The sequence below is a fragment of the Malania oleifera genome, chromosome 1, assembly GCF_029873635.1.
Source record: "Malania oleifera isolate guangnan ecotype guangnan chromosome 1, ASM2987363v1, whole genome shotgun sequence".
Taxonomy (NCBI): domain Eukaryota; kingdom Viridiplantae; phylum Streptophyta; class Magnoliopsida; order Santalales; family Ximeniaceae; genus Malania; species Malania oleifera.
This window is the reverse complement of record NC_080417.1, coordinates 142,062,985-142,135,073: the sequence shown is the minus strand read 5'-3', so window position 1 is coordinate 142,135,073 and position 72,089 is coordinate 142,062,985. Positions and strand designations below refer to the sequence as shown.

General features: G+C 37.5%; 2 protein-coding genes across 4 annotated transcripts; both read right to left on the bottom strand.

The window, feature by feature from the left end:
* Window positions 1-44,304: 44,304 nt before the first annotated feature.
* On the bottom strand, window positions 44,305-51,293 carry LOC131151877 (G-type lectin S-receptor-like serine/threonine-protein kinase At4g27290). 2 transcript variants are annotated; one of them, XM_058103339.1, is made up of 7 exons: window positions 49,844-51,293; window positions 49,636-49,749; window positions 45,947-46,104; window positions 45,647-45,857; window positions 45,291-45,528; window positions 45,063-45,213; window positions 44,305-44,842 (listed from the first exon to the last, which is right to left on the bottom strand). In XM_058103339.1, the coding sequence occupies exons 1-7, from the start codon at window positions 51,129-51,131 to the stop codon at window positions 44,528-44,530; spliced, it is 2,475 nt and encodes an 824-aa protein (XP_057959322.1). In that variant the 5' UTR covers window positions 51,132-51,293; the 3' UTR covers window positions 44,305-44,527. The 2 variants fall into 2 exon arrangements, with proteins under 2 accessions (XP_057959322.1, XP_057959329.1); XM_058103346.1 differs by having other exon boundaries at window positions 45,947-46,095; window positions 49,844-51,278.
* Window positions 51,294-53,189: 1,896 nt separating this feature from the next.
* Window positions 53,190-56,720, bottom strand: LOC131151890 (G-type lectin S-receptor-like serine/threonine-protein kinase At4g27290). Of its 2 annotated transcripts, XM_058103357.1 has the most exons (7): window positions 55,190-56,720; window positions 54,928-55,050; window positions 54,602-54,741; window positions 54,290-54,500; window positions 53,910-54,147; window positions 53,685-53,835; window positions 53,190-53,590 (listed from the first exon to the last, which is right to left on the bottom strand). In XM_058103357.1, the coding sequence occupies exons 1-7, from the start codon at window positions 56,469-56,471 to the stop codon at window positions 53,282-53,284; spliced, it is 2,454 nt and encodes an 817-aa protein (XP_057959340.1). In that variant the 5' UTR covers window positions 56,472-56,720; the 3' UTR covers window positions 53,190-53,281. The 2 variants fall into 2 exon arrangements, with proteins under 2 accessions (XP_057959340.1, XP_057959347.1); XM_058103364.1 differs by lacking the exon at window positions 54,928-55,050 and having other exon boundaries at window positions 55,190-56,612.
* Window positions 56,721-72,089: the final 15,369 nt, after the last annotated feature.

The following is a 72,089-nucleotide window of genomic DNA, read 5'->3' as shown; positions in this document are numbered from 1 at the left end:
TACAGGCTCCTAAGCCATTTCGGGGAGGATACCAGGCGTCCCGCAGAGGTTAGCAGAGAAATACCGCGCCGGCGAAGGTTTATGCGTTGACGCCGGGAGATGCTGAGACATCTGGAGACGTGATTACCGGTATCCTTACTGCTTTACCATATACAATTATTGTTTTGTTTGATACAGGTGCCACTCATTCCTTTATATCAGCGGGATATGTGAAAATAGTTGGAATAGAGACACAGTCATTAGATATAGAACTGTTTGTGGGTACGCCAATAGGGTCTGTGGTGAGATGCATGAGGATACTTCGGAATTTTCTTATAAGTATTCAGGAGAGGGTATTATTAGCTGATCTAGTGGTTCTAGATATGCAGGGGTTTGATGTAATATTGGGTATAGACTAGCTAGCTCCTCATCATGCCAGTATAAATTGCCATAAGAAAGAAGTTATTTTCAAACCCCCGGGCGAGTAGGAATACAAATTTGTGGGTTCACGCGTACGTGCCTCACCATAGCTAGTGTCAGCTATTCAGGTGAGGAGAGTGCTATAGGGTGGTTTCTAGGGGTATGTCGCATACATAAAAGAATTCCCAAAAGAAGAATTGAAACAAATTGACATACCAGTAGTAAGGGAATTCTCAGACATCTTTCCAAAAGAATTGCCTAGTTTACCGCCTGACTGTGAGATTGAATTTACTATAGATCTGCTGCCAGGGTCTGCACCAATATCTAAAGCACCATACCGTATGACCCCAGTAGAGTTAAAATAATTGAAAGAATAGTTATAGGAATTGCTGGATAAAGGTTTCATCAGGCCTAGTGTGTCACCTTGGGGTTCACCAGTTCTGTTCGTGAAAAAGAAGGACAGGACCACGAGGTTGTGTATTGATTATAAAGAGATAAATAAACTGACATTTAAGAATAAATATCCTCTCCCTAGGATCGATGATTTATTTGATCAGCTGCAGGGGACCCAGGTTTACTCTAAAATTGACCTACGGTTGGGTTACCATCAAGTGAAAGTTAGAGTAGAGGATATTTTGAAGACTGCATTTCGAAACTGATATGGGCATTACGAGTTCTTGGTGATGTCATTTGGGTTGACTAATGCACCAGTAGTATTCATGGATTTAATGAATCGAGTGTTTCATCAATATTTGGACTAGTTTGTGGTTGTCTTCATTGATGATATATTGGTCTACTCAAGGAGTTTTGAGAAACATGAACATCATTTAAGGCTGGTGTTGTAGATATTGAGAGAAAGGAAATTATATGCAAAATTCAAAAAATGTAAGTTTTGGCTAAGGCAAGTTACCTTTCTCGGCTATGTGATCTCTAAAGCAGGGTGTATTAGTCGATCCGAGTAAAATAGAGGTGGTGGTAAGTTGGGAAAGGCCAGGCAGCGTTCAAGAGGTTAGGAGTTTTCTAGGATTAGCAGGCTATTACCGACACTTCGTAGATGGCTTCTCCAGACTATCAGGTCCATTAACATAGCTTACGAGGAAAAATGTGAAGTTTAATTGGACCAATGACTGTGAATAGAGTTTTTCAGGAGTTAAAGCAGCGGTTAGTTTCAACTCCAATATTAGCTATTCCATCAAGGGAGGTTGGGTTTGTAATATACAGTGATGCCTCTTTGAAGGGTCTTGGATGTGTGTTGATGTAGCACGACAAGGTTATTGCGTATGTGTCTAGACAGTTTAAAGAGTATGAGAGGAATTATCCTGTTCTTGATTTAGAGCTTGTTGCGATGGTGTATGCTCTCAAGATCTGGAGGCATTACCTATATGATGGAAAATGCGAGATTTTCACAGATCACAAGAGCCTGGAGTATTTCTTTACTCATAAGGAATTAAATATAAGACAAAGAAGGTGGCAAGATCTTATTAAAGATTATGACTGCAACATTAGTTACCACCCAGGAAAAGCAAATGTGGTAGCTGATGCTTTGAGTAGGAAATCAATGGGACCAGTACTAGCAGCCATGGAGATTTCGCATTCAATTTTGATAGATTTGGAGAGGCTCAACATAGAATTAATAGAGGGAAAAAGCCTCATGGGAACTCGAGGATGAAATTAAAAAGAAATACCCACATTTGTTCCAAGAGTAATCAGGTACTGTAAATAGTTAGGTAATGTTTCTTTTGTAGGTACATGTACTATTTAGTTAGTATGTAGTTTTTTTAATTTTATTTGTGCAATCTCCCAGAACATAGAATGTAACAATGGTATTCCTCTACCATAAGTGAGGGCAGGTAATAAAATAAGTAAACCGTTTTGCCTTTAAAGAATTATGAGTTATATGAATAGTAAATTTTGAGGACGAAATTTTATGAGGGGAGAATGTAATGACTTGAAGAATAATGGTATTTAAATAATAAAGAGGGAGGGAAATGGAAATAGAAACAGAAGGAGGCGAAGCGTTTGTTGATGACTTTGCACTTTGGATGTAATAACTCATAAGATTTACATAGGGCCTCGTTGACGAACACAGGGAGTTCGTCGACGAGCGCACAAGGAGACCTCATCGACGAAACCATGTCTCGTCAACGAGAAGATACCAAGAGGGATTTTGGGGCAGTCTGAAATTTGTCGACAAGGGAGAAAGTTTGTTGACGAAATTCCTTAAGGACTTGTCAACAAGATGACATGTCTCGTCGACGAATTCGAGGCTATAAATAATGAAAACCCAGATTTTTCAATAGAAAATTTGCGTGAAAACTTCCTCTCTCTCTCTCTCTCTCTCTCCCTCTCTCTCTCTCTCTCTCTCTCTCTAAAATGTCTCCCACTCCTTCTCTTTTCGATTTTGGGTCCGTTGCTTGCCAGATTGAAGATCCGAGGCCACCATGATGCTACTAACGAAGTTCTCTACAAGTCTGCTGGAGCTGATCGTTGGTGGAATTGGTTTGGAGTTCATCCCAAATTCAGGGTAAGGTGTTTTATTAAGAATCTACTTTCCCTACAGTTATAAGAAATGTTGTATGTAGGAAAATACTGATGTTTTGTTCTGGGGGATGTTGTTTTCAAGGTGTTGAGTGGAGAACCCTGCGCGTGTAGGGCCAGAGTTCAGTGAGGGCTTTTCAGAAACTAGGTAAGGGAAATATGCTATGCTAGGAGATTTGATTATGTTAATAGAAATTTTACAGTTGCATGTATATCAAATATTATGTAGTTTTTCTAGGATATGAGATTATAAAATATGTGTGGCCTAGATATTATTTAATGTATACTTTTATACATTTCTTCCAGTATATGATGTTATAAAGAACATATAGACATAGCCAAATAATTATATATATTATACAGAAAAATGCATGTACATATACAATTTTATTCAAATAGTTTCACAGACGGATATATATATATATATATATATATATATATATACTCAGATGTTTATTCAGATCAGTATACATAGTATTTACAGAATGTTTTGTTTTCCTAAATCTCATAACACTTAGAGTATACAAACAGATTATGCAGATAGAAAGTACAGACAAATTATACAGTTATAGCATCAAGATGCTACAGATATTACAGTATTTACAATACAAATTAATAATGTTATGGTTATTTTGGAAACATAATAAAAAATAGTAAAAGAGTATAGTATATATATGTATATAGTATCATATCCCTCTGAAAAGATTACAGACAGATACAGTTTATAGAGCACAGTACCGTTGCTATATAGAAAATAGAGTGCAACCACATATCTCAGATAGTGTGTGGGTACCGTCAATTTGTGCTCGAAGAGGATGCAGCTCCCCAGTTCACTGGATTGAGGGGGCCAGTTTGACGAGGAAGCAGTCAGTCCCGAGCTTAGGAGTGGATGCAATTTGGCCAGACTGAGGTAGTGTAGAGTATGATGACTTACCTGGAGGGCCGACCAGGTTAAGTCCTGCCTACGGGCCACACAACCCTGTCATGAGGGGTCAAATCATGACATACAGAGTCCTAGGGAAAGAGCACATTTATATATATGTATACAGTTTTATAACTTTATTGTATATAGTATGATATTAGCAGTATGAATGATAGAAAGTATAGATGATACAAATATTTTAAACTACTATACATGTGATATATGTGCTTTATAGATTTGTCAGATCATGCAGTTTTAAATACTATTATTATAGTTGTACTACTATGTCGCCATACACTAGTAATAGCATAGTTCCACTTACTGAGCTTCATCTCACCCCATTACTTTACCCCTTTTCAGGTGAGCCAGCTAGGCGAGCAGATCATGCTCGCGGATAGAGAGTTGACTTAGTTAACCTAGTTGCAGGGTAAGTTTGTGACAAGATTTTGTATTTTTGGGGTAGATGATACTAGAGGGAGTTATTGTATATGGCTATGGTCTGAATGTACTAAATTCTGATATTATTTAGTATATATGGTTGTATGACTTATGTTTCCGCTGCTTAGGTATGGTTATGTATATATTTATAAATAAATAAAAATCGTGTAAATTTTAAGGATGTTACACCCATGACCTGCCCGTAGTATATCAGTAGAACAACCTCCTCAAGCCTACCAATGTTTTACCCCAATATAAAATAACAATATAACGAATTCCTCAGGCTTGCCAACATTATATCGTGATTATACCTAGACAATATAATGAACTCCTCATGCCTGCCAACATTATATTGTGATACACACGAATAACCACACATAAGAACCCATTCACACACATCGTAGTATTCATTACTTAGTAATCACAAGTAGCCAGGATTCGCAACCAATCTATGCTCACAAATAAACCATAACCACAATCATCCAATATTCACAAGCAGTCAATGTTTATCACCAATCAGTAATCTCATAAGCTAGTATTCTCAACCAGTTAATTTATAAAAGTTATATTCATGCCACACAATTTTTCCTATATATGATATATAATCAAAAATCATTATTTTTCCAAAAGCCTAAACTACTCAGAAAATCATACCTAATTATCTAAATTTGTATAATCGAATTTAACTAGTTCAAACTTAGTAAAACTTGCTATAATAAATTTCCCTTAGCTTATTCCTAAAGAAACCGCGTGAATTATATGGAAAACTCAAAACCCTAGGCTCCAAATGCACCGAAAAACGGAAATCGATGAGCCACAACACGAACCTTACGTCCGGGAGTGATCATGAACCCCTGAATAAGCTTATAAATGCTTGTAATGCCCTAAAATCCCTAAAGACTCAAAACCTAGCGGAGAGAGCAAAGGAGGAAATAATTTCCTAAAAAAAAAAGGAACTAGGATCTGTTTATAAGTATACTATCCCTGGAGAAAATCGTCGATGGTTTTCCTGCATTTGGCAAAACCGTTGATGGTTTGGTTCTTAAAATGCCAGCTGAAGAGAAAACCGTCGACGGTTTTTCTTAGAGATCCTCAAACCGTCGAAGGTTTGGTGCTGAACCAAACCATCTTCTTCTTTTTCTTATTTTTCCTTTCCTTTATTTATTTTCCTTTTTATTTTATTGATTTTTTTTTTATTTTTCGGGTTCGGGTTACTAGATTCTTCCCCCCTTAATAAATTTCGTCCTCAAAATTCGTTAGTCTATCATTTTTCACAACTTAAAAGCTAACTAACCACATTAAAAATTAAACAAGACTATCTCTTATGTATACATAAACATATTACTTGCGCCTTTAGCATTGTTCCCCTTAGTCGAGGTAAGCATATAGACACGCGTCGGGCCGTCGCCACCGCGAGGCACCAGGTTGTTCCTCCTATTCTGATTAGGAGCGGGTACATTGGCATTCCCTCCAATGGATCCGATTGCATCTGGTACAAAAGGGACGGGATGAATTCTCCCGATAGTCTCGATCAACCCTATCAAACCTCTAACCCCTAATATCTCAACCTCTATTCCAGGAATCTTGTCAGACATCTGTATGTGAGCTGGAAGGTATGGATCTCTTTTTATGATTCATTTCTTCCTCACTCTCCTGTATGCTAGCCTCAACTAACATGGCCCTATCCACCAGCTCAGAGAAACTCTGAGTCAACAATGCTACCATCTGAGCGCGTATCCCCTTAGTCCTCTCTCAAATATCTAGGCTTTTAGCAGCTTTTTCGAGACCATATGTGGAGAAAAACGAGATAACTCCACAAACTTGGCCATATATTGTTGTACAGTTATGGATCCCTTGGTCAAATGTTGGAACTCCTCTGCTTTCGCCTCTCGGGTGGCAACAGGGAAGTACCTGCCGAAGAAGACCTCTCTGAAATGGCTCCAGGTAATAGATGCATACCCTGGATGCTATTCCTCAACTAGCTTTGCCGACCTCCACCACCTCTTTGCTTCGCCCACCAGCTTAAAGGTGGCGTATCGTGCCCTCTACTCCTCTATATAGTGCAGAATAGTCAGAAGTTCTTCCATCTCCAGAATCCAATCCTCTGCTACGATCGACATGCACCTCCTTCAAAAGTCAGCGGACTTGTCTAGATGAACTACTGAAAAGTGCAGCCCCTATCAGCCAATGGTTGATCCTGCTCTCTCCGAGCTTCCTTCTTAGCCTGATGTGCTATGCTTCGTAGCACTGCTGAGACATCAACGTCATCCTCACTGGAGGTATCCATGTGTTTATCTCCTCCGATGTCAACATCCTTCCCCCTAGGATCCATCCTGAAGATAGGATAGAAACAAACTTAGAATCTCCTCATTTATCATAACTGAAACAAGTTTGAAACGAAAAGCTACTATAGCATAAAAGTTCTAATTTACGATTTGTTTATATCGTCTTACCACAAAACCATAATGTCGACACGAAAAACATACTCAACCAACCTATCACTTCGAATTACATGGCCAAGTTCTAGTATCTCAACCCAGAAACGAAACCATTAATGGATTTACCGTAGTTTTCCAAATTTTTCATTCCTGTAAAAATATAGAAGACCATCAAAGGATCTCTGCCTCCCAGTTTCCAGACCACTATTCCACCTAACCTACCCACTCTTATCCTTATCCTAACTCGAACCTATACTCTGGTATTAATCATCCTTAAAGTCTTCATAACCGTTAGGCTTTAATACCATCTATAATGCCCCGAACCCACCAAGTGGAGCTCGAAGGTTACATGTTTCATTCGCCTGTTTCTGATACAATAAACTACAATCATCCAGCGGAAATAAATAAACAACCTTAATTTAAATACTAGAGTCTATCTATAAATCTCACATAAAACAACATCATCTATTTGTTTATAATACATCCTAATATTTAAAACATAACTATACATAATTGTTCTTAAATTCACCCTAAAATTTACCAAGCAAAAACAAATACTACCCTGCCCGGAGCTCTAAGCTTGATCGCCTGATGGACCTGAAAATATAATCATTTGCTAGGGCGAGACATATCTCAGTGAGGAAGAATAAATCATAACAGTGTGTGACAGAGAGTTTAAATAAATACAAAATATAATAATTTGTTATTCAACATGAGCAAAAGAACCACATACATATACCACTTTCACATTTATAATTATTTAAAGTGATAGTTCTTGAGAATAAGGAAGATTACCCACCTATACAAGTAACTTCCCTCTGCTCTAGTACCAATACCAAGGCACTCACCTTACTCAGTAAGCCCTCGGGTTATGTATCTATGCAAAGTCTCCGAGAATAGGGAAGATTACCCGCCCATACAAGTAGCTTCCCTTTGCTTTGATACCAAACTGAAAATTACCAAGGCACTCGCCTTTCTCAACAAGCCCTCGGGTGGAGAGTCTTACTTTTCCAGAATTACTTATGTAATTAACTTCTCATATATACATTATAAACCATTTCACTGAGATTCATGAATACACATAACCACCCACATCCACACAAGATCCATATCCACACAAGAATACCGTCCATATAGGACTCACATCCACACAGGAATTACCGTCCACACAAGACTCACATCCACACAGGATACATAACATGACCCACAAAGGCGCCATTATTCACCAATATTCAATCCCCATGACCTACCTATAGTATATCAGTAGAACAACCTCCTCGGACCTGCCAATGTTCTACCCCAATATACAATGACAATAAAATGAACTCCTCAGGCCTGCCAACGTTATATCGTGATTATATCTAGGCAATATAACGAACTCCTCAGGTATGCCAACGTTATATTGTGATACACACGAATAACTACACGTAAAGACCCATTCACACACATCGTAGTATTCCTCACACAGTAATCACAAGTAGCCAGGATTCACAACCATTCTATGCTCACAAATAAATTGTAACCACAATCAGCAAATATTCACAAGCAGTTAGTATTTATCACCAATCAATAATCATATCTGACATTATTCTCAACCAGTTAATTTATAAAAGTTATATTCATGCCACACAATTTTTCCTATATGTGATATAAAATCAAAATTTATTATTTTTCCAAAAGCCTAAACTGCTCAGAAAATCATACCTAATTATATAAATTCGTATAATCGAATTTAACCGGTTCAAACTTAGTAAAACCTGCTATAATAATATCCTCTTACCTTATTCCTAAAGAAACCGCCTGAATTATACGGAAACCTCAAAACCCTAGGCTCCAAACCCGCTAACGAATAGAAATGGATGAGCTACGACATGAACCTTATGTCTTGGAGTGATCAAAAACCCCCCAACTAGGCTTAGAAATGCTTGCAATGCCCTAAAATCCCAAAGACCCGAAACCCTAGCGAAGAGAGTGAAGGAGGAAAGAATATTTCTGAAAAAAATGAACTAGGATCTATTTATAAGTATACTATCCCCACAGAAAACCGTTGACAGTTTTCCTGCATTTGGAAAAATCATCGATGATTTGGTTCTTAAAATGGCCGCTAAAGAGAAAACCATCGACAAGTTTTTTGAGAGATCCTCAAACTGTTGACGGTTTGGTGCTGAACCAAATTATCTTCTTATTTTTCCTTTCCTTTATTTATTTTCCTTTTCTTTTATTCATTTTAATTTTATTTTTCGAGTTCGGGTTACTACAGAAAGTATATATAGTAACTAAAAGTATGATTAAGTAGAAAGTTAATAAACACTTGTACTTTAAGTGACATGTGTGTGAGTTATGATGTATCTTACCTTTATATGTTATCTCAGTTACAACCTGATTAATAAATATAATGCTCATGTAGACTCATTTGCCATACACTGGTAATAACATATTTCGTCTTACTGAGAGTTGTCTCATCCCAGTATTTATAAACATTTCAGGTGATCCAGTTAGGCGAGCAGATCAGGCTTGGAGATAGAAGAGACCTTTGTACTACCCTATATGTAGGGTATGTGATTTTGGGAGATGTATTTTTGAGTAGCTCCTAGGGGTTCTGGTGGATGATTTTGGAGAGATGTGTATATATGTTTGGAAATTACTGAAACTCTGGTATTGTAATTATGGTGATGTAATTTATGTTTTCCGCTACATAGGTATTTTTTTTCTATGAACAGGAATTCTCGGTGTCCCCTTTGGGACCGAGACATTATAGTAGATTTTATAAGGGGTATCGGAGTAATATAATTTTACAGTCTATATATATATATATATATATATATATATATAATGGTTTGAATTTTTGGGTCGTTACAATTTGGTATCAAAGCTTAGGTTGTTAGGTTCTGTAGACTATAGTGTACAGCAGAGAACAATACCAAAGTATAGGAATAGATCTGAGAGAGGATGGAAATTGGGATAGATTAGAATTTTAGTGAGTTAATGTTGGGAAGTGACGATGAGAATTTAGGGTTTTGTCTTGTGGTTTGGAGACAAGAACTTCGGGATGGTTTCTATGATTTTCTTGGGATGACGATTCTAGGAAAACCATAGTAAACTATCATTGGTTTCTATTTCTGGATGGTAGGACTGAACCTTAAATTAGAAATAAGTGGTATGAGGATATCTTAGTTAGATTAATGTAAGAATAGTCTTATGATGTATAGATTCTCATATTATTTTAGTGTTATTATAGGATGGATCCAGGAAATAGCAGTGCTCACGGTAGCAGTGAAGATGGTGCTAGACCTTCTAGCATGGGCGGCGGGGATTCTGATGTTGTTTTCCACAGCTTAGCTTAATAGGTTATGGCTGAGATTGCATGGTGCTCCAGGGAGCGGGGAGGCCCATCTACAGATCAGGGTTGTACGATATAGAAGTTCACCAAAATAAATCCTCCGGTATTCCCAGGGGGAGCCGATCCTGAAAACTGGGTGCAAGAGATGGAGAAAATACTGATGGTGCTGCATTGTACGGATGATTAAAGGGTCCTGTATGCCACCTATAAATTGACGGGTGAGGCTGAAAGATGGTGGGCAGCCATGAAATTGCTAGAGGAACAAAGACCTGTACCGGCGATCATAACTTGGAGCCGATTTAAAGAAAATTTCTTTGATTGTTATTTTCCTGCCACCGTCAATGAGGCTATGGTAGCACAATTTCTGAATTTGACTCGGGAAAATCTCACGGTTCAACAATATGCAGAGAAGTTCAACATGCTATTACGTTTTACTCCTTACATTCTACCGGATGAGGTTAAGAAGGTAAGAATGTTTGAGAGGGGCTTGAGTTAGGAAATCTTTAAATAGGTGGCAGTTCAAAAGGTGCAAGACTTCTCTTAACTAGTAGTTAGGGCCACAGTAGTAGAGGAGAGCAATCACAGGGATGTGGGAACATCGAGCCAGAGAAAGAGGCCCATGCCTCCGGGATTTCAGGCGGGTACTAGTCGGGGCCCATGGAGGGGAGATCGGTATAGCGGAGGCTAGAGGAAGATGACGGGACACCGTGGTTTTCAGGGTGAGCAGACTTATTCCATCTACCCTAGTTATGGCCTGAGACAATGAGTAAATGTTGGATGGGAGAGAATGTTTGTTACCGGTGTGGGAAATCCGGTTATATGGCACAAGCATATCAGGGATCGTCAATTCATGTACCAGCTCCTAGACCTTTCTAGGGAGTTCACTATGCACACCGTGGAGGCCAACAGAGGAACATAGCCTCGGCGAGGGTTTACGCATTGATGCCAGGAGACGTCGAGGCTGCAGATGACGTTGTAACAGGTATTCTTATTGCTTTATCTTATAAAGCTATTGTTCTATTTGACTCAGGTGCCACTTATTCTTTCGTATCATTGGGGTATGCCAAATTATCTAGGGTTGAGACACAATTTTTGGATGTTGAGTTGTCAGTAGCCACGCCGACTGGATCAGTAGTAAGGTGTAGAAAGGTGCTTAAAAACTATCTAGTGGGCATTCAAGAGAAAATATTACCAGCTGGTCTCGTGATATTAGACATGCAGAGGTTCGATATAATATTAGGGATAGACTGGTTGACAACTAATTATGTCAGCATTGATTGCCATAAAAAAGAGGTGATCTTCATACCACTGGAAGAGTAGGAATTCAAATTTGTGGGATCACATGTACGCGCCTTGCCACAATTAGTGTCGACTATTCAGGTGAGGAGGCTGCTTCAGGACGGTTGCTAGGGGTATGTAGCTTATGTAAAGAAGATGCTAGAGAGAGAATTAAAGCTTGCTGATATTCCAGTAGTCAGAGAATTTCTAGATGTATTCCTAGAAGAGTTACCTGGTTTACCGCCAGATCAGGAGATTGAGTTTACTGTGGATCTACTTCCAGGGTTGGCACCGATATCTAAAGCACCCTATAGGATGGCTCCAGCCGAATTGAAAGAATTAAAAGACCAGTTGTAGAAGTTGTTGAATAAAGGGTTTATCAGGCCTAGCGTGTCACCTTAGGAAGCGTCAGTTTTGTTTGTGAAGAAGAAAGATAAGACTATGAGGATGTGCATCGATTATGGGGAGATAAATAAAGTGACGATTAGGAATAAGTACCCTCTTCCTAGAATTGATGACTTATTTGATCAGCTCCGGGGGACCCAGGTTTACTCCAAGATTAATCTTCGGTCGAGATACCATCAGGTGAAAATTAAAGCTGATGATGTTCCGAAGACAACATTTAGGACCAGATTTGGTCACTACGAGTTTCTAGTTATGTCATTTGGTCTGATTAATGCACCTATAGCGTTTATGGATCTAATGAATTGGGTATTCCATCAGTACTTAGACCAGTTTGTTGTGATCTTTATAAATGATATACTAGTTTATTCAAAGAGTTTTGAGGAGCATGAGGATCATCTGAGGCTGGTATTGCAGGTGTTGAGAGAAAAGAAGTTGTTCGCCAAGTTTAGGAAATGTGAACTCTAGCTGAGGCAAGTCACTTTCCTTAGGCATGTGATCTCCGGCGACGGCATATCAATAGATCCAAGTAAGATAGAAGTGGTGGTGAATTAGGTAAGACCGAGAAACGTTTAGGAAATCAGAAGCTTCCTAAGTTTGGCGGGGTACTATCGACATTTTATTAATGGGTTTTTTAGATTATCGGGTCTACTGACATGACTCAAGAGGAAAAATGTAAACTTTGAATGGACCGACGATTATGAGCAGAGCTTCTAGGAGTTGAAGCGGCGACTAATCACTGCACCAGTATTATCTATTCCATCAAGAGAGGATGGATTTGTTATATACAGTGACGCGTCCCAGAAGGAACTCGAGTAAGTGTTGATGCAGCATGGGAAGGTTATTGTATATGCTTCTCAGCAACTTAAGGAATATGAAAAGAACTACCTGGTACATGATTTGGAGTTAGCTTCAATGGTGTATGCCCTAAAGATTTGGAGGCATTATCTGTACTGTGGAAAGTGTGAGATCTTCACTAACAATAAAAGTTTGAAGTATTTCTTCACTCAGAAAGAATTGAATATAATACAAAAGAGATGGTTAGTGCTCATTAAAGACTATGATTACACTATCAGCTACCACCCAGGGAAAGCAAATGTGGTAGCTGATGCTCTGAGCTGGAAATCAGTGGGAGCAGCATTGTCAATAGTGATAATCCAGCATCCGATACAGATGGATTTGGAAAGGCTCAGTGTGAAGCTGGTAGAGGGTGATCACCAGGCATTCATAGCCAACTTGGTACTATAGCCTACCCCATAGGAAAAGATTAAAGTTGCTCAGAGGAATGATGCAGAATTAGTAGAGCTGAGGGATAAAGTGCAGGATGGACAGGAAGAGGAGTTTAGTATTTCGGATGATGGAACTCTGAGGTTCCGTACCAGATTGTGCGTACCTATAAATGCTGAGATTAAGAACGCTATCCTTGAAAAGGCGCACAGATCCCTTTACACAGTGCATCTTGGCAGCACTAAGATATATCAGGACCTCCGAGAGTCATTCTAGTTGAGTGGCATGAAGAAGGAGATAGCTGAGTTTGTGGAGCAGTGTTTGATGTGCCAGAAGGTAAAAGCTGAGCACCAGAGACCAGTGGAACAGTTGCAGCCATTTCACATCCCTGAATGGAAGTGAGATTATATATATATATATATATATATATATATATGGATTTTGTTACGGGGTTACCGCCAGCGTTGCATGAATAGAATGTCATTTGGGTAGTTGTAGACCAACTGACAAAGACTATCCACTTTCTCCTTATTAAAGTCAACTACTATATGAATAAACTGTCAAAGTTATACATTCAGAAGGTAGTTCGACTCCATGGAGTTCCAGTATCTATAGTTTCAAACTGAGACCCACATTTCACGTCACAATTTTGGAGGAAGTTTTGGGGTCTCAATTATCATTCAGCACAACCTTTCATCCTCAGACTGATGGGCAGACAGAGAGGACGATCTAGATACTAGAGGATATGCTACGAGAATGTGTATTGGACTTTGGGGGTAATTGGACCCAGTTTATGACGCTGGTTGAATTGCGTATAATAACAACTACCAGGCTAGCATTGGGATAGCACATTACGAGGCATTATATGGTAGAAGGTGCCGCTCTCCGCTATACTAGGATGAAATGGGTGAAAGGCGAGTTCTAGGGCCATAGTTGGTGCAGCGGGCATATGATAACGTTTTATTTATTAAAGACAAAGTTAGTGCAGCCCAAAGTCAGCAGAAGAGCTATGTAGATGCTTGCCATCGAAAGTTAGAGTTTGAAGTAGGAGACCTTGTGTTTTTAAGAGTAGCACGGATGAAAGGAGTTATGAGGTTCGAGAGGAAGGGTAAGCTGAGCCCTAGGTACATTGGCCTATTCAAAATACTTGAGAGAATGGGTCTAGTTGCCTACAAATTGTCTTTACCACCAGCATTATCCAGGATTCATGACATATTCCATGTTTCTATGCTGAGGAAATATGTCCCAAATCCCTCCCATGTGATCAGATATGAGGAGTTAGAGCTTAGAGATATTTTAATATATGAAGAAATACCAATGCAGATTCTAGATAGTAAAGAACAGGAGTTGTGCACCAAGAAAATACCACTACTAAAAGTCCTGTTGAGGAATCACATAGTTGAGGAAGTTTCGTGGGAGCTCGAGGAGGAAATACTACATAAATACCCACATCTGTTCAGTGGGGATTAGTATTAGTCAGAAAAGAAAAGTAATAGTTCAGATAAAGTAAGTTTTATTTTGATTTCATTGTATATAGTGCAAGGTAATTGATGTATTAAGTTATGTTTTGGGTTTATAGGATATAGTTGGTTTGAGGGAAATTTTGGTTAGTTATTGTAATCTCCAAGAACCATAAATGTAACCTTGGTATTCCTCCGCTATAAGTGAGGGTAATTAATAAAATAAGTAGCAAGTTTTCCTCAGAGGATGGTGTATAACATAGATAGCAAATTTCGAGAACGAAATTTTTATAAGAAGGGGAGAATGTAGAGACCTGAAAAAATAATAGCAATTAAATAATAACAAGGAAAAGAGAGTTAAATGGGAAAAAAGAAATTTAAAATAAGGGCAAAATTAGGGTTCATCGACGAACCCCTAGGTTTTGTCGACGTGGACGAGTACTTATGTTTCGTCGACGAAGAGATACCAAGAGGGGAATTTCAAACCTTAATGGTTCATCGATGATCTCGCTACCTTCGTCGATGAAATCCCTTCTTGGGTTCATCGATGAGGCCACATGTCTCATCGACGAAGCCACGCGGCCAGCCATCTATATATACATAGAAATCAGTTTTGGTGAGAGAAAAACAGTCCCTCTCTCATTCTCTCTCCAAATGTCGGCCTAGACGCCTTCTCTCTACTAACCTCGCTTCATTAGAGCTCGGTTTGACGATTGGGAACTGCCACGAGGTTCGTAGGGAGATTCTCTGCAAGGTTGCTAAAGCAGATTGTTGGTTTAGAGTTCTTGAGCACTATTCCAAAATCAAGGTAAGTGGGTTATTTTAGAGCTTACATGGTTATTAGGTATTTCTGGGCTCAGGAAATGTATTAGATGTTAATATACTCGAGTTTGAGTTGATTAAACTGGGGTTGATGTAGTTTCAGGGTTTGGAGTTCTGAACACTATAGGCATGGGTTGAGGATCCCTGCGGGTGTTGTCATGCCCTAAACTCGGTAATGGGGCCCAAGGTGTGATGTAGTAACCTAACATGTCCCTGTATTATACAAAACACAAATGATACAATAATGAATGAGGGTCTGACACCATGGGGTTCCTATACACCCTATACACATTCACATGCACGACATATACGCAGCGAAAAAGTTCAATCTATACATACATAGTACCATGCCAAAATCTATACAGATAGAGTCTAAGCTCCATAATACAAAACATAACCCAGGGTGCCAGCAATACCCAAAACGAAAACCCTGTTAGTCCTAGTACTTACACAAGCACTTCACAAAGTATACCGACCACTACGCTCCCGACACAAGGACGCTAGTTCCGGTTACTCGAAGGACCTGAAAACATGTACGTACGATAGGGGTGAGACACATCTTAGTAAGGCAGAATCAGGTTATATTCGTGTGTGACATATGAGTGTTATCATGACATATAAAATACACACAGTTCAGTTCCACTATTTTCTCAAAATAGTTCCCAACACACAAATGATCAAGTAACCTGGTGTCATCACACTTTTCAGCACGAAGCCGGCCCGCATTACATGGCATCCCCGGCATATGGTGTAGCCTCAAGCTCCCATGGAATCGTATTGGTACAACTGGTGGATCCACAACCTTTGGTGATCAGCTGGTAAAAGGCAATAATTCATGCCATCGAATATAGAGCCGGACACTCTTTCACAACCTAGAACAATTTAGAACAAACGTTCCTATATCTCATTTCAGCAAATCACAACTCATGCATATTCATATAACAATTCATTCCACACTTATTTGGTAATTACAAAATCCTGATTTTCAAAATACAGTTTAAAACAAGTCAAGGCCCGGCCATCTCCATAACATAATATATCCATGGTTTTCCAACGAAACAAGAGATGCAACCCGACGCCCCCTTTTTCCCAAAACTGTAACATGAAAACCCCATAATTTTACCCATTAGATTTCTCCAAATAAGTAGCCAAAACAAACACATGATCGTGAGCCATAGTTCCACCAAATCCAATTTAAAAAATAACCAATATAAATAGAATCCCCTTACCTTTCCCCAAAAATCCAAACCCAAACTCTATGGCTCCTAAATAGCAAACCGAGTTCCCGAAACCTATAAATCACAGTACAATACATACTTAAAATTTCATTCTCTACAAATCTACCAAAATGGAAATGAAAACCGAGCCTCACCTCGATTTTGGGTCAAAACCCAAAAATCCTCGAAATGAAGATTCGTTCCATAAATCACGAAGAGAATCCTTCCCTGATCCTTATGGTAACGTCAGATCGTCGATTCTAACAACAAACGATGAAGAAATCTAGAGAGAGAGTGTGTGGTTTTGAGTTCTTAAAGAGAGAGAGAGAGAGAGAGAGAGAGAGAGAGAGAGAGAGAGAGAGAGAGAGAGAGAGAGAGAATTTAGATATCTTAGCTTCTAAGCGACAAGAAAGACATTTATAGCACCTTTGACTCGACGAACCTTGTCGACGAGGCGGTGTCTTCGTCGACGAGCCTAAGATTTTCAGATTTCCCAAAACCTCTCGGTTTCTCCTCGTCGACAAGCCTCTATATTTCGTCGTCGAACAACAGAAGGGCCTTCTTTGACGAAACTCTGCCTTTGTCGACGAAGCCTACTCAATTTACTGTTTTATCCTTTTCTTATTTATTTATTCCATATCTAACGAGTTAGGTTCTTACAACCACCCCTCCTTACAAAAATTTCATCCTCGAAATTTGAAATCTCTCATTTACAAACTCATCCACACAACCGAATACACACACTCAACTCTAGGAAGAGTCGGCGGCTACTACAATGCAGCCCCATCACAATACATATATACCCTCACTTATAGCAGAGGAATATCGTGGTTACATACATAAACTATCTCAGGAGTTTACAATAATACATACTCCCAACGACTAACCACCTATCACACTACAATAGTAGAATAATACATACATACAAACTGATTCTACTATCAAAACCACAACTCAGAACAACTGTGGATACTTTCAGTGTGTCTCTGGTTCCAATTCCCAAGAAGCTTCCTCAACCTCGTGATTCCACCACAATACCTTCACTAACGGTATATCCTTGGTTCGTAGCTTCTGAAATTTATAGTCCAGAATCTGAACAGGTACTTCCTCATATGCTAAAGTATCCCCAATTTCTAAGTTCTCGTAACTAATAACATGCGACGGATTTGGCACGTACTTTCTCAACATGGATACGTGAAACACATCGTGGATCTTCGAGAGCACTGGGGGTAGTACAATCCTGTAGGCTATCAGACCCACTCGTTCAAAAATCTCGAATGGTCAGATATACCTCGGGCTTAACTTGCTCTTCTTCCCGAATGTCATCACCCCTTTCATTGGAGCGATCTTCAGGAATATCTTACCCCCACCTCCAACTCCAACTCATGGCGGCGAATATCCGCGTAACTCTTTTGCCGACTATGAGCCGATTTAATCCTATCACTACAAAAAATAAGGTTATTAGTGATGGTTTTCAATTAGTCGCTATACCCGCCGTTAGTAATACTTATTAGTGACGAATTTTTCAAACCGTCACTAATAATAGAGTATTAGTGATGGATTAAAACCGTCACTAAAAACCTAAGCCCGTCACTATAGATTCTACATCGGGTCGACCAAAAATCATCACTAAAGCCATAGTATTAGTGATAGTTTTAAAATCGTCACTATTGCTCCATTATTAGTAACTGTTTTAAAACCGTCACTAATACTCTATTATTAGTGCCGGTTTTAAAATCATCACTAATGCTCTATTATTAGTGACGGTTATAAAATCGTCACTATTGCTCTATTATTAGTGACGATTTTAAAACCGTCAGTATTGCTCTATTATTAGTGACGGTTGTAAAACCGTCACTAATGCTCTATCATTAGTGACGGTTTTAAAACCGTCACTACTTCTCTATTATTAGTGACGATTTTAGAACCGTCACTATGCTTTGCAGAATCGTCACTTATGGATTCAATTACGGTTTTAAAACCGTCACTAATACTTAAATTGGACAATTATTAGTGAATTTAATTTTTTTCCCCAATTATTAATTCTTTCTAAAAATCTGTAATTAAATTATATTTTCTTATATATAACATTAAACCATAATTGCAATAAAATTCATAAATTATTCAAAATTCTAATTCAAATTTAAATACAAATATATTATACAAATTCAAATTCAAATACAAATATATTATACAAATTCAAATTTAAATACAAATACAGTATTCAAATTCAAATACATTTCATCTGTTCAGATAACAAAAAAAGTGAAAAGCTGCATCCATAGTGCATGACATCATCCCGACGTTGTCACAGTTACAAACCCTACAAATTAAGAAAGTTAAAAAAATCAGTATACGCTTTTTGAAAAATTTTGGCAACATTTCTCTTGTAAATATGACATTTTCCATAGAGATATGCTCCAAACCTAGGTGTTTACAATAAACAGTTCATAATAATCCAACTAGTAATGAATTTTTCAAGTGCACAGGAGCTTCATATAATAAACATTAAATAATGTAATGTGTTCATGCATCCCATAAAACACATATATCAGAATATAGGGGATTATCCCATAAACAACATATTTTATAGAGTAGACACAGTTGGTATGAGATTCACTATAAAATGAAAATCCCAAGAAAGAGAGCTCCTCTCCAAAGAAAAGAAAGAGATGATACGTGCATTGTGAAGAGTGGAAATCTTAAGAAGATGAAGCATCATCTACTCCAATGACTATAACCAGGCCAAGCATCCTCCCAAAATCAAACCCTATTGCCATTAGCTGCTTTAAAATGAATGGGAGGAAGGAACAAACAAGCAAAATGGGAAACAAATTTCTACAGACTTGCATGGCAAACAATGTCACTTACTCTAGTGTTCCTTCCATTCTGATGGACCCTATATTACTTTTTATCTCCTTTTTTGGCAATTAACAATTAATTTTTGGTTGCACATAAATTAAACTTAAACCTTCAAACATAAATAACAGACTCCAACCAAAATTAGCATAACCACCAAGCAAGCAAGAAATCAAAGAAAAATTATATCACAGTCTAAAATTGGTCTCTTTTGAATTTTTCTTTCCTTTCCCTAAAATTTTCAACAAATTTTCGGCAGCATGTCGTCTATAAATAGAACATTTCCCAAACCTGCAAGTCACAAAAGCATACAATTAATAATATTTTTGCATCATATAGATGTCATTTAGATTAAGACATGCAACAACCTAAAAGTATCTACCAGCAGGCAATACACATCATTGCATCAGCTATGCAGGTGGCGTTCCAATCAAGCATGCAGTCCTAATGTCCACTACCAACATGCAGTTCACAAGATATATCAATCCAAACATGCAGTCCAGAAGTTAAATCATCTATTCAACTGAAGTTCGAACTTTATGACATAATATATAATTTTCTATATAAGACAAGCTTGATCTAATATTACATGCAGCTGATTCCCAAGTTTTGTTTAACCACCCACACAAAAAAGGATTTAAAATTAAGAGACTCGATAAGAAGAAAAACAACTTGATTCGCTCATTCTCTTGTCAATTATCATAAAAAAAAAAAAAAGTGAATTGAGTAACTATTCTATTTCTAACTTTGATTTAAAAATATAAAAAAAAATTTGTTAGATACGAGATTTTGACAATATTATGGATTTGGTTCTTTTTCTCAGATTCATGGATTTCCAATCATAGGAGTTTTCAAAATTTTCATTACTTGTAAGTATTTCTTGTTTATTTATTTATTTCTATTCTTTTGTTTCTGTGTAAAACAACAGCCCAATAACTTTACCAATGCAATGAATGGCCACAGGGAAAGTCATTTTTGTGTTATATATATATATAATCTATTGTTTTTGTTTTTTGTGTTTCAAAAAATGCAAGTTGATCAGAGAAAGTCCAACTTGCTTTTCCCAAGAAGCTAATAATAAACAAATATTTGACAATTTGATAGTTTCACCAATTATTTACGTAACCATTCTATACAAAAATTGAAAATAGTTAGATTAACGGCTCGTAAGTCATCCATGTAAGAAAATAAAAGGATAGTAATAGTCATATATTCATGACATATGAATTATGTGACAAAAAGTAAATCAACGAACTATTTAAAACTCGTTCAACCTTCTATCATGTAGGCTCGTAACTCTACAATTACTCCCCCCATATGTAATTACTAAAATAAAATAATATTGATTTATTGTTGTGTTGATCAGTATTCATGGACCTTAAAATTAAGAGATAAATGTTCTAATGCTTTTCATCAATTCAACGAGCAGCACTATATTTTAAATTATCTGAATCTGGCAAGCTTATTGCGGTGTTCGACAACACCCAGTGGATTATACAACTACAAAGAAGACCCTTCGATGTATTTAAGTTCTAAAAACCAGAAAATTTTTCTGTCCTAAAAGTTTGACAAGGATTGAAATTGCAGCCAAGCCAGACCCATGTTCAAAATATAGGAAAGGCAAGACCAGATAAAAACCAAGCAAGGCTCAGTTCTGCAAAAATTATGATTAACATTTCTGAGGCCCAAAGAAGTGATAAGGGAAAACACAAGTGAGAAGTGAAAATTCCCACAACTCAACAGGCTGTTATGTTAACCACAATGTAGAAGGATACAGAAGGTGTTGGTTTGTGGAATGGGAATGGGATCATGGTGCAGCAGATACTCAAAAATGAGGTAAGCTAAGTGTGCACGTAGATAGGTGAAAAAAGTGTTATGGCATTTATATACTTAAGAGAGTATAGTTAGGTGCTTACAAATTGAAAAAAGATTTTGTAACATCCCCAAAATTTTCACCATTTTTTTTTTCAAAATAAATTACTCCAATACCTGCATGTAATGGGCACTCCTACGCAGCGGAAAAACATAAATCACATAACCCCTAATACATGTATATACAATACCAAAATTCAGTATTTTCAACCATAGCTACATAATACATTTCTCTTTCTAGTGTCAACTACTCAAAATAAAAAACCCTACACAAAACTTACCCTATAACTAGGGTGACCAAGTGATCTCTATCTGCGAGCCTGATCTGCTCACCTAGTTGGCTCACCTAAAAAATGGTAAAGTAATAAGGTAAGTCGACGCTCAGTAAGTGGAAATATGCTATTACTAGTGTGTGGTGACCGAGTCATAAAATTATAATAATAATATTTAAAACTGCATGATTTGGCAAATCTCTAAAGCACATATATAAAAGTTTAAAATATTTGTATCATCTGAGCTTTCTATCATTCATACAACTATAACATACTATAGACAATGAAAACTATAAATCTCTATACGTATATATATAACTGTGTTCTTTCCTCGGGACTCTGTATGTCATGATTTGACCCCTCATGACAGAGTTGTGCGGCTCATAGGCGGGACTTATCCCGGTCGGCCCTCCAAGTAAGTCATCATACTCTACACTACCTCAGCCAGGCCAAACTGCATCCACTCCTAAGCACGGGATTGGCTGCTACCTCTTCTAACCGGCCCCCTCCACCCAGTGAACTGGGCAGCTACATACTCTCCGAGCACGGTCGACGGTACCCACATACTATCTGAGATGTGAGGTTGCACTCTATCTGTATCTAGCAACAGTACCGTGCTCTGTAATCTATATCTGTATTATATCTGTCTGTAATCTTTCCACAGGGATTTGATAATATATATATACACATACTATACTCTTTATCCTGTTTTCATTATATTTCCAAAATAACCATAACACTATATTACTGTACTGTAAATACTATAATATCTATGTAATCTATCTATACTTTCTTTCTATATAATCTGTCTATAATCTTTCTTTCTATATAAACTGAGTGTTATGGCATTTATGAAAACACAACTTTCGATATACACTGAATTATGCTGTTCTGAATAAATATTTGTATACTGATATATATATATATATATATATATAATTGTCTATGTAATCATCTGAATAAAACGGTATATGTATACAAATTTTGTCTGTATAAAATCTGCAATTATCTAACTATATCTGTATAACTTGAAATACTGAAAAACTGCATATCAATATCATGTACTTAAGCCACACATACTCTGAAAATTCACATTCTATATAATATCTGGCATAAATGCATATATATATATAATTTTTGATAACATAAATAAAGTTCCTAGTATAGCATATTTCTCTTACCTTATCTTTGAAAAGCCTCTACTATACTCTAACTCGATACCCGCAAGGCTCTCCACCCAACACCCTGAAAACCACATTCCCCAGAACAAAACATCAGTATTTCTTCGTACATTGTATTTCCTATAATTGATGGAAAGACAAATACTAAATAAAATGCATTCTCCTGAGATTGGGACGAAATCCAAATCAACTTTTCCAACGATCAGCTCTGACAAACTTGCAGAGAACTTCGCCAGAAGCGTCGTGGTAGCCTCAGATCTTCGATCCGGCAAGAAACGGCCTGGAATCGAAGAGAGAAGGGGAGGGAGTCGTAGGAGAGAGAAAGAGAGAGAGAGAGAGAGAGAGAGAGAGAGAGAGAGAGAGAGAGAAAGAGAGAGAGAGGAGAGTTATGTGCTTGAAAATGGTCTAAAATCCGGGTTTTCCACTATTTATAGGGCCAGATTCGTCGACGAGACACGTCACCTCGTCGACGAGTTCTTCAATAATTTCTTCGACGAACTTCCTCCCTCGTCGACGAATTTCAGGCTGCCCCAAAACCTCTCTCGATATTTTCTCGTCAACGAGGTGTAGCTTCATCAATGAGTTTCCTTATGCACTCGTCCATGAACTCCCTGTGTTCGTCGACTAGAATCTGTGGAAAATCTTATGCGTCCTTCCATTTCTGTTTCCATTTCCCTCTCTCTTAATATTTAAATATCATTATTTTTTCGAGTCATTAGATTCTCCCCTCCTTAAAAAATTTCGTCCTTGAAATTTACTATCTGTATCTCCATCTATACACTCCATTATTCCGTAAATGAAAATGGGTCTACTTATTTTATTACTTGCCCTCACTTATGGCGGAGGAATACCGTGGTTAAATACTATGTTCTGGGAGATTACATATATAAAACTAATAGCTACTTCTATCTATTTAATACATGTACCTGCAAAAAAAAACACTATCTAGATACTATATTTTACCTGATTACCTCTATACCTCTTGGAACAACCGTAAGTTTCTTTGTCTGATCTGCTCCTCGAGCTCCCAAGAAGCTTCCTCTATAGTATGATTCCTGCATAAAACTTTAACTAACTGTATTTCTTTAGTGTGTAAAGTCTGAACCTTTCTATCCAAAATCTATACTGGTACTTCTTCATATGCCAATGAATCCTTAAGCTCTATCTTTGCATAACTAATGATATGGCATGGGTCTGAGACGTATTTCCTTAACATAGCAACATGAAACACGTTATGAATTCTAGCCAAAGCTGGTGGCAAAGCTAGACTATAGACAATTGACCCTATTCTCTCAAGTATCTCAAAAGGGCCAATATACCTAGGGCTCAACTTGCCCTTCTTTCCAAACCTCATGACTCTTTTCAGAGGAGCTATTTTAAAAAATACTCAATCTCCCACATCAAATTCCAACTCTCGGCGGCGAGTGTCTGCGTAGCTTTTCTACTGACTTTGTGCTATACTGATTCTTTCTCTAATTAATCAGACTTTTTCGGATGCCTATTGTATTATCTCGCGACCCAAAACTCACCTTTCACCTACTTCGTCCTAGAAGAGAGGAGAACGACATCTCCTACCATACAATACCTTGTACGGAGTCATGCCGATACTAGTCTGGTAGCTATTATTATAAGAAAATTCGACTAACGGCATAAATTGAATCCAATTGCCTCCAAAATCAAACACACAAGCACGAAGCATATCCTCTAGTGTCTGAATCGTCCTCTCAGTCTGACCATCTGTCTGGGCATGAAAAGCAGTGCTAAAAGCTAACTGTGTACCCATAGCCTCCTGAAAAATTTTCTAGAATCATGAAGTAAACCGAGGATCTCTGTTTGAGACTATGGATACTGGTACTCCATCAACAAAAACTATCTCCTGAACATATATCTCTACCAATATGTCCATGGAATAACCGATTTTAATAGGGATGAAATGTGCGGTTTTCGTCAAACGGTCAACAACCACCCAAGTCGCATTTAATCCCTGTCGTACTGGTGGTAACCCTGTAACGAAGTCCATTGAAACGTGGTCCCATTTCCACTTTGGAATGAACAATGTCTGCAACTGTCCTGCTGGTCTCTGGTGCTTAGCTTTAATCTGCTGAGACGTCAAGCATTGCTAAACAAATTCGTCTATCTCCCTCTTCATTCCACTCCACCAAAAATACTCTCGCAGGTCCCTGTATATTTTAGTACTGCCGAGATGGACCGTGTATAGGGATCTGTGAGCCTCCTCCAGTATAGTTCTCTTGATCTCAGTATCTGCAAGAACATATAGCCTAGTATGAAATCGCAGAGCTCCATTATATGATATGTTGAACTCCTCACCCTGACCATCACGTACTCTAGTCATCACCGCTGCCAACTCTACATCATCACCTTGAGCTGCTTTAATTCTTTCGTAAAGTGTAGGTTGAACCACTAGACTGGAAATAATTGCCTGAGGACTCTCCTCCACCAATTCTATACTGAGCCTCTCCAAATCTACCAGAATTGAGTATTGAATCTCCATAGCTGCTAGTACGGATACCCCTAATTTCCTACTTAGAACATCTGCCACTACATTTGCTTTTCCTGGGTGGTAACTAACCGTGCAATCATAATCTTTAATAAGTTCTAGCCACCTTTTTTGCCTTATATTCAACTCTTTCTGGGTAAAGAAATATTTCAAACTCCTATGATTTGTGAAAATCTCGCACTTTCCACCATATAAATAATGCCTCCAAATCTTGAGAGCATACACCACTGCAGCAAGCTCTAAATCATGGACAGGATAATTCTTCTCATATACTTTAAGCTGTCTAGACCCATATGCAATGACCCTGCCATACTGCTTCAACACACATCCAAGACCCTTTAAAGAGGCATCACTATATATTACGAAACCATCCTCCCATAATGGAATAGCCAGTATTGGAGCTGAAACTAACCACTGCTTTAACTTTTGAAAACTCTACTCACAGTCATCAGTCCATTTAAATTTTACATTTTTTCTCATAAGTCGCGTCAACGGACCTGATAAACTGGAAAATCCCTCTACGAAGCGTCGGTAATAGCCTGCTAATCCCAGAAAACTCCTGACTTCCTGACCATTTCCCAGCCTTTCCCAAGTCACCATTGCCTCTATTTTACTCGGAACAACTGATACTCCTACTTCTGAGATCACATGGCAGAGAAATGTGACCTATTTTAACCAGAATTCACATTTCTTGAACTTCGCATACAACTTTCTCTTTCTCAATGTCTGTAATACCAACCTCAAATGATGCTCGTGCTCCTCAAAACTCCTTGAGTAGACCAGTATATCATCAATAAATACGACCACAAACTGGTCCAAATACTGATGGAACACCTGATTCATCAGATCCATAAATACCGTCGATGCATTAGTCAACCCGAATGGCATCACTAAGAACTTGTAATGCCCATACCTGGTACGAAATGCGGTCTTTGAAATATCTTCTGCTTTAACTTTCACCTAATGGTAGCTTGACTGCAGATCAATTTTAGAATAAACCTGGGTCCCCTAGAGCTGATCAAATAAATCATCAATCCTAGGGAGAGGATATTTATTCTTGACTGTCAATTTATTTATCTCCCCACAACCTTCTGGTTCCATCTTTCTTTTTCACGAACAAAACTGGCGCTCCCCAATGTGACACACTGGGCTTGATAAAACCCTTATCCAGTAATTCATGTAGTTGATCTTTCAGTTCTTTCAACTCGACTAGAGTCATACGGTACAGTCCTTTAGATACTGGTGCAGATCCCGGCAACAAGTCTATAGTGAACTCAATCTCATGATCTAGTGGCAAACCAGACAATTCTTTTGGAAATACATTTGGGAATTCCCTCACTACTGGTATGTCAGCTTGTCCTATTTCTTCTTTTGGAAATTCTTTTATGTATGCAACATACCCTTGACAACCATCCTATAGCAGTCTCCTCACCTGAATAGCCGACACCAGCTGCGGCGAGGCACGCACGTGTGAACCTGTAAATCTAAATTTTGGTTCACCTGGGGGTCTGAAAATTACTTCTTTCTTATGGCAATTAATACTAGCATGATAAATAGCTAACCAACCCATACCCAGTATCACATAAAATCCCTGCATATCAAGGACCACAAGATCGGCTAAAAGCACTCTTTCCTGAATACTTACTAGAAAATTTTGAAGTACCCTCCTGCATCTAACCACAGATCCCATCGGCGTACCCACAGACAATTCTATATCTAGTGCCCGTGTCTCTATTCCAGCTATTTTCACATATCCCGCCAATATAAAAGAGTGGGTGGCACCTGTATAAAAAAAATAATAATTTTATATGGTAAAGCAATAAGAGTACCTGTGACCACGTCTCCAGTCGTCTCAGCGTCTCCCGGTGTCAGCGCGTAGACCCTCACCGACGCAGTGTTCCTCTGCTGACCACTACGGGGTGCTAGATATCCACCTCAAAATGGTCTGGGAACCTGTGCAAAATTTGATGGCATCTGACACGATCGAGCCATATGATCGGGCTTCCTACATCGATAACAAACATTTTCCCCCAGTCGACACTCACCAAGATGTCTCCATCCGCATCTAGGACAAATGGCAGGAAGCTGTCCACCCTAAAATCCACCATGGTCTACCATCTGTCTCTGGCCTCCGCCAAATCTACCACCTCTTCAAGGGCCTCGGCTAGGACCCGCATAAAAGCTCGAGGGTACAGTCCTTTTCTTCTAACTCTGTGTCTCAATCTCTTTCGGTAAACTTTCCTCTGCTATAATGGCCCTGTCAACCAACTCTGTAAAATCCTAGATCCTCGGTACCGCCACCTGCGTATAGATATCTCGCCTCAGATTCCTCTTGAACATTCTGGCCTTCTTTACTTCATAGGGGACGATATATGGGTAGAAACGCGATAGCTCAATAAATCTCGCCGCGTACTGCTGGACTGTCATCGACCCCTGGGATAGGCTCAGGAACTCCTGAATCCGGACCTCTCTGACTGAAGCAGGATAATACCTATCAAAGAATATATCCCTGAAAACGAGCCCAGTTCATCGACACTGGAGTCGTTCTCTACTCCTCCAATAGTCTAGTGGTCATCCACCATCTCTCAGCCTCCCCTGCCAGTCTATACGTAGCGTACATAAATCTCTACTCATCGGTGCAGTGAAGTACTGTCAGAATCTTGTCTAACTCCTGCATCCAGTTCTCCGCAACTGTAGGATTGGTCGCTCTAGAAAAAGTTGGCAGATTCATCTTCATAAATTTCTCTATGGTACATCCTTGAGCTGAGGATGGACCTCCCAGCTCTCTAGAGGTCCGCGCTATCTCAGTCATAACTTGCTGAGCCACACTACGTAGCACAGCATCTGAATCCCCACCTGCTGCGCCAGAAGGACTAGCCCCATCATCCCCACTGGCGTGAGCGCTATTGCCTCCTGGGTCCATCCTGCAAACACATAGAACACCGTATCAAAATTCTATTTTCCTACAGACCCAATTTATTCAACTAAAACTCCAAATCCTTTATTAACTATCCCTCTTGCTCCTAACCCCAAAATCCACTCCTGCAACCCAAACATATGACTCGTCGACAATTTACTATGGTTTTCCTAGAATCGTCACCCCAGAAAAAACACAGAAACAATCATGAAATCTCGTATCCAGATCACAGAACAAAACCTCAAATCTTTTTCCTATATTCTGGTATTGCTTTCCACTACACTCTAGAGTCTACAGAACCTAGCAATCTTGGCTCTGATACCAAAAATGTAACATCCCCAAAATTTTCACCATTTTTTTTTCCAAATAAATTACTCCAATACCTACATGTAATGGGCACTCCTATGCAACAGAAAAAAATAAATCACATAACCACCAATACATGTATATACAATACCAAAATTCAGTATTTTCAACCATAGCTACATAATACATTTCTTTTTCCAATGTCAACTACTCAAAATAAAAAACCCTACACAAAACTTACCCTATAACTAAGGTGACCAAGTGATCTCTATCTGCGAGCCTGATCTACTCGCCTAACTGGCTCACCTAAAAAATGGTAAAGTAATAGGTTGAGTCGACGCTTAGTAAGTGGAAATATGCTATTACTAGTGTGTGGCGACCGAGTAATAAAATTATAATAATAATATTTAAAACTGCATGATTTTGCAAATCTATAAAGCACATGTATAAAAGCTTAAAACATTTGTATCATCAAAGCTTTCTATCATTCATACTACTATAACATACTATAGACAATGAAAACTATAAATCTTTATACGTATATATATATAACTGTGTTCTTTCCCCAGGACTCTGTATGTCATGATTTGACCCCTCATGACAGGGTTGTGCGGCCCATAGGCGGGACTTAACCTGGTCGGCCCTCTAGGTAAGTCATCATACTCTACACTACCTCAACCAGACCAAACTGCATCCACTCCTAAGCGCGAGACTGGCTGTTACCTCTTCTAACCGGCCCCCTCACCCTAGTGAACTGGGCAGCTGCATACTCTCCGAGCATGGTCGATGGTACCCACATACTATCTGAGATATGTGGTTGCACTCTATTTGTATCTAGCAACAGTACCGTGCTCTGTAATCTATATCTATACTATATCTGTTTGTAATCTTTCCACAGAGGTTTGATACTATATATATATACATATTATACTCTTTATACTGTTTTCATTATATTTCCAAAATAACCATAACACTATATTGTTGTACTATAAATACTATAATATCTGTGTAATCTATCTATACTTTCTTTCTATATAATCTATCTGTAATCTTTCTTTCTATATAAACTGAGTATTATGGCATTTAGGAAAACACAACTTTTGATATACACTAAATTATGCTGTTCTGAATAAATATCCGTATACTGATATATATATATATATATATATATATATATATATAACTGTCTATGTAATCATCTGAATAAAACAATATATGTATACAAATTTTGTCTGTATAAAATCTGCAATTATCTAACTATATCTGTATAACTTGAAATACTGAAAAACTGCATATCAATATCATGTACTCAGGTTACACTTACTCTGAAAATTCACGTTCTATATAATATCTGGCATACATGCATATATATATATATATATATATAATTTCTGATAACATAAATAAAGTTCCTAATATAGCATATTTCCCTTGCCTTATCTCTGAAAAGCCTCTACTGTACTCTAGCCCGATACCCACAGGGCTCTCCACCCAACACCCTGAAAACCACATTCCCCAAAACAAAACATAAGTATTTCTTCATGCATTATATTTCCTATAACTGAGGGAAAGACAAATACTGAATAAAATGATTTCTCCTGAGATTGGGATGAAATCCAAATCAACTTTTCCAACGATCAGCTCCAGCAGACTTGCAGAGAACTTCGCCAGGAGTGTCGTGGTAGTCTCAGATCTTCGATCTGGCAAGAAACGGGCCCGAAATCGAAGAGAGAAGGGGAGGGAGTCGTAGGAGAGAGAGAGAGAGAGAGAGAGAGAGGAGATTTATGTGCTTGAAAATGGTCTAAAATTCAGGTTTTCCACTATTTATAGGGCCATATTCGTGAAGGAATTCTTCAATAATTTCGTCGACGAACTTCCTATCTCGTTGACGAATTTCAGGCTGCCCCAAAACCTCTTTTGGTATTTTCTCATCGACGAGGTGTAACTTCTTCGACAAGTTTCCTTATGCACTCATCGACGAACTCCCTATGTTCGTCGACAAGAATCTATGGAAAATCTTTTGGGTTATTCTTTCCAAAATACAATTTCATCGATGAACGCGAAGCGTTCGTCAACAAAGCCTGTTGCCTCCTTTTGTTTTTGTTTCCATTTCCCTCTCTCTTAATATTTAAATATCATTATTTTTTGGGTCGTTACATATTTTCTTTGATAAGTATGTTAATAATGATTCAAAGGAAAATTATAATGCAATAATGTTCTACTTTTATGATTAAAATAGATGCCATATAGAAAAAATATTGAATTAAAACTTTGGAGCACTAGATTTAATCTCTTGGAACGAAAATGTAGCATGTTTTGGACTGTTCATACCAATTTGCAGTTCACTAGAATGTTAGCATCTTACAAAAGAATAACTCAACACTATTAACTGAAGTCTATTGATATTCTCAAGGTAATTTTTCCCACCTAGGAAGCCATCTCAAAAAGGATGAGGATCAGGATAATCAAACAAACTCATTCAGAGAATGATGTCTTCAACCACATCATCACACAATCAGGAAAAGAAGGATGCATCAAAATCTCTTTCCTCCTTTAAAATTCACTAGCATATGAAGGAGTCTCAGGCATAACATAGCCTTTTCATATCAATATAAATCATCAAGATATGGATTCTTCACAAGCAACTTTAATCAACCCAATTCACCAAGGTACTAGGCATAGTAGGCAAGAATAGACATTTAACTTTTCATGAGGAAATAATACTTTAGCCAGCACTGATTCCACAAATAATGACAAAAAGCCCCATCAAACATGCATGTAAATGTTACAAAAGAACCACAATTCTAAAAAAGAATGGTTGAAGAGAACAAATGTAGATACAAAATATGCCGAACTGTATTCATTATTTTTTTTATTTCCAAAACAAGCACAATGCAGTCATCAACTACACTGCATATTTAAATATCAAGAAGCATCATTCGAAAAGTCACAAAAAAATGACTACATGGCTTGAAGCAGAAGGAAAGGGGCATGATAACCCATGACTGCATGGAAGATAACCTAAGTATGTAACCACTCTCCCCATTGCTAAAAAATAATAATAAAAAAAGACCTATCAAACAGGCAAATAAATGTTACTAAAGAATCATAATTCAAAAAAAGAATGGATTGAATAGAGCAAATATAGATACAAAGTACTTTGAACTGTATTCTTTTTTTTCTTTTTCTTTTTCTTTTTTAAAATGAGCACAATACAATCATCAATTACACTACATATTAAATATCAACAAGCATTATTAGACAAGCCCCAAAAAAATTTGTAGTACAAGTTGGCATGCCCAATTCCAATTGAAAAATAACAGCATTATTATTGGTGTTAGATATAGCCTCAATTAATCAACTTCTATAAATCATAACAAAATTTGATAGTAATAGTTGATAATGGTGCATGACAAGAGAGTGAAGACTTTTCACAATCCTATTCATGGTTATTGCATGAGGCATATGCCTTATCATGATAACCCGAATTTGGCTCAAGAGCATCAAGGAATATAAGCCTCTATGGCTAAAGCTCAAAGATATCATTCCTGATCCTTAAGACATGCTTAAGGCTCATATTTCCTATTGCTTCACCCCCCCCCCCCACCCACACGGGCAAGGCCCATACATGCATACATGCACAAAATGAAAAAGCGCATAACTACTTGAAGCATAAGTTTGACAAGCCTAGCAAATCATGATTAAAGATTTTACATATAGTTGGATAGTGGACCTTTTTGCGCATGGCAAAATGTCTGTACTCATATAAAAAAATATATGTAGACAACAAATACTACTCTTGAGCCTTTATTGCAGACCCTTTTCCTCCCTTTAACTTGATTTGAGGCTGTTCCTTCTTTTAGTCCTTACTAGTTATTTCTCACAAATACACTCATTTCTTATTCTCTCTTTTCTTTCTTGTATTGTGATTCATTCACCTTGATATCAAGATTTCAGCAATAATAATAACTTGTAATTATTATCATTTTGATTGCAAACTTTTTGATCCATATAGCATGGGTTGACTTACAACTGTCCTATAAAACTTTCCTTTCAACAAAGAAGATATTCTCTTACAACTTAAGCATGGAGAAAACACTGAATTGTAATCAAAATTATAAAATACCTAGATAATATGATTCGTTATTAACAATGTCGCAAAAACAAAGACTTACCAGGAAAAAATTGAACAAGGATGTAATAGGCGTATCCACAATTAAACACACAAAAGTGTACAAGCAAGCGAATGCACGTGTGCTTAAAAACACAAAACATGCTCATTTAATTGGTTAGATAGTTTGAACAAATTTTTTGACACTGAATATGCTCAATATAACATCTATATTTGAAGCACATATACATATAAAGAAAGGTTTGTGTTCAAATTCCAATTACAACAACATGGGTTTGTTGGCATTGAAACAAAATTAACAAATCAGGAACATGAAAAAAATTATAAAAAAACTGAATCAGAGATTTTTAAAAAAGTAACAGATATGTTTTGTATCATTGTTGCTTTTTGTTTTCCATTTCTATTTTTGCATAGTGGAGAAGCAAATTATAGAAAAAGTGTTTGCATGTGCACATTTATGAATTAATTATTAACGAACTTATATTTGCATCTATGCAAGAGGTCAAACTGGCAGCGTGCATACCCATAATGGGTCATGGAGACACATCGCGGGATCTCTCTACTAATATCAATCATGGTTGTTCTATAGAAATTGGCTTGAGGTTTCACGTGAAATTATCCTCCAAGCTGTAAAACATGCTTCAATCAGCTAATATGGGAAAATAATATTTTATTTCAATCTAAAAGACCCATTAATGAGAACTATGCTTCTGCCCTCTAGATCGAGAACTATTTGAGTATTTAACAATTTTAGTGTAATTGAAAAGCCTTTGTAATATCCCAACCTGGGTCTGCCAGGTAGCACTGCGTCTCTCCTCCTCCACCTGGACCAGACAACAGGGGGCGGGCCTTATCAGACTAATGAATGGCCCCACAAACCAACACGTGTCCTTTTCAGTGTGTTTTGTCCTCACTCACACACTCCCTAAGAGAACTTCCTAGGTGGTCACCCATCCCAAGAATGCTTCAAACCAAGCACGCTTAACTATGAAGTTCTTATGGGAAAGCTCCCAAAAAGAAAGGTGCACCTTGTTGATATGAGTAGTAACATCTAATCATTTTAAGTCCTTCATCCATGGGATATCACATTGTCCCCCACTTATAGAACGCAACGTCCTCGTTGCGAACCCACATTTCCAAACCCAGGCGATGTGAATCTCATCACGCTTCCGGTTGGGTGTTGGCTCTGATACCATTTGTAACACCCCAACCTAGGTCTGCCAAGGAGTACTGCGTGTCTCCTCCTCCACCTGGATCAGACAACAAGGGGCGAGCCTTATCAGACTAATGACTGGCCCCACAAACCAACACATGTCCTTTTCAGTGTGTTTTGTCCTCACTCACACACTCCCTAAGAAAACTTCCCAGGTGGTCACCCATCCCAAGATTGCTCCAAGTCAAGCACGCTTAACTATGAAGTTCTTATGGGAAAACTCCCGAAAAAAAAGGTGCACCTTGTTGATATAGGTAATAACATCTAATCCTTTTAAGTCTTTCATCCATGGGGTATCAAAGCCTTTCTATAGGAACTAAACTTAATGTAAATGTGTCCATATTGACAAATAAACAGACCTAAAATGTAATACAATATTGTATTAAGGTCAATCTATATTTATGCAAATTTAAATCAAAGATTAAAGCTCCTAAAATATCATTACATATACACTTTATTAGCCAGACATTCAGGTAGCATCTCTCTCTCTGGGGTTCAAAATTGTGAATTTTAGAATTTTTGGTTGTTTTATGTATTGGAAACTTTCCAGAAACAAAATATTCTATGAAAGATCTCAAACAAACATAACATCGTTTTAATATTATCCTAAACACGTGCTCTTTTATATGGGAGTAAACAAATATCATAACAGTAGTGATGACACCTATTAAAAGATATAGAATTTCAAGCAGTCTATTCCAACAATAAAAGTCCTGGCCTGGCAATTCAATCCTAAACACGTGCTCTTTTCTTTTCCATTATTTGTAGAAATCTAACCGGTGAACGTCCACTTGCTTTGATAACTATTTGAATATTTCACAACGCATAAGCAATTTAACAAATAGAATAAATATTGCAAAGACCTCATAATTCATGTAGGAATTTTAGCAAACACTTTTATAAGTGCATAAATGATAGGGAAAAAAATAAAACAAACAAATATCAATTAGAATGCACAAAAGTCAGCCTTTGGAAGTATGTCCCAGCTTACCAAGGAGAATAAGCTTAAAATCCAACCTAACTAAGAAGTTACCTAATATGAAGAAGAAGAATGAAGGCAAGGCTCATGAGTTAATCTGCATCTAAGCGAACTAAATTCATGTATTTTTGAATAAATTGATACCGAAGTGGCTTTGAATAAGGGCTCCTGGCTTTAGTGATGATGAAGATTGGGTCCAATACTAATTCCTAGCAATTATTATATGTTAAAAGAATTCATTTATTTCGGTCTCTCTTGATTAAATTATCATGGTTCAAATTTTGAGAGTTTTAACTTATTATTTGAGATAATTTCTTGATATTTAAGTGGAGAAAGGAAGATGGCAGATTCATTAATCCGGTAAATTAGTTGAGTATCCAATAAACTACCTTTTACATACCTTCTAATGAGAGGAGTCACCCACTTCCTCTGGACGGGATTGGCGCATCATTTCTTCGATCTGAACTTTCCAATTCTTCATGGCTTGCATCTCTGCTTCCCAGTTCGACATCTTTTCTTTCAATTGCTGGTTCTCCGCTTCCAACATTTGCATCCGGATAACCATCTCCTCCGCTCGAGCCTCGGCAGCTCGACGCTCTCGGTCAATATCAACACGAGACGCCGCACTGAAAGAAGATGATGAAGTTGGGGCGACGTATCCACTCCCAAGACCATTCAACCAACCACTCGTTCGTTGCCCAAGAACCTGAGTGCACATCTCGTCATCCGTCATCAGCTGACTGCCCTCTGCAATGGGTGCATCCCTCAGCTCAAGCATCTTTGCCTATTTTTAGTCTTGAAAAAGATGAAAATGAAGAAATAAGAATACAACTGATGTTATGAATAAGATAATGAACTAAATAATCTACTTGACTTACATGTTTCATCTGCGCACCCTAGCACCACGCCCCCGATGGCCTCTGATGTGTTCTCTGATACAAATCCGACCTCGACTCCAGGTCGCTTGTGACGGGATCACGCTACATTATCATATAAAAGTTCATTAATATGAATTTAGCGGTGTCAATATAAATAACACTTGTCAGGTAATGGTTAGATAGTTTCATAGCAATTACCTTTCGATGATTGATGAACAATTTCGAGCCACCGCAATGCGTCGTATCTAGTTTGCTGCGATTCGCAGCATTTTTTTCACAGATAGCCTACAAAATAGATGTAATGACTTTTTATTATTCATATAAATATGAAAACATAGTTATTGTAATTAATAGAAACACATTAATAGAAACACATCACCCTCAAACGGAGAGTTTCACTTCGCCTCAATTATTTATGTTATTAACTCACACAATTCATTTATCATATTTAACATTCTTTATTTCTCAATTTCCAATCTTTCTTTCATTTCTCATTTTAGCCAATTTTATCATTCTTTCACTTTCCATTTTCATTTTACTTTCCGGCTCATGAGTATCCTTGGTATCAAATACCAACATCGCGTCTGTAACTTATGGCCACCCTGAGGGTATTTCTATCCACGCCATGCTTCCCCCCATAGTCAAGGTTGTGAGGCCCGAAGGCTAGATCTAACCACGGTTGGCCAACCCGGTTAGATCAAATATCATATCACATATCGTGTCTGTAGTACGACTGGCCGGCCTATAACCCTGATCTAGACTCAGGGGGCCCACAACCCTACAAAATGGCACAGTCCACTGTCACGCCACATGCTCCAAGAGTCCGTGTGGTTGCACTAACACCACTAGCAACGGTACCATGCTCACTATCATAACAATCTGTCAGGGTTTACTACAACATACCCGCAATCATTATGCGGTATTGGCATTTCATCAATCATATTCCAGTATATCACAATTTAGTTCAATATAAATATTCTCATCATTTTCTGTGCACATTTCATCATCTCGTAATATCATATATCATATTTCACGTATTTTTCAAATTTTCCCAAAATACTCATATCAACAATTTGTACAAACTCATTTCTTATGCAAATAATTTCCATTCACAAATAAATACCACATTTCATTATTTTCCAATATCAGAAATTCACAAAATCTCATCTTTCAGGCAAAACATTTCTACTCACATATAAATACCATATTTAATTATTTTTCACTAATCACATCAATAATTCTTATTTCAATATTTTCTCAGAAATTACTCATCATTATATTTCACATTCCAAAATATCACAATTTAAAATTACTCAAATGCCACACAATTTATCTGATATTTATATCATAATAATTTTCAGAAAAAATATCATATGCTCGTTTTCACATATTAACTCAAATAGTAATTCTAAAAACACTACTATAATTTATTTCCCTTACCTGACTTACTGAGAGCCTCGTTAACACCCAGATTCCACACCCTTGGCGCCCGGAACTCAAATCCTGAAATTTACACTTTTCCTAGATTAATTAACTCATTTCCCTCAAAACAATACTCAACTAACCTTCCCTAGGCTTCATATACCTCAAATTAATATTTAAACTAACATTTAACAGCCCTACTTAATTTTCTAAATTTTTCCTACGGGTCCCAAAATTACACCCACGGCGCTCACTCGAGTCCTAAATTTCAGAAATCTTACGTCAATCCTAGATGCTCAACATTTTAGCATTTCTAAATTAATACTAATTAATCAAAAATAAGCCCCTTAATAACTCTCATACCCCAAATTTGGGGTTTTGCTCACGACAACCCCACGAAAATTTCGTCACGCTAGACTTGTAGAGAATCATCCCTAAATTCTCGTGGTGGTATCCGTTCGTCGATTGGACTTATAATTTGCAAAAAATTAAAGAAAAAGGGGAAATTGGCTTACCCCAGGAGATACATCTATACCACTCCTACCACCGATCCGCTCCAGTAAAAAAGACGACAACGGAGAATGGAGTCTAGCGGTATCTTCCGATTTTCGATCGGGCGAAAATCCATCACAAAATGGAGGAGAGAGGGAGAGAGAATGAAGAGAGAGAGAGAGAGAGAGAGAGAGAGAGAGAGAGAGAGAGAGATAGAGAGAGAGAGTGTGTGTGTGTGTGTGTGTCTGCACGCGATCAGAAGAAAAGAAGAAGAAGAAGAAGAAAGAAAAGAAGAAACCAAAAAAAAAACAAACAAACAAAATAACAAACCTCTTGAAGCTAGAAGCTTCAGGAGAGTAATAATAATAATAATAATAATAATAATAATAATAATAATAATAATATATTTAATTAATATTAATAATAATGTATTTTATTAATAAAAATAAAAAAAAATTAATTATTTTTTTTCTTTTATTTTTTTTTTAAAAAATTCAATTAATTAATTAATTAATTAAAAAAAATTTCATTCCACTAATCTTCTATATCCCTTTTTGGGGTTATTACACACCATCCGTGACAACATTCCAAGCCTTCCAATCCATAGTTTGAAGGTAGATTCTCATACGTTGTTTCCAAAAGGTATAATTCAGACCACAAAAGATAGGTGGTCGTGTTGAGGATTGACCCTCTCTAAAGGGAGTTACTCATATATTTGTCATGTAGATCTTTGTGTAACTACTGTTTATAATTTGTTAGTACTTAGCTCTGATACCAATTGAAAGTGGAATAGTGATCCCAAGAGGGGGGTGAATTGGGTTATTACATTTTTTAAGTTTCTTTTACAAATTATTACTTACTTGTTTAATACACACAACAAAACTTAACTAAACCAATCAATTCACAATTAAAACTCAAACAATCCACAAATTAACTGAAAACTTAAACAACCAATCAATTTAAGAGTAACCAATCACAAATACCAAACCAATCACAATTTAAAGACCTTTGTGGAATTTCAGCTTTTGCTTGTGCAAGAAGCCCTATAAGTATATTGTAAGTCCTATTTTTGAATTGATTTTATTGCGTTCTCTTAATTAATATTTTCACAAATTAACCAACATACTCCCTTGTGGGTTCCGCAAATGGTTAATTGAAACGTACTTTCATTAAAGTAAGAGCCTTCTTTTTAATTCAACGTTTGATTCCTACAACTTGCACTTAGCATATACACACACAATATATGAAGTGCTGAAATTTAAAGGAATAAGGAAAGAAGAACTGTAGTAACCCGACCCCGAAAAAGAAAAAAAAAAGAAAAAAAAAAGATATTTTGGAGAAGATATTTTGAAAAGAGATATTTTTAGATATTTATATATAAATATCTTGGAGGAGATATTTATTTAGATTACTTAAGGGCTAAGTAAGGATTTATTCTATAAATTCTCTTATCCTCTCTCTTTCTCTCTCTCATTCTCTCTCTCTCTCTCTCTCTCTCTCTCTCTCTCTCTCTCTCTCTCTCTAAGATCCTTCGCCGTTCGTCATCCGTTTCCAAAAACGGAGGGTACTGCGTGGATCAGAAGAGGAAACTCTACACTTTTAGTGGATCGGATCGTTGTTTCGGAGAGTTTCGGGTTTTCCCAAGAATCGAGGTAGGAATCTGATCCTAATTTTGATTGGATATTTGGATAGTAGTAGAAAACATAGTAAGGTTATGTTCTGTGGTTTTAGGTTTTCAGGATCTCGGGTTGTCGTTTTGGACCGTTTTCGTACGAAGTTTCATTTCGAATATAAGGTAAGGGGAACTTGATTACAACAGCTATTTTGGAAAACTAAACGGCTAAAAAGTTAGTTTATGTTATTGTTTATGATTTAACTACTTATTTATGAAATTCTACCGAATAGAGATACCGGTTTGACGATTTTATGGTTTTTGGTAAAAACAAGGATTTCGACGTATGATCTCCAAATTTTACAAACATCGTTATTTGTGTTTATACTATAGTAGGAGAGGCTCGATTCCTTTATTTATTTAGTTAAACTATGTATATTGAATTTCTATCATTTAGCGGGTTTTTGTATTAAACTTGTGTGATATATGTTGAAATGGAAATGAATGTATTTTCTATACTACTGATATAGAATATGGGAATGAAATTCCAATTTGTTATACTGATAATGTGATAAACAGAGGCTGGTGATACACCGAGCCGCATCAGTAAACAAAGAGGGGTAAACTGAGTGGAAAGACACCGGTTTGAACCCGATGGAATTACTTCTATACTATTGATATAGATTATGGGAGATAAAATCATATTTGTATAAATTGAATTTATGATACACAGAACCACAACTTGAGAGTCCGGGGAGGGTGGAAAAATACTTTCTTTGCAGGGTGAAATGAAACCACTGTTATATGATACGGCACGATATCGTAGTTAGATGTACACGTGCAACCACACGTACTAAATGATGTGGGTACCAAGATGGTCGGCTAGTAGGGTGAAACCATTGGCTGATATTGGGCCAATGGAGGCAGTCGGATCGTATGTAGGTAATCGGTAATGTCTGCACGAACAGGGCATTGGACGAGTACTAGTGCACAACCCGAGCCACGGGGTAAAACTGGTTATAGGGATATTTTGCTGTTGGTCATCTGATAAATCATTAAATGGTCGAAAGACAGATGTGGGAATTTTGTAATATGAATGATGATATACCTTATGCATTACTGTATTGAAAATATTTGATTTATATTCCAGATGTTGAATGAAAATATACATGTATGCAGTCACACACTATTGTAACTCCTTCTTCCTTACTGAGAGGTGTCTCACCCTATCTTACAACCTTTGTTTTTAGGTCCGTCCGTGCGTCGGTCCTAGTAAATAAAGGGACTAGGGTGGTTATTTTGGTTAGCTTACGTAAGCATCTAAATTTTGTACTAAACTTGATGAAAGTCCTTTTTGGATTGTTGTAATATGACGATTACTCGAAGTCCGAATGTATGTAAATTATGGATGTATTAGTGAACTCTGGTATAAGGCTAGTAGTAATTCCAATGGATGTTTATGTTTTTTCGCGACATTTACATCATGATTATGTATTATTTACACTTGTATGTCCCTGTTTAGGGCGGGTTGTTTCCATATCTTGAACAGGTATAGGTATTTGATGTATGTGAGTGACACCTGCGTCCGTGTAAAGGGTCGGGTCGTTACAAAAACACTACATTTTTATAAGGTTCGACTTATCCTCAGCCTACGTCCTTGCCTTTGGCCAATACAACCAAAGGATTCCACTATGAACGCTCCTTCCTGGGTGGAGCAAATCTTTTACAAATTTCCCTCCTTAAGGGTAGAGCACCCTCTCCAAGCAATTCCCCTCGCTCGGTCTAACGATTCAATCACCTTGGAATCATCAATAATCTATAAGAAAATAATCAAGAGATTTTTGTACACAAGATACTCTCCAATAGAGCTGATTAGTACAATAGCAAAACTATATACTTCAAAGTAAATCAATATAAAATTGAAATTGAAGCTCAAGGAGTTTTATCACAAATTGATTCTTTCAATGAATGAAAGATTTTAGACTTGAAGCAGAAACTCAGTGATTGAGAGTCAATGATTGAGAGTCAATAATACTCAATAAAATTTGTGAGCAATATGTAAGCAAGAGAGCCTTTGAAAGATAAGAGTAATTGACAGAGTTTGAGAGCCGAATTTAATGCTTGGTGAATAAAACCAATGGCCTTGGGGGCTATTTATAGATTTAGAAAAGCATTTAAGTTGATCCCCAAGTTTACTTGGAGTAGTGTCCAAGTTTTTGACAAATTTGAGCCCCAAGCAATTAATTTTAAAAACTTTACCGTTATAAAAAATATGAATTTTCCCACGTGACAGTAGCCTGTCACTTTTGGTCAGGCGCCTATCACTTTTAAAACTCAGTTTTAAATCAAAGGCATAAGAGTGGCAGTCGCCTGGCAGAACCCAGTCAGGCTTCTCAATTTACCACGTCATGCGCCTGTCAAGGTCTGGTCAGTAACCTAACGACATTTTGTCTGTCCATCTTAAAAACACTAAATATGTCAGCCTACTGAGGGTTTTCAGCCAGGTTTCTGTCTAGTTCAAAAACATTGTTTTAAGATTTCTTTGCAAAAACCCTATTTGCTTCTCAAATCTTGAATTTTTGATTTGTTTACTTTAAAAATTATTTTCCAAGATCAAAGTTTAGTTCTCTAGGTCTCTCATACCTCATGAGCTTCAAGGAATTTCATATTGGAGTATACTTGAAGTACTTACATAATAGTTCCTATAGACTTTCAATTCTTGAACTCCTTGAAGTCTTCATAAATGAGCTTATTTGCTTTTAGTCCATTAAGTCCTGAATTTCATCTTGCTTTCATTATTGATCATTTGAATTGATGTAAGCTTTTGAAATATTCCATGTGATCATATGCATGCTGAGAAGTTATGACTTTAAACTTCCAAGATCTTTTTTCCCCGAAACAACACAACTCTAAAGCATATTAAATTTCCTTACTTTGTTATCATCAAAATAAGAGTCGTAAGCCTAGTTAAGGCAATATTACTTCGCACAGTGGGTTGAGTTGTATCCCTTTTCAGTTCTTTACAAGTCAGTGGTTGTATTTCTCTTATACTGTGGATGAGTTGTACAGAGTCAAGATAAAATATGTAGAGTATAACCTAGTAGACTTGTAGTTAATGACGAAGGTCATCAACAACAAGAGTGGGAAGTCTTCTTACAAATACATCAACAAGGTCGTCCATAGAGTGAGTGGGAGAGAATGTTAGGGGTTGATAGTGTGACCTCGGTGAAATGGGGAGGAGAGATGTCTTCACTTGCCCTCGCCAGGGATTTTAAATATTGGATGTTGAATAACTCGGATGATGGCTTGTGTGGTTGTCTTGGTGATTGAATATAACAACTAGTTCCACATGTCACTATGTATGAAGGTCGCTTATCTTCATGAATTTATTATTGTTGGAACTGATATGTCATGCCTATGATGGCTTTCAGAAACCTCTCGCATGTTCATGACAGTCGGATTGAATGTATGTTATTGCCTGACTCTGTTGAGGGTGAGCCTCGATGAGTGCCTCATGGCCCTTTAATTGGGTTGAAATTGACGATCCATGACACTAGGTTGTATATATAAATGAGTTCGTTGCTACTAGTTGACCATTGCCCAAAAACAGCCTAGCTAGATGATCATCATGAGGAAATAAGATTAGTTAATAGATGAACTCTCATCTATGTTTTTAATTATTTCTATCTTTGTCTTCAAGGATTGGTTTAGAGTATCAAAGAAGTATAACCAAAATCCAAATTGCTATAAAGCGAACCTATCATTATTTTGCCCTAACAAAATTAGGGTGTTCTTTAGGAAGTAATCCGACATCGTCTTGTGTGGCCTAAATTACGACGTTGTCTCAATGGATCTGGGCCTTACTAAAAGAGAATGACTACTACCTTCAAATAAATTTAATAGCACCACCTTCTAATAAATAAATTTTATTGAAAGTTTATTCTTAGTAACTGCACATTGTTTTTCAAGAAAAAAATTGGTGATTTAAATGTAATTGAAGTAAAAAAATTAAAAAAAAAAAAAAACTTACTATTTAAATGATATTATTACATTTAGTTAGTAACACAATGTGATAGTGAACATCATAGTTTTGATTCCTTTATAATCTTTAGTATTTTTCAATGATAGCTATAATGGAATTATAGATAAGTTATTTTTCAAAAATGATCAAAATACAAAATTATTTAATTTGGTTATCTTTCAAGTATATGACTTTAATTCAATGTTTTTCAATTGAAATTTGTATATTCTTTGGATCAGAATATTTTTATATTTTTAAATTACTATTATTGTTGATGTTATTGTTGTGTTGTTGTTAATCTTCTTCTTGTTAATATTTTATTGCTCTTTTTTAGTAATAATAACAGTTATTATCATATTATATTTTATATTTATTATTGTTGTTATTATTGTTATTTTAAAACTATTTTAATAATAATAACTTTTATTCTTATAAATGGTGTTATTATTGTGGATCATTATTGCTATTGTTTTCGGTATTATCTGCAGTGGTATGGGTGATTAGCTTGTCTTTTTTTTTTTCCTTTCCCTAAATTTATTATATAGTGAAACTTATAATTGTCTTTAAAAAAAAAAAAAACCGGTTTTGAATGTAAGTGTAGTTCCAACTTGTAAGAGTTGTTCATGAGATATTTGGTGTGCAACTCGATAACAACTTTTTCAAACTCATTCGTTAAGATAAATGAGTCAAACTCGAACTTAGATTTTGAGCTTGTTAACTAAACCAGCCAAATTTGAGTTAGGTAATACTCAACTTACTAAGCTCAAGAGCCACCTTGTTTAACTTGCTCACAACTTAAAATTGTTTTAAAAACTCAAATAATAGGATTGTTCAATAGGCTTAGAAATTGACTAATGAATTAAATTCATTGACCTTTTAGCACGTAGGATGAAAAATATACTCGTCTATTAATTTATGTTCAGAGTTTATTTTAAACTTATATTATTTTACACATATATTTAAAAGTATTTTCTCTTTAATCATCATTACTCATATTATCTTTTATCTTCTAAAAATGTTTAATAACATAAGATAGTAAAGCAAAAATTTAAATTTAAATTTATTTTCTAACTAGAAATTTTAGATTTAATTTTAAATTCATTACCATATGATCACAATTTTAATAAGAATAGTATTGACTCATTTAGGTTCGTTTAAAGCTCGATTAATAAATGAACCGAATATGAATAAGGTTGAACATAGTCAAAATTAAAGAGTTTAGATGTTTATAAATTACATATTTGGCATGTAGGAATGGAATCAAAATTTTCATTTGATTTCATCATTCCCTCACCTGAGACCTGAAATCACCTCCTGAAGCTCGGCAATCTGCCGATGGGTATTGCAACTTTGCAAGTCGTCGAAAACTCGTCTATCGAGCCTCCAAATGCGTAATAGTAATATCATTGGTAGAAGACGACGGTGTGTATTTGTTAGAAGAGTATTCGGCCACTTCAACTGGACTTCTATCCACGAAAAAGCCAGGTTGGTTGGGCTGAGGTAATGTGCCTTCACTGCTCAACAGTAGTAGTACAGAAGACATGTTTGGCCTGTCCTCAGGCTGTTGTTGCACACACAAGAGACCGACATGAATGCATCTTAGGATTGTTGGAACATGGCATGAGACCTCATATGGTTCACCATTAACCAACTCCAAAGCTCTGCCCTCTTTCCATAATCTCCATGCCTATGCATATCAAAACCTTTTTATCATCCTTCCTCGTACATAACTTAAATGTATGAAAATTTAAGGCTAGGTTTAGTTGTGAAATAGATAAATAATAATAATAATAATAATAATAATAGAATTTGACACTATTTTCTTGTGGAAAACAAAAATTCCACAACCGAACATGTCCTAAATCTTGCTATGAAATTGATCGCAAAAGAAGAGATAATTGACTTACATGTCCAATAAGGTTAAGGTTGTGGCTTGAGTGATAAAATCCTCTATTTTTCTTTCCAATTACTATCTCGAGCAATAAAACACCGAAGCTAAAGACATCAGATTTTATAGAGAACAATCCATCGACAACATATTCCGGTGCCATATAACCACTGCAAAATTGAAGGAAAAAAAAAAAAATTTTATAAGGGGTGAAAGAAAAAGAAATAAGTATATTTATGAAACTTACTAAGTTCCAACGACTCTAATTGTGTTTGCCATAGTCTGACTGCTTCCAAAACATCTAGCTAAGCCAAAATCTGAAATCTTTGCATTCATCTCATTGTCAAGTAAGACATTACTTGCTTTCAAATCTCTATGGATAATTCTCAATCTAGAATCTTGATGAAGATATAGAAGCCCTCGAGCAATTCCGAAAATGATGTGGTAACGCTTTGACCAATCCAATAGTTTACCTTTTGTTTCATCTGTCAATTACGTATATTTCTCAAGTTTTAGGGAAATCAATCCAATCGCATGAATATTATGATAGCACAAAAATGATATTTGTGTAACAATGTTTGCTGAGCTTCAAGAGAATCATACCAAATATAAAGAAGTCCAAACTTTTGTTAGGCATGTATTCATAAATCAACATCCTTTCATCTCCTTCAATGCAACAACCTAGAAACTTTACAAGATTTCGGTGTTGAAGCTTTGCAATAAGTGTAACTTCATTTTTGAACTCGTTCACTCCTTGTCCAGAACTCATAGAAAGTCTCTTCACAGCAATTTCTTGACCATCTAGTAATACGCCCTATTCAAAAAAAATTGTTACATGCATAATTAGGGCTATTTCATTTCTAGTAGTCAAATTGTAGTATATGACATATTTTGCATGTTTACCTTGTACACAGGTCCAAAACCACCTTCTCCAAGCTTCTTGTCAACTGAAAAGTTACTAGTGGCATTAACTATGCTAGCTAGGTCAAATGATGGCATCTCTAAGTCTCTCTCTTGCCTTTCATTGTTGTAATTATTTCTTATATCGTTCTCTGCATTTTCTAAAATATTGAAACAAATTGTACATTAGATATTAAAAGTGAAACTAGAAAATAAAATCTGTATATTCATATTTACATAACATTAAAGACAACAAGTAGTTAGTGATTTAATTAGAAATGTTTGTCTTCATGAAAATCCAAATGACTAAATTCATCCAACTTGGCCACGTCAGCTGTTGAGTTAAAATAAAAATTGGAAGCATTAAAAAGTTTAATACATAAGAATAATTAACTATGAAACTAATAAGATAAATTAAAATTAAATAAAAAAAGTGAAAATCAAGGGCCACCATTTTATAGTAAGATAGCCTACTTTCAAAAGGCCTTCTAGAGTGGTTTGTAAATAAATTAGTTTTTTTTTTTTATAAATAAAGTGGCAAATATTTGGAACATGACATTGATTGAGAGAGTCAATGTATGCTTTTAGATGGAAAGATGCCTAGATCCTTTTGGACTGATGCCTTATATACAATGGCACATGTGATTAATGTCTCTTAGTTTTCCATTGCAGAGTGATGATCCAAATAAAGTTTGATCTGGAAAGGACATCTCTTATGATCACTTGCGTGTGTTCGGTTGCTAGGCATTTGTACATGTTTCAAAGGATAAGAGGTCAGAGTTAGATGTCAAGACTCGTCAATGTGTCTTTCTTGGTTATGGTCAAGATGAATTTGGGTATAGATTATATGATCCAGTTGAAAATAAGCTTGTCAAAAGCAAAGACATACCTTTCATTGAGGATCGGACCATTGAAGACATTGATAAGACAGAGAAGATAGTTCCACGAAGTAGTGATAACTTGAGCTATATAGATCTAGTTCCTTTAACTCCTTCATCAAATCCAATTGATAAGGACATGCAATAAGATGTTGATGATGACCAACAAGGTCTAGGGGAACTTAATGCTCCCATGGATGATGTTGTAGATGATCAACCCCAAGCACTTATGAATCCACTAGCAGTTCCACTTTGGAGGTCTATTAGAAATCGGCAGCCTTCTAGGAGGTATTCTTCTGACCAATATGTTCTTTTATAACTGATGAAGGAGAACTAAAGAGTTATGAAGAGGCTATGGAAAGTGACTATAAAGATCGGTGGGTTGATGCTATGAAAGATGAACTTAAATCTTTGTATGAAAACCATACATTTGAGCTGGTGAAACTGCCTAGGGGTAAGAGAGCTTTAAAAAATTAGTGGGTTTACAGATTGAAGCAATATGAAAATTCTTAAAGTCCACGATATAAAGCCATATTGGTCGTTTAGGGTTTTAGTTAGAAAAAGGGGACTGATTTTGAGGAAATATTCTCACAAGTTGTAAAAATGTCCTTTATCAGAACTATATTGAGTTTGGCAGCCTACTATGATTTAGAGGTTGTACAAATGGATGTGAAAATTATTTTTCTTCATGGTGACTTGGAAGAAGAGCTTTACATGGAGCGACCAAAGGGTTTCACTGCACAAGGAAAAGAGGACTATGTGTGCAAATTGAAGAAGACCTTGTATGGCTTGAAGCAGGCTCCGAGACAATGGTATAAGAAGTTTGAGTTTGTTATAGGGGAGCTATAAGAAGACTACTTCTGATCATTGTGTTTTTTGTTCAAAATTTATCTGATCGCGATTTTATTATTTTATTGCTCCATGTTGATGATATGCTTATTGTTAGTTGTAATGCTTCTAGAATTGACATATTGAAGCAAAAATTGAGTAAGTCCTTTACGATGAAGGACTTGGGACCAGCAAAGCAAATCTTTGATATTAGGATAACATGTGACAGAAAGGCCAAGAAGTTGTGGTAATCACAAGAGAAGTACATAGGAAAAATACTTCAAAGATTCAATATAAATAAAGCTAAAATGGTGAGCACTCCTCTTGCTACACACTTTAGACTGAGTTTTATAACAAAGTCCTTCCACGTGAAAAGAGAAGGAAGACATGCAAAAAGTTCCTTATGCTTTAGCTATGGGTAGTTTAATGTATGCAATGGTATGCACAAGACCCAACTTAGCCTATTCTATTGGTACAGTCATTGGGCTTCTTTCTAACCTAGGTAGACAGCATTGGAATGCAGTGAAGTGGATTATGAAATATCTTCGGGGTACCTCGATCATGAACTTTGTTTTGATAATGAGAAACATGTTCTAGTTGGTTATACAAATTCTGATATGGATGGAGATATTGACTCCAAAAAATCTACTTCGGGTTACTTGATCACTTCTGTAGGGGGAGCTATGGCTTGGCAATACAAATTGCAAAAAAGTGTTGCATTGTCCACCACTGAGTCCGAATTTATTATAGTGACCAAAGCATGTAAGGAGTTGATTTGGATGAAGAGATTTATGCAAGGACTTGACTTTACACAGGGGAGGTACGTGTTATTTTGTGATAGCCAAAGTGTTATTCATCTTGGTAAGAATTTGACCTTTCATGCTAGGTCTAAACATATTCATGTAAGGTATCATTGGATACGAGATGTTCTAGATGCTAAATTGCTAAAACTCGAGAACATAGTGATGATAATGGTGTTGATATGTTGACTAAAGTTTTATCAAGAGGAAAGTTTGAAACTTATTGCTTAATCGCCGGGATGGTGAGCACCTCCACATAGTGGGGAGGGGAAGATTCATTGGGTTTGGGTATCTTTCCTATGTGGAGAAACTCATTCAATCCTTTACCCATTTTATTTGGGCTTTTTATTAGGCTTATTTAGAGGCCCTTTTTACACCACTTTTAAATAAAGACAATTAGGGTTGGCAGAGAAGGATTTCATTAGAAAAGTAAGAGAGAGAGAGAGAGAGCGGCAGAAAGAGGGAGAAGCATAAGAGAAAATATGGGTTTTTGCAATAGTGTGCAGTTTTGATCAACCGATGATTGGTGGGTCATGCATGGTTCGATCGAGCTGATTTTTTGTCAGTAGATAGAAGATTCATAGACGCTGATTTTGAACGATTTGATTAGTCGTCCAAGTAATGTAGCATCAAATATTAGGTTTGAACATTAACTATGTTTTTTGTGAAATTCTCAACTTTCCCTTTTTTATTTTTTAAGATTTCTTGTTGATAACTAAATATAAAGTTATGTACTCATTGTGATAGCTAAAAATTATGATCTTGTACCCACACATTTATCATTGTGAAGTTTCAGAGTGGACTCTCAAGTCTCGTAGTTTTTACCATTTGATTTGAAGGGTTTTCCATGTAAAATTGTGTATCTCATGTGATTGATATTTGTGATTATTTTTGGACTGATTTGATCTTACTGAAAATATATACTTTTGTATTGTTGTCATATCATAAGAACTAATTTTGTTAATTGGGAGAGAAAGAACTTCCGAATGTGCTTCCGCAATTTTTTGGTAAGTCTCTTTACTTGCCAACACAAACCTCTTATTCTAGTAGTTTTATGCAAATCCCGTCAACAATATGCTATTCACTAATAAGATTTATATTAAAACAAGTTAGAACTTGCCTTGTAATGTGTTCAATGCATCAACAATATTGCCTGTGTGATAGTGAATGCTCATGCAATTTTTACCTTTCGTCTTTCTCCTCCTCCTGCAGATGCAGTAGCCGACTATAATAATCCCAAAATAAACGGCAATGACAGCTACAATTATCACTAACTGCTTCATTGAGAAGTGATTTGCCCCTTCATTTTCAAAAATCAAAATAACAAATCAAATCTTGATGGATTAAGTCACACCAAGACTCATTTGGAATGAAGTAAATAAAACAGCCCTTACCCAATTCAGAGTCCGGCATTCGAATACACAGCTCCTGCCCGCCGATCGGAAGCTGCCGCATATCCATCAAGTCACCAAACCACATGGCACAGCCACTGCCTCCACCCCTAATATCTGACTTGGTGTAAGCCACACAGGAACAATTGGCTAAGCACATGGCCCTGCATTCCTTAAGATTCATGCTTCTGTTCACCCAACTATGTGTAGTGTCCGGCAATTTCAACCCATCAAATTTGGCAAACCCATCTCCTTTCCCACACTTCAATGGTTTGTTTCTCGCACACCCCTGTGACCAATTCATGTTGTTCCATTTCCCAGGCGATTTGGGCGTAAATCCCTTCAGACACTGGCAAACCGGCGACTCATTGATGACACAAATTCCGTAAGCACCGCACAGGCTGTAAGTGTCGCAGTTGTCTCTTGGTAGTGACACGTAAAGGTTCCATCTCTTTTGATCTTCAATCCAAATATAACGCTGCCCCGCGGAGGATGTTCCGTTCAAAACCAGTATGGAAATGACGGAGTCATTGTTAAGCTGGTAAGTGTAGTAGACTTCCTCTAAATTGGCATTGAACTCGAAATGAAAAAGCGGGTTGGGCCTGAGCTCGGGAGCTCCACTGTATCGGAGGCCATTCCACGGCCCACTCCGGTAGATCTCCGTTGACCCTCTCCTCATCACGGCTTCAGGGTAACTGTGAAGTTCCACTCCGTAAATGAGCTCGCCCGGAGACGGGTCATCGGAGCTCTTCCACGACGTCAGGCGGCGGACGAAACCGGTCCTTAAGTCCCATCCAAGCTTCATCCCTGGAAGCAGAGTATCAGATGGGTAGTCGAAGCTTTGCCACAAAAAATTAGCACTGTAGGAATTTGTGTCCCTCTGCTCATCTCTCAGGACAAAATTTCCCGTATCCAGGAGCTGTGCTGCAGGATTGGCGGCCTCTTTTGATGAAATTGTAGACCAAACAACGCTCTGATTGCGGCCGAGGAGCACGAGACTGCCGGTGCCGTTTAAGGTCAGCGTGGCGGGAGGGTGTTCGATGGGTTTGTCTCTGTTTGCAACCCAGACAACTCTTCTAACAGGGATGGTTTTGTACCAGATTCCCAAGTAGAGCCTGTTGGGATTGCTGCCTGGGCTGAAGAAACCCAGTTCGAAGCGTCCTCCGTTGGAAACCAAGGTGCTGCCATTCCTCAAAAATTGGGTAGGCCTAATTGCATCAGCTGCACGGTTGGGTTTCGGGAAAACACAGAGCAACTCTATAGTCACAAACAGAAGAGAAATGATTGCCATTGTTTTTCATTTCTAGTACTCCCTCTAATCTCTTAATTTGTGGCAAAATTTTATTGCGGAAATCAATAACGTGACGTTGTACAAGACACGGACGGTGCCCAACTTGCGTCCACACCAAGGGACGACCAGTAGGGAAACTTGGCATGTGACATGCCTTTTTGTGAGTGACCTGCTTTTTGTGCAATTGTGAGATATTATTTTTTTGTTAGATATCGCTCCAGGTGTCCACATCCGTTTAATGGTCCGCGACTAATTTCGCGCTCCGTACCAACCTGCACCACAGCCCACGGAGAGGGTAAATTTCAGGAGCCCGCTGTAGGAATCGAACCCGGGAGGGGAGAAAGCCCTGACCTCGTGAAAGGTACTCCCAAGGTCCGCCCTGCCAACTGATTATTGAAAATGAAAACGTAGGTGAGAGCACATAAGGAAGGAACATGATTTTAAAACTCTGGACAAGTAAATGCATCTTACTGAACCTATCCAACCCAGTCCAATTGGTAGAACTAGGAAGTTAAATCTATACAGAACTAGTAATGTAATAATAATAATAATGTTATTTGGCTGGATAAGACGACTTAGTGTAGTCTTGCAGCCGCATGAGTGTAACTACATCACATTTAAAACAGATTAAGGTAAGGATGATTACTTGTGGTCTGAAAATCAGTGGTCCCATGACATTAGGCTTGATCCTAGGAAGGTAAAATTGTGAATACCATCTTTTAAACTGGAAGCAGACCATGCATAGAGATGTTGCCAACTAAGTAGATGCACCAATCAAACCTTTTTGATTATATTTTTTTCCAAAAAGCATAATGGTCCTTTAACATAACAAATATAAGTAGTATAATAACATAATAAGAGTAAAAAGTAAGAAATAATTTATTAAAGTGAAAGAAAGCTCATCCAGAGACTATAGAACTCAAGACTTTATAAACTTTTCAATATTGCTTAGGCATCCTCAAGAGTGTCACTAATATAGACTCCAATAGTGCCTAATATTAGCTCCAAATGTGAACTAGCATAGATTGAGAAGCACAGATGATTAACTTGCTCATGTACTTCAAGAGGGAAACACATGGTCTACCAAGAATTCCTTGTATATTTGTACGACATGGTCTGCCAAGAGCGATTAAAAGGCTAGTGATAACTGTCATAATAATATATGATGATAATATGGTTTGCCATTGTTCGATTACTTCGTAGAAACATATCATATGAATGTGCGGATAGGGTCCCTTGTATCCCTTGCCAATGATAGAATCCTTAGTCTATGAGTAGTAACTTTTTGATTGAAAAATACTGATAGACGAAAGCATAGAACACATGGTTTTAAATTTCCATAAAATTATTGAAATTTCTAGCCAAATTTCCACTTTTCGTCACCCTTGAAATCGAAATGGCAATCAATTTCCATCTTCCAACTTTATCGAAATTTCAAAATTTTAGCGAAACTTGTTGAAATTTTAACTATCGAATGCAATTTCTTATAATCCAAATGTGAGATTTAAACATAAAATGAATTTATCTTAGTTATTTTATTATTAGTTGTTACAAGGGATTTTGAAATTACAAAAAAAGTTAAAACTTTCAAGGACATTTTATTTAACCATTCATATCTAAATTATTTTTATTTGTATAATTAATCATATTTAATTGATTTATGATTTTCATTTATATCAACCTAATTTGTTTAATATATGTATTATATTACAACTATTGTACCTCATACACAATATAGATGTATTTAATTTGTAATATATTAGTCCTAAAACATACATTACTATGTCTATTAACCATTACTATGTCTAAACCCCATGATTTACTACTATTTTTCATCATTTTTTCAAATCGAAACCAAAATTGACATCGAAATCAAAATTTCCATACTCTTGGAGTTTCCAAATTTAAGTTAGAATCGAAATTTAAGACCTGTTCACACCAATTCTTTAATTTAAACACAAAATAATGGAAAAATTTGTATTGAAATATTTTTTTTAAAATTCCTCCTGACACTCAAGATATGACCCTGCACATTTCCAAAAGTGCCTGTACATTCTGTTTTGTTGGAAAGTAGATTAGAAAAACTTCTCAAAAGAAGATAAATGTTCTTTATACAATTGTGTCATTTTATGCATGTAGCTGAATGATCCCTATCGAGCATTAAGCAGAGTAACAGAAATCTCATTGGCTGAATATGATTTGTTCTTGCTGGATGAAGAATCTACTTCTTCAAGTGGGTTCCGATTGATGAAGAAACCTGGTTGTTTAGGTTGAGGCAGTGCACCATCGCTGCCCAACATTAGAACCACGTATGACATTATGGGCCTATCCTCGGGATGTTGCTGAACACATAATAAACCAATATGAATGCACCGTAACACTTCAAATAGAGAGCTGGAGTCTTCATATAATCCATCAATTAATTCCAGCGGCCTTTCTTCTTTCCACAATGTCCATGCCTAATCAAAACAATTTCATCACTCATGAGTGGTGTTTTATCTTGCATTGTTACGATGCATAGGAATAACAAATGTACTATTCCATGACACTTACATGTCCAAGAAGGTTAAGGCTGTGGTTTGGGTGGAAAAATCCTCTATTTTTCTTTCCCGTTACAATCTCGAGCAATAAGACACCAAAGCTAAATACATCAGATTTTATTGAGAATAACCCATCAACAGCGTATTCTGGTGCCATGTAGCCACTGCAATGAAAAATAAAAAATAGAACATAAAAATAAAAGCATTCTTGTGATAGAGGGTAATTTAAAATACTTACAAAGTCCCAACCACTTTATTTGTATTTCCTTCGGTCTGATCTCCACCAAAAGGTCTTGCCATGCCAAAGTCTGATATTTTTGGGTTCATCTCATGATCAAGTAAAACATTACTTGCTTTGAGATCTCTATGTATAATCCTCAATCTGGAATCTTGATGAAGGTAGAGAAGGCCTCTAGCAATTCCACAAATAATATGGAAGCGTCTATTCCAATCTAATCGTTTACATTTTGTTTGATCTGCCAAGTTTAAGCTCAATTTGGTTAATCTCCCACTAAAATTCTCAATCATGTAGAAATAAGTGTCGAGAAAATTGAGGCAAAGACAGCATAGATACATATGCAATCCAACTAGATTGGGTGCTAAAGTTATCTATCATACCAAAGATAAAGGAATCCAAGCTTTTGTTGGGCAAATACTCATAAACCAACATCTTTTCTTCCCCTTGAATGCAACAACCGAGAAGCCTAACCAGATTTCGGTGCTGAAGTTTGGCAATTAGTATTACTTCATTTTTGAACTCCTTCAATCCCTGTCCAGAATTCTTCGAAAGCCTCTTCACTGCAATTTCTTGGCCATCTGCCAGCGTACCCTGAAAAATGTTAAACTACTCACTATAAAGAGGTTGTGCTGTTGAGCGCTTCTTTGTCTTCAATGGTCATTTTTCTGGTGCATATGCATATGCAAATTTACCTTGTAGACAGGTCCAAAACCACCTTCTCCAAGCTTGCTGTCATCTGAGAAGTTATTAGTAGAACTAGTCACTGTAGCCAAGTCCAATAAAGGTAGTTCCAGGTCTTCGTTCCCAGCTTCTCCGCTGTTTTCTCTTCTCTCTGAAATGGAGGAAAATGGATTGGTATTGGTTGTAAGAATTAACTGAGAAGGCATCATGAACTGATAAATTTGGATTCAGTGCATATCAGGTGAGCTACAAGTGAAACCTTGGATAACCCTTTTTTGTAATATTAAAACCAGCATGTTAATTGCTGTCCAGCTAGAAGATCAAGTATTCAATTTACCTTGGACATTTACCTTCCTCCAAATGTAATAACAGAATATAAGAATGGCACAGACTGAACCGATGGTCGCAGCTATTATCACTAGCATCTTCACCGCACGCCTATCACTTTGCCCTTCATGGTCTTATCAAAAACAGAAAGCATATAATGCTTAAATTGCAGCTGTGATAAGCCATAAAAAGCTGTAGTTCTGTAGCATGGCAAACATTCATTTTCAAATGCCTTCCATAGCTTACTAAATCAAACAAAAAAATAATCATACCTAATTCCGAAGCAGGCATTCGAATATAGAGGTCCTGACCATTAGCAGCAAGCTGCCTCATATCAGTCAGGTCATCAAACCACATAACGCAGCCGCTGCCTCCTCCTCTAATGTCCGCGTTGGTATAAGCCATACAAGAACAATTTTTCAAGCATTTGGCCCTGCATTCCTCAAGAGTCATACTTTCATTCACCCAAGTATTTGCGCTGTCTGGCAGTTTCAGGCCTGTAAATTTGTTAAACCCGTCAGTGTTCCCACAGTTCAATGGCGTATTGCGTATGCATCCTTCAGACCAGTCCATTATGTTCCATTTTTCTGGTGATTTAGGCTTGAATTTTTCCAAACATTGGCAGATGGGTGACTCACTGATCACACAAGTTCCATGAGCACCACACAGGCCATAGACATCACAGTTGTCCTTTGGTGTCGACGCATAGAGCTTCCAAAATTGTTCGTCTTCAATCCACACATAGCGCTCTATTGAGCTGCTGGTTTGGTTCAAGACCAACCTCGAGACCATAGATTTATTTTTTAGATCATAAGTGAAGTACACCTCTTCCTGATTAGACTTGAAACTGAACTCAAAAACTGGGTTTGGTTTTAGCTCAGGGACGCCGCTGAATCGAAGGCCATTCCACGGGCCACACCGAAAGTACTTGGAGGAGAGTTTCCACACAGCAGCATCAGGATAACTGTAAAGATCTATCCTATAAGTGAATTCTCCTGCAGACGGATCATCCGGGTTCTTCCAAGATGATAGCTGCCGATTGAGACCAGTACTCAAGTCCGACCCTAGTTTCATTCCCGGCAATAAAGTATCCGATGGATAGTCGAAGCTCTGCCACAAATAACTCTCTGAATTATCATCTTTCTCGTTTCTTAGGACGAGATTTCCAGAATCCAGTAGCTGCAGTACTGGGTTCTGGGGTAGTTTCAACGAGCTTGCATTTGATGACCAAACAATACTCCCATTCTGATCATGAAGTATGAGACTGCCAGCGGTGTTGATCATCAGCGCACCAGCTGAGCCATTGATTGGTTTGTCACGGTTTGCTACCCAAACAACTGTTTTAACCGGGATGTTCTTGTACCAGATTCCCACGTATTTTTCCCCGGAATCACCCGGACTGAAGAACCCCAGTTCGAAACTTCCTTGTTTGGAAATTAAGGTTCTGCCATCACTCAAAGGTTGGGAAGCACTAATGGTGTCCGCTGCATAAGAGATCTTGGGGAGGACATATAATAATTCTATACTTACAAATAGAGAACAGATAATGTCCATTGATCTCTAGCATTCTCTCACGGCTCTTTGCTGGCAAAGATCCAAGCTAGAATTGGATCATATCTGGTGATGCATTTGAGGTGCAGAGACTGGGAAGCTGACCATTGTTTGCTTCTTTCAACAGCAGGGAAGACTAATAATGACACTAATTAGCAAGAAGATGACTGCTTTCATTTAATAATGAATGGTTGGTGAAGTTTCACCATCCGTCCAACCCAAGGATCTAGATCCAAAATTCAGATAAGTTAAGATGCATTAATTTACTTGATGGGGTTTTTTCTTATAATAAAATTGCCGTGTTTGTGAAGTCGAGTAAAAAAAAATCCTGGGGAAGCTGTGGAGGAGGGTAGATTGACCGTCAAAGGATTGTTGAGAATTATGGTTACATATATGTGTTGGACTTTTGTGGAGTCTAGTTGTGTCTTAATTTGGATGACGACCCGACCTCTATTTAATTAGAGATTTCTATCCTAAGGCTTAGGCCATGAGCGCTGCGACTTAGGCTGGAAAATTTTTGGAGCCCATTCGGAACGGAACCCTAGGCGCAACATATAAAAAGGGTGCTTTCGGGTGATTAGGGTTTGGGTGGTTGTATCCGCGAGAGAGAGCGAGAGCGAGAGAATTGTATCGCCGCACTCTCTGTGCTTTCTTCCTGATAATATTGAAATCCCTGCAACTCCGTAGACATAGGCAAAATTGCCGAACCACGTAAATATTGTCTTGTGCATGTGATTGAATTTTTCTTTGGCGTTATTCTTTCTCTATTTGTTTCTCACAGGTTTTGGGAATTTGTTCGTATATTCCTAACAATATGTGTTAAAATTGGTAAGCAATTTTGGGAGGATTAGTTATTTGTTATGATTAGTTAAACTTTGTATTTTTCCTTTCTTCAGAAAGTTAGTTATTTAGTTAGCCTAACAGATTTTGTATATAAGGAAATTGAATGATTGTATTTTCAGTTTTTGGCTTGTAAGCTCAATTGTATTCAAGAAATATGATCAAGTTTATTTAAATCTTCTGTTCTTGGAGTTTTACAGCTTTTGTTCTTGAAGTTTTATATGGTATCAGAACTTCTTTTATGCGAATTCCGACAGAGACTGAAATTGCTTCTATTCTTTAACACTTCTCCATAGAGGTATACTTCTCACGCACAAGTCCGGAGGAGATAGGAAGAACATAGAGAGCCTAAAAGTGTATCCATGACATTTCCAGATTCAAGCAATCAATCTGATCCATCCTCACAATCGAACCTCTCAAAATCCATTCTTCCTCCATTCCAATGAAAATTCAGGTAGCACTCTGGTTACACAGCCACTACTTGGCATGAAAAACTATCATTCTTGGTCAAAAGCCATGATTCTTGCTCTCACTGCCAAGAAAAAGATAGGTTTTATCAATGGAAAAATTATTGAACCTGATCCAAAGTCTCCTCTCTATGAAGACTGGCAGAGTTGCAACACGATAATTTCTTGGTTGATTAATTAAATGCACGCAAATGTATATGGCAGTGTGATGTATTGTAAAACTGCTAGAGAGATGTGACTGGAATTTCAAAATATTTTTTCTCAAGGAAATCGTCCCAAATATACAATCTTCAAATGGAAATTTGTTATATTACTCAAAATCAGATGTTAGTAATTGAATACTTTACAAAATTCAAAAGGTTATGGGATCAATTGCTAAATCTGGAATAATTACCAGAGTGTACATGTGGTGCGAATAAAACCTTAAGTAGTAATCATGATAAAGTCTATGTCATGAGGTTTCTTATGGGATTGAATGAAAATTTTGAAACCATTAGGACTCAAATTCTGATGTATGAGCCTCTTCTTTCAATAAAAAAAAGGTTTATGCATTAGTTCTTCAAGAAGAGTCTCACAAGAATGTGGACATGGAGGCTCCTATGCTGCTAAACCTGATACTATGGCAATGTATGCAAATTCATAGGGAAGCAGGTCAAGTAATTCAGGATGGAATAAAGGAAACAGCAAGAAAGAAAAACCTATGTGCACTCATTGTAATATGTTTGGGCGTACTATTGATAAGTGTTTCAAACTACACAGATACCCACCTGGTTATAAGCCAAAATGGAAATCAAGTGCAAATCAAGTTTCTTGTTCTCAAGGAACTATGATTGAGAATTCTTCTCAAAGCCAAATTCAATGTCCCATCACCAAGACTCAATGTGAGTAGTTGTTGGCTTTTCTCAATACAGGATCAATTTCTAGTGACAATCATCATGTTGCTAATGCAAGTGTTGGTAATGGTTTGTCTGGATTGACCTCTGGATTTACTGGTGTTCATGGTGCTGCTACTATGACAATAAATTCTTCCCAGCCTCAAGCACATAATAACTATCTTGAAACCATGTTAGGTTTTATATCTAATTCTTCTTTCACACCCATTTTGACACACTCTATTTTCTCAACCAAATTGGTAAACAAGAATTTTTATTGGATCTACTGATTGGGTCATAGACACAGGAGCTACTGACCACATGGTACATTCAATTACTTGTTTCACACATATCACAGCCACTTTGAATACTGATGTGAACCTTCCTAATGGTGAAACTGTTTTGGTTACACACATTGGGGCTGTTCAAATCATTGAAACTTTGATCTTATACAATGTTCTTTGTGTTCCTTCTTTCAGCTCTCATATATGTCAGTCAACTTGTTAAATCATTTTCTTGTTGCCTTATTTTCTTTCGAAATTTTTGTTTTATCCAGGACCTTGCTCATTGGAGCACAATTGGTTTAGGTAAAGAGTGCAATGGGCTCTACCTGCTGGAAGGAAGCAAGTCTGTTTCTTTTTCTTCTTCAGTTCTGTTAGTCAATAAGCCACAGTCACATGTATGACATTTTAGGTTGGGACATTTATCAAATGCCAAATTGGCTTTGATTAAATCCAATGATGTACCTCTTATTGATTGAAATAAAGATTTTCTTTGTGATATTTGTCCTATTGCAAAGCAAAAGAGATTACCTTTTAAAAAAAGTTCTTATATTTTTGAAAATTGTTTTGATTTGATACATTGTGGGGTCCCTTTTCTATTCCTACAATAGATTCATGCAAATATTTCTTAACCATTGTAGATGATTGTTCAAGGTCTATTTGGGTTTACTTGCTGAAACACAAGTCTCAAACACAATTTATTTTGGAACAATTTTATAATATGGTTGAGACTCAATTTTCTAGAAAAATAAAGATAATAAGGACTGATAATGGAACAGAGTTTATCATGAGCAATTTTTTTGCTCAAAAGGGAATTTTACATCAATTAAGTTGTGTTGAAACTCCTCAACAAAATGCAATAGTAGAAAGAAAACATCAACATATCTTAATCGTTGCAAGATCCCTTTTGTTCCATTTTCATTTTCCTTTATACCATTGGGGACCTTGTGTCTTAACAGCAGTTTATTTGATTAATAGAATCCCAACTTCAGTCTTGTCTCATAAAACTCCTTATGAAGTACTTTATGGTCATGCTCCTTCCTATGGTCACTTAAGGGATTTTGGATGTCTTTGTTTTGCTTCCACTCTAGCACATAATAGATCTAAGTTTACTGCTAGAGCTAGAAAGTGTGTGTTTCTAGGATATCCTTTTGGTGTGAAAGGTTACAAAGTCCTAGATATAACTACGAATACTGTTTTTATTTCCAGAGATGTAGTGTTTCATGAAGAAATATTTCCTTTTGTTGATGCTAATAAATTAGTTTCGGATCCTTTTTTTTTTAGTTCTGAAGTTGAGGACATTGCAAATTCCAGCTTAGGTAATAGCTCTTTTGTTACTCCCATTTGCATTCCTAAAAATCATATTCCTTGTTCAACTCCACTTAATAATACTATTTCAGTTGAGGTTCCATATTCTAATTCTAATCCTTCTTCTTCTTCTTCTGTCATTCCTATTATTACTTCCCCTGCTAATCATAATTCTATTGATTCTTTGGTTCATTTTTTACCCGACCATATAGTTACTAATATAGTCTCAACAACACCTGTTCATACTATAATGATTCGAAGAATAATGGTATTTAAATAATAAAAAGGAAGGGAAATGGAAACAAAAACAGAAGGAGGCAGCAGGCCTCGTCGACAACGTTGCACTTTGGACGTAATAGCCCAAAAGATTTACATAGAGCCTCGTCGACGAACACAGGGAGTTCGTCGACGAGCTCATAAGGAGGCCTCGTTGATGAAGCCACGCCTAGTTGATTAAGCCACGCCTCGTTGACGAAGCCAAGCCTTGTCGACGAGAAGATACTGAGAGGGGTTTTTAAGCAGTCTGAAATTCGTCAACGAGGAAGGAGGGTTCATCGATGAAATTCCTTAAGGACTCATCGACAAATTTGGTATTATAAATTGCTAAAACTCGGATTTTTCACAGAATTTCAGCGCAAATCACCTCTCTCTCTCTAAAACGCACCCCTCTCCTTCTCTGTTCGATCTTGGGCCAGTTTCTCTCTGGATCGACGATCTGAAACCACCATGACACTCCTGGCGAAGTTCTCTACAAGTCTGCTGGAGCGGATTATCGGTGGAAGTGGTTTGAAATTCATCCTAAATTCAAGGTAAGGTGTTTTATTCAGAATATACTTTCCCTGCAATTATAAGAAATGTTGTATGAAAGAAAATACTGATGTTTTGTTCTAGGGGATGTCGTTTTCAGTGTGTTGAGTGGAGAACCCTACAAGTGTAAAGCCAGAGTTCAGTGAGGGCTTTTCAGGACCTAAGTAAGGGAAATATGCTATGCTAGGAGATTTGATTATATTAACAGAAATTTTACAGTTGCATGTATACCAATTATTACATAGTTTTTACAGAATATAAGATTATAAAGTATGTGTTGCCTGAGTAGATATTATTTGATGTAGAATTTTATATAGATTTCCCATTATATGATGTTATACAAAACATATAAACATAGTCAAATATTCACAGATATTATACAGATAGATGCATGTACATATACACTTTTATTCAAATAGTTTCACAGATGGATATATGTATATATACACAGATGTTTATTCAGATCAGTATATATAGTATTTACCATATGTTATGTTTTCCTAAATGTCATAACACTCAGAGTATACAGACAGATTATACAAATAGAAAATACAGATAGATTATACAGTTATAGTATCAAGATGCTACAGATATTATAGTGTTTACAATACAGATTATTAATGTTATGGTTATTTTGGAAACATAATGAAAACTGAAAACAGTAAAAAAAGTATATATATATATATATATATATATATATATATATATATAGTATCATTTCCTTGTGGAAAGATTACAGATAAATACAGTTTATAGAGCATGATACCGTTGCTAATACAAATAGAGTGCATTCACATATCTCAGATAGTGTGTGGGTACCGTCAAATTATGCTCAGAGAGGATGCAACTCTCCAGTTCACTGGGTTGAGGGGGTCAGTTTGACGAGGTAGCAACCAGTCCCGAGCTTAGGAGTGGATGTAGTTTGGCCGGGCTGAGGTAGTGTAGAGTATGATGACTTACTTAGAGGGCTGACCAGGTTAAGTCCCGCCTATGGGCCGCACAACCCTGTCATAAGGGGTCAAATCATGACATACAGAATCCCAGGGAAAGAGCACAGTTATGTATATGTATATGTATACAGTTTTATAGTTTTTGTCGTATATAGTATAATATAGTAGTATGAATGATAGAAAGTTCAGATGATACAAATGTTTTAAGCTACTATACATGTGTTTTACAAATTTTCCAGCTCATGCAGTTTTAAATATTAATATTATAGTTTTACGACTCGGGTGCCACACACTAGTAATAGCATATTTCCACTTACTGAGCGTTGTCTCACCCCATTACTTTACCACTTTTCAGGTAAGCCAACTGGGCGAGCAGATCAGGCTCGCGGATAGGGAGTTGACTTGGTTACCCTGGTTGTAGGGTAAGTTTGTGACAGGGTTTTGTATTTTTGGGGTAGATGATAATGGAGGGAGTTATTGTATATGCATGTGGTCTGGATGTACTGAATTCTGATATTATTTAGTATATATGGTTTTATGATTTGTATATTCGTTGCGTAGATATGAAAAAAAAATGAAAAAATTTTGAGGTCGTTACACATACTACAGCAGCAGAACCATCATCTGCACCTCTCAGAAAATCAAAAAGACACACCAAACAACCTGCTTACTTACATGATTATTCTTGTATTGATACTCACATTCCTGGTGCAACTTATGATATATCTAAATTGTGACGACCTGCTTAATTTTCAAATTTATTTAATATAATATAATAAAACCAATATCCCAAAACTCAGCAGATCATAATCCACCTAAACCCGTGGGTACCAGGGATACATCAGTAACACATAACGGAAGCCTAAACAGTAGGAAACATACAATCATAATATCATAAATACAACATCATCCATCATAATACCAGAGTCACTACATCCACTGTACTTGAGTATATACATCCCAAAAGAAAGATCAAGGGACATTTCCACAAAATCCAACCATCCCTACCAAAACTTACCCTTCAGAGAGGGCAGATCAACAGTACTAAATTTGCGGAGCTTTATCCGCTCTCCTATCAGGGGCTCCTGAAATGTTTATGAAATTCGAGGTGAGACACCTCTCAGTAAGGGAAATAAACTAACATTGATGTGCGGCAACATGAGCATTTATGTGATATATATATATATAATCATGAACATAACTAGTAAAATTGTATATATATTTCTAGAAAAACATGTATAATCACAACATGATAGAACATACTGTATTCTCATAGCATAACTCATCTCAAATATAATAATACAAAAACATTCCTGGTAGGTTAACTGGCTGTTGTCATGTATTACCCCCACATGATTGGGTTGTGTGGCCCGAAGGTGGGACTTGACAATGGTTGGCCGACCACTACCAAGTCAAAAGTATAGTCTGTAAGTCTGATGGGTCTGCCAGACCTTGTCCGTGCACGATGGTCGCTCACACACTTCTTAAAACCACATCGACCATCCAATCTCACACTACTCCGTACAGCAGCGTAAACACATATATCATGATAAATCATGAACACAGAGCATCGGTACCGCGCAAGTGCTAGCTTAGACCAAGCCTAGGTTCTGATAACATATTTCATATACTGAAACTGTGATATATGGATATTTCATACCATTAATTATCAAATCAATCATATCATTTTGCATATATATGTATATCTTGAAAATTATCGACCCGTAAATTGGTATTTCACATTTTACCATAACTCGGCCCGTACGCCGGCAAATCATATCCATAGCTCAGCCCATACGCTAGCAAATCACATCCATAGCTCGGCCTGTATGCCGAAAAATCATGTACATAACTCAGCCCGTACGCCGGCAAATCACATACATAGCTCAGCTCGTACATTGGCAAAACATATAAAAATCTTAGCTTGTATGTTGGTTTTCCATGATAAAAATCCATATCTTTATCATATTCCCAAACAAAAATATTTCATATTAATTTCAACTCATGCCACACAAAACAAGTTTTTCGTATATCTAACATACCATCATTTTCAGCAGTATTTCCTAAATATAAAACACATATAAATATATTTATTCATTTTAGTGAAATCAGATGTTGTAATAACATATATACATTTTCATAAAATAACTAGCTTAGTTTATCCCCTTACCTGAGTCCTAAAAGACCCCTAAATCAAACAGCCCCGCACCCACAGGGTTTCCCATTCAACACCCTGAAAACGACATTTCTCAGATCTAAAGTTCAGTATTTCTATGTGTACTACACTTTCTACAACTGTTAAATAGGCAAATACTGAGTAAAAATACTTACCCTAGATTTGGGATACTTTCCAACTCAGCCCCACTGACGATCCGCTCTGGAAGATTTACAGAGAACTTTCCCAGGAGCGTCGTGGTTGCTTCAGATCGTCGAACCGGTGGAAATCCGGCCCAAAAACTTAAAGAGAAGGAGGAGAACCCGACGGATGAGAGAGAAAGAGAGAGAGAGAGAGAGAGAGAGAGAGAGAGAGAGAGAGAGAGTGAGTGAGTGAGTTCTGCACTCAAATGAGCTGAAAAATCACGTTTAGAACTATTTATACTGCGGCCTTCATCGACAAGCCACGTCATCTCATCGACGAGGTCATGAAGGCAACTCATCGACGAGCTCCCTATCCTCGTCAACAAAATTCAGAATCCCCAAACCCCCACTCAGTATTTTCTCATTGACGAATCCTGTCCTCATCGACAAATCCCTTGTGTTTGTCGACGAGGAGCTGAAAAATTCCTCGGGTTATTACATTCTCCCCTCCTTATAAAATTTTGTCCTTAAAATTTACTGTTCACGTAATTCATCATCCCTTAAAAGAAAAAGGGTCTACTTATTTTATTACTCACCCTCACTAATGGCAAAGGAATACCGTAGTTACATTCTGAGTCCTGGGAGATTACATATACAAAAGAAAAATTCTCCCAAAACTAAAATGCTACACTAATTAAACCATTACATGTACCTGTAAAAGAAATATTATCTAACTACTTACATTTTACCCGTTTAGACTTCTTGGAATAGGTGCGGATACTTCTGCTTCATCTGCTCCTCGGATTCCCAAGAAGCCTCTTCAACTGTATGATTTCTCCACAAAACGTTTACCTGAGAAATCTGCTTGTTACATAACTCCTGCACTTTCCTATCCAGAATTTGTACTGGTACCTTCTCATACACCAATGAATCACTGAGCTCTAATTCACCATAACTGATGATATAAGAAGGATCTAGGACATATTTTCTCAACATAGACACATGGAATACGTCATGGATCCTGGACAACATAGGTGGCAAAACTAGCCTGTAGGCAACCAGTCCCACTTTCTCTAAAATCTCAAACGGACCGATGAACCTAGGGCTAAGTTTATCCTTCTTGTCAAACCTCATTACCCCTTTCAACGGAGCTATCTTTAAAAACACATGATCACCCACATCAAATTTCAGATTCCTGCGGCGATTATCAGCATAACTTTTCTATCGGCTCTGAGCTGCACTGATTCTATCTCTGATAAGTTGAACTTTATCACACGCTTGTTGTACTAGCTCTAGTCCCACAACTCGCCGCTCAACCATATCATCCCAAAATAAAGGAGAACGACATCTCCTACCTTATAGAGCCTCAAATGGTGACATGTCAATACTGGTATGATAACTATTATTATACGTAAACTCTATCAGCGGCATGAACTGAGTCCAACTACCCCCAAAATCCAATACACACGCACAGAGCAAATTCTCTAATATTTGTATCGTCCTCTCGGTCTGCCCATCTGACTGAGGATGGAATGTCGTGCTAAATGATAACTGAGACTCTAGAACTTCCTGCAAGCTCTTCTAGAAACGTGACGTAAAACGCTGGTCTCGATCTGACACAATCGATACTGGCACCCCAGAAGAACGAACTATCTCCTGAATGTAGATTTCCACTAAACGGTTGAGGGAGTAGCCGATCTTGATAGGTAAAAAGTGGGCGGTCTTAGTTAAAAGGTCAACAATCACCTAGACGGCATTCTCACCGTGCAATGTCGTCGACAGTCCTGACACAAAATTGATAGATATATGATCTTACTTCCACTTTGGGATAAATAACAGTTGTAATTGACTTACCGGCCTCTAGTGCTCAGCTTTCACTTGCTGGCATGTCAAACACTGCGCTACATACTCGATGATCTCTCTCTTCATACCACTCCACGAGTACGACTCTCGTAGATCCCTGTACAACTTCGTACTACCGGGATGAATTGTATACAAAGATCTGTGAGCCTCCTCTAGAATGGTCCTCCTAATATCCACATCAGCTGGAACACATAATCTAGAATGGAACAGCAAAACTCTATCATCTACAACATTGAATTCCTCCCCCTGACCACTCTGCACTCTGTCCATCACCTCTGCTAATTCTGGGTCTTCTTTCCGAGCAACTTTAATTCATTCTTGCAGAGTAGGCTGCACTACTAAACTGACAATGTGAGCCTGAGAACCACTCTCAACTAATTTGATGTCGAGTCTCTCCAGATTCATCATGATCGGATACTGGATCTCCATAGTCGTCAATACTGATTCCCTGGACTTCCTGCTCAACGCATCAGCTACCACGTTTGCTTTCTCTAGGTGATAACTGATGGTAGGATCAAAATCCTTAATGATATCCAACCACCTTCGCTGCCTTATATTCAGTTCCTTTTGAGTGAAAAAGTACTTCAAACTTTTATGGTAGGAAAAGATTTCACACCGCTCACCATATAGGTAATGCCTCCAAATCTTCAATGTGTGTACAACTACAGCCAATTCGAGATCATGGGTAGGGTAGTTCTTCTCATATTATTTTAACTACTTGGATGCATATGCCACCACCCTGCCATGCTGCATCAATACACAACCAAGTCCTTTCAAGGACGCATCACTGTAAATGACATACCCCTCACCCCCTGACGGGATGACCAATATTGGTGTTGTGACTAATATTTGCTTCAATTCTTGGAAACTATGCTCACAGCTGTCGTCCCACTCAAATCTAATATTCTTCTTAGTCAGCCATGTTAGAGGCCCTGATAAAGCTGAGAATATCTCAACGAAACGATAGTAATACTCAGCTAACCCCAAGAAACTCTTGATCTCCTGAACGTTCCTCGGTCTAACCCAATTTGTTACCGCATCAATCGTACTGGGATCCACAGAAATACCATCTCCAGATATAACATGTCGTAAGAACATGACCTTCTCAAGTCAGAATTCACATTTACTGAACTTGGCATATAATTTCTTTTCCTGTAGCGTCTGTAGACCTTGCCTCAAGTGTGTCTCATGCTCCTCATAGCTCCTCGAATAGATCAGTACATCATCAATAAAAACAACAACGAACTGGTCTAAGTATTGGTGGAAAAGTCTATTCATCAAGTCCATAAATACCATAGGAGTATTCATCAAACCAAACGGCATAACAAGAAACTTGTAATGCCCGTACCTGGTCCTAAAGGCCGTCTTCAAGACGTCTTTCGCTTTCACTTTCACTTGATGATAGCCGGATCTGAGGTCAATCTTCAAATACACCCGTGTACCCTAGAGCTAGTCAAACAAATCATCTATACGGGGTAGAGGATATTTATTCTTGATTGTCACTTTGTTAATCTCCCTATAATCTACACACATCCTCAAAGACCCGTCTTTCTTCCTCACAAATAGAACTGGAGCTCCCCACGGGGATACACTGGGTCGTATAAAGCCCTTATCGAGCAAATCTTGCAACTGATCCTTCAATTCTGTCAATTCTGCTGGTGCCATTCGATAAGGTACTTTGGAAATTGGCGTTGTACCTGGAAGTAGATCAATAGGGAAATCTACCTCACGATCGGGTAGCAAACCTGGTAGTTCATTTGGGAAAACATCTGTAAATTCTTTTACTATAGGTGTGCTAGCAAGTTTCATTTCATTCTCTGACATCTCCTTTACAATAGCCACAAACCCCTGGCAACCACTCATCAGTAGTCTCCTCGCCTGAATAGCTGAAACTAGCTAAGGCGAGGATTGCACTCGCAACCCTACGAACTTGAATTATGCTCGTCCCGGAGGTCTAAATTTCACTTCCCGTGAATGGCAATCTATGCTAAAAAAATTAGCTGCAAGCCAATCCATGTTAAAGATCACATCAAATCCATGCATATCTAGTACTATCAAATCAGCAGACAGAATTTCCCCTTGAATATCAACTGAGCAACCCCGGAGCAACCTACTACACCTCATTGCCGACCCAGTCGGTGTAGATACCAACAATTCAGTATTCAACAACTATGTTTCTGCCCCACAAAGTATAGTGCATCCCAATGACACAAACGGGTGTGTAGCTCCTGAATCAAATAATGCAATAACTTTAAAAGAAAGCATAATAACCATACCTGTCACCACGTCGCCTGCCGTCTCAGCCTCACCTGGTGTTAGAGTAAATACCCTGGCTAGAGACATATTCCTCTTCTGGCCCCCACGTAGCGCCTGATAACCTCCCCGGTATGGTTTAGGAACTGGAACTGCATCTAGTGGTGTAAGGCAGTCTCGCACCATGTGCCCTGGTCTACTGCAATGGTAGCAGACAACTCCACCTGCTTGACACTCTCCCCAGTGTCTCCTACCACAAGTCTGATAAACTGGAGGACCCTACACTGCCTGAACCTCGCTTGCTCCAGTCTCCTATCTCCATCCTCTGCCATGTTTTCCTCTCCTCCACTGACTCGGTCTATGACCTTGCTGATAACTTGTAGATGCAGATCTCTTCCTCTATCCCTGCTCTTCTACATCGAGACACTGACCAATCTCTGCCAAAGCTGCAGTGTCGACTAACTCAGCAAAGTCTTGAATCTGTAGCACCACCACCTGCTTGAATATACTCTGCCTCAAGCCTCTCTCAAACTGCCCCGCTTTCTTCACCTCATTAAGGACAATGTACGGGGTGAAACGAGAGAGCTCGATGAAACACACCGCATACTGCTAGACAGATAGCTATCTCTGCTTCAGACTCAGAAACTCTTCCACCTTAGCCTCCCTGACAGTGGGTGAAAAATATCTTTCAAAGAACAACTCCTTAAACCGGTCCCATGTCATGGCTATCAAAGTCACCCTCTGCTGCTCCAGTAGTCTCACAACAGTCCACCATCTCTCGGCCTCTTCTGTCAGTCTATAGATGACAAAGAGGACCCTTTGTTCCTTAGTACACTGCAACACAGTCAAGACTTTTTCATTCTCCTGTATCCAGTTCTCAGCGGCTGTAGGATCAACTCCCTCTGAGAACGCCGGAGAATTCATCTTTGTAAACTTCTCGATAGTGCATCCATGGCCAACCAACAGACCACCCTGCTCCCTAGAGCTCCTAGAGATCTCAGCCATAACCTGCTGAACCACGCTACGTAATACTGCATCAGAGTCGGTCCCAACTGCACCTGATGGCCCTGCTCCATCACTGCCACTCGTGTGGACACTATTTCCTCTTAGATCCATCTTGAAAACAACAAACGCAACTTAGAAATCCTATCCTTATAATTTACTCGTCTAACCTAACCTTTTATTCTAACATTCCCAACTTATTTCAAACCCCATTCCAAGATTCTAGGAACATAACCCCGATAATAGCTTACTATGGTTTTCCTGAAATCGTCACCCTAGGAAAAACACGGAAACTACCATGGAAGTCCTGTCTCCAGACTGTAGAATAAAACCTCAAATAATTTCCTATACTCTGGTATTGTTTCCCCTGCATTCTAAACTCTACAGAAACTAACAACCTAAGCTCTGATACCAAATTGTGACGACCTGCTTAATTTCCACATTTTTTTAATATAATATAATAAAATCAATATCCCAAAACTCAGAAGATCATAATCCACCTGGACCTATGGGTACCAGGAATACATCAGTAACATATAACGCAAGCCTAAGCAGTAGGAAACATACAATCATAATATCATAAATACAACGTCATCCATCATAATACCAGAGTCACTACATCCACTATGTTTGAGTATATACATCCCAAAGAAAGATCTAAGGACATTTCCACAAAATCCAACCGTCCCTACCAAAACTTATCCTTTAGAGAGGGCAGATCAACAGTACTAAATCAGTGGAGCTTTACCCGCTCTCCTATAAGGGGCTCCTGAAATATTTATGAAATTCAGGGTGAGACACCTCTCAGTAAGGGAAATAAACTAACACTTGTGTGTGACAACATGAGCATTTTTGTGATATATATATATATATATATATATATAATCATGAACATAACCAGTAAAACTATATATATATTTCTGGGAAAACATGTATAATCACAAAACATACTGTATTCTCATAGCATAACTCATCTCATATAATAATAATACAAAAACATTCCTAGTAGGTTACCTGGCTGTTGTCATGTATTACCCCCACATAATTGGGTTGTATGGCCCGAATGCGGGACCTGACAATGGTTGGTCAACCACTGCCAAGTCAAAAGTACATTTTGTAAGTCTGATAGGTCTGCTAGACCTGGTCCGTACACCAGGAGCGCTCACACACTTCTTAAAACCACATCGACCATCCAATATCACACCACTTCGTACAACGGCTTTAACACAAATATCATGATAAATCATGAACACATAGCATCGGTACCATGCAAGTGCTAGCCTAGACCAAGCCAACTAGGTTCTGATAACATATACCATATACTGAAACTGTGATATGTGGATATTTCATATCATTAGTTATCAAATCAATCATATCATTTTGCATATATATGTATATAATGAAAATCATCGACCCGCCGGTATTTCACATACCACCATAGCTCGGCCCGTACACTGGCAAATCATATCCATAGCTCAGCCCGTACTCTGGAAAATCACATTCATAACTCGGACCGTATGCCAAAAAATCATATACATAACTCAGCTCGTACACTGGCAAATCATATCCATAGCTCGGCCCGTACGCAGGCAAATCATATACATAGCTCAGCCCGTACATTGGCAAAACATATAAAAATCTCAGCCCGTACACCGATTTTCTATTATAAAAATCTATATCTTTATCATATTCCTATAAAAAAAATATTTCATATTAATTTCAACTCCTACCACACGAAACAGGTTTTTCGTATATCTAACATAGCATCATTTTCAGCAGTTTTTTCCAAATATAAAACATATATAAATATATTTATTCATTTTCCTAAAATCAGATGCTGTAATAACATACATACATTTTCATTAAATAACTAGCTTAGTTTATCCCCTTACTTGAGTTCTGAAAGGCCCCTAAAACAAACAACCCCGCACCCACAGGGTTCCCCATTCAACACTCTGAAAACGACATTTCCTAGATCTAAAGTTCATTATTTCTACGCGTACTACGCTTTCTACAACTGTCAAATAGGCAAATATTGAGTAAAAAGTCTTACCCTGAATTTGGGATGATTTCCAACTCAGCACCACCAATGATCCGCTCTAACAGATTTGCAGAGAACTTTCCCAGGAGTGTCGTGGTGGCTTCAGATCGTTGAACCAATGTAAATCTGGCCCAAAAACTTAGAGAGAAGGAGGAAAAACTGAAGGATGAGAGAGAGAGAGAGAGTTCTGTAGAACTATTTATACTGTGGCCTTCGTCGACGAGCCACGTCATCTCGTCAACGAGGTAATGAAGACAACTCTTCGACAAGCTCCCTCTCCTTGTCGAAAAAATTTAGAATCCCCAAACCCCCACTCGGTATTTTCTCATCGACGAATCCTGTCCTCGTCAATTAGCTCCTCTCTTACCCTCGTCAACGAATCCCCTGTGTTCGTCAACGAGGAGCTGAAAAATTCCTTGGGTTATTACATCAATACCTTACTTATTCACATTTGGAACCAAGTTATCAGTCATACATGATGACAGTCAGTTCTTCTCCTTAAGAACCTTAATCTTTCTTTCAAGCAGTTAAAGATCCTTTGTGGAAAGAGGCAATGGATTAGGAAATTCAAGCACTTGAGAAAACTCACACTTAGGAGCTTTCTACTTTGCCACCTGGTAAATCTCCTATTGGATGTAA

Bases quoted from the DNA above. Each gene is read 5' to 3' on its own strand.
- LOC131151890 (XM_058103357.1), bottom strand. From the start codon at position 56,471: ATGGACATTATCTGTTCTCTATTTGTAAGTATAGAATTATTATATGTC. The intron at 54,501-54,601 runs GTAAATTTGCAT...AACATTTTTCAG, and splicing joins GTTTTGGACCTGTCTACAAG to GGTACGCTGGCAGATGGCCA. The intron at 53,836-53,909 runs GTAAGTATTTTA...TTTTCATTGCAG, and splicing joins AATAAAGTGGTTGGGACTTT to TGGCTACATGGCACCAGAAT.
- LOC131151877 (XM_058103339.1), bottom strand. From the start codon at position 51,131: ATGGCAATCATTTCTCTTCTGTTTGTGACTATAGAGTTGCTCTGTGTT. The intron at 45,858-45,946 runs GTAAACATGCAA...TTTTTTGAATAG, and splicing joins GTTTTGGACCTGTGTACAAG to GGCGTATTACTAGATGGTCA. The intron at 45,529-45,646 runs GTATGATTCTCT...CGTAATTGACAG, and splicing joins TTTGGACTTCTTTATATTTG to ATGAAACAAAAGGTAAACTA.